This window comes from Lissotriton vulgaris, chromosome 2_1, assembly GCF_964263255.1.
Source record: "Lissotriton vulgaris chromosome 2_1, aLisVul1.2, whole genome shotgun sequence".
NCBI lineage: Eukaryota > Metazoa > Chordata > Amphibia > Caudata > Salamandridae > Lissotriton > Lissotriton vulgaris.
The window spans coordinates 497231931-497304019 of record NC_141687.1 but is presented as its reverse complement, the minus strand read 5'-3'; positions in this window follow the sequence as shown (position 1 = coordinate 497304019).

The following is a 72089-nucleotide window of genomic DNA, read 5'->3' as shown; positions in this document are numbered from 1 at the left end:
ATTTTCTACTTTTATTACCTGACATTTGATTGGTTATATACCAGTATATATATAAAGGGAGAGAAGGAAACACAGCCATTTTGACTACTACTTCTTGTTGTACCTCCTATTTCAAAAGCTTCAAAAAACTTCAACTTCTTTGTGAAGGTAAGTTATAATTTAATATATTGTGCACTATGACTTAATATAGTAGACTTTTTCTGCTAGATATACACTATCCCTCTGTAGTAGTAATGTATTTAGATAGACTTCTCTGTTATAGTTATCAATGGAGTAAGGCTTGTCTTGGTTAAATCACATACACTTTTTTATAGTCCTATTTCCACTCTCATACTATACACTGCCAAAAGATAAATTCACTGATAAAAACTGCCTATCTAAAATTAATCCCAACAGTGCCCTATCTCTACTAATATATATTTTCTTATTCAAAATTTCAGGCAAAATGGAAGGCGAACAACAAGTTTCATTTTCGATTGAACTGAAGGAGAACAGCCAAGACAAACTTGATGACTTTATGGATGACAGTAGAGACCACGAACTTCTACAATGTGTTGAAGCAGTAGACAACTTGCTTCAAAATGAAAAACAATTACACCCTATAATAAATTATGACATTTCTGACAATGAAATGTTAGAAAATTTAATAAAGTATGAAACACAATCATAATAAAAAAAATAAATAAACAAAGAAAACAAAAAAAAACAAGAAAAACAACAAACAATTAACATACAGTATTAGAAAAGTCTTTCATTCTTTTATCCATAAAGTTCGCTGCCCAGAAAGCTATCCGGTTCGCGAACTTGGCGCTTACCACGCAAAAAAAAATTTTTTTTTTTTGGACCCTCTAGGCCCTTTTAAAACCTCCACATAAAACCTAGGGGGTCAACGAGGATCTACTATGCCCCCTTATGGTAATTTCCCCCTTTGTTTTGGCCTCCTCTTGTCTCTCGATCCTACCGAGAGACAAGATGGCGGCCGCTCCGGACTGTTTAGAATGTTGACAGACACCGGAGGGCCAATCAGCTTCTCATCGCAAAGTTCCGTTACGCGAAAGGTTCGCTAACCGGATAGCTGCCCGGAGCGCTGTTACAGATATATATCTTGATTTAAACGTTAATTTCTCAAAATCCATTGAAGCACATATATTGAGACCTAGCAAAGGCACATCGGGCTAACAGTCCCTACAATTTTGCCAAATTTCGTGAAAATCCATTCAGCCGTTCGGGCTAAAAGTGAGTCCAACCGCCCTATGGAAAATAACATGGGAAAAACGCGTTTTGGGACCCCCCTTTTTTCTTGGCCCCCCCTTGACGAACCCCCCCCAAATTTCCAGGAGCTGCTCAGAAACAAAATGTGCCATTTTCCTGAAAATTTCAGCCAATTCCGTCCACAAACGCCAAAGTTATTAGGCATAGACTTTTCAAAAGTCCCATAGAGAAAAAATCCTAACTATATATACCTACTGGCGACCGCCAGTAGGTAATATATATATATATATATATATATATATATATATATATAGGAAAACACCTCCTCCGTGAAGAAATGTAGAGAGGCCACTAGGAGGAAGAAACTTGGAAACCCTTTATTTGACACAGCAAAGGCATAATGCATTTCGGTATAACAACCTTCCTCAGATGCTGCTGCTGTTTCCAGGTGTATGACTCCTCCCTCGTTTTCAAAGTGTCCTGCATAACCCCCATTGGAGGGAGTATTCCGTCTCCAGGTCACATGGATGCTCTCTCACTGCAGTCCAACATAGACTACAGTAACCAGAAAGCACTGTTGCTGACTGAGTGCTGCATGGGGAAGGCAAAAATAATAAGGGAAAAAACGAGGTTGTTTAAATGAAAAGTCCAGGTTTAAAATTATATTTTCAGGCTTCCTCGAGTCCCCCAGACGCTCCAAGCCCCTGGTGCAGATTGTCATCAGGCTGTGAGTCAAATATACAATGATTTCGACTCCTTGTGAAATCACAAGCTGCCACTGCAGCAGTCCCTGGCTTTGTCTGCAGTCGAGGTGGGCAGGAGTTAAATCCAAAACCTTGGAAAAAACAAAAGCGATACAACAATATTTTTCCCCTATATTTTTGTACTTACCATTATATGTAAAGGATAAAAATATTTTTGACATTGATATTTTGGTTATAATATTTAGGTATTGTGATATATTGAGGGTTGATATTTTGTCAGTGAACCCAGACATTATCAGCAGGGGACTTTTGCTTAATCTGGGGCTGCTCTATTTTCTGTCCTTTGCACAATTCAGCACTGCAGGTTTTCATGCGAGATTCCATGAAGAAAAGTAAATACAGGCCCAAGATGTATGATGTTACTGGCTGATGAATAGATGACACCGATTGTAAGATAATGATGATGGACCAAGCATGGCTAAGGTGCAACCTGCAGTAACCCAAAAGGTACAGAAGGCTAGATTTTACAAAGAGTCAGAAACTGCAGCTGATGCAACACAAAGAGGGTATAGTAGATGGGGGTGAGACTATGGAGAGAATGGATATTGCTGGGAGTAAAATGTGGGATTGAAATGTAATATGGTGAGAGAGAATGTGAGAGGAAGAAGAGGAATCAGAGTCTGATGACTAGCAGAGTATGCTGCAGCAAGAGTTTTTAATAAGGGTGAGATGAATATCAAAGGAAATATGTTGATGAATTTTACAATGTACAGGGGATGATGTAGTTAAATAAAATACATTATCTGGAGCAGGTGACTGTGTACAGGCAGACACAGATTAACATGGCATGGCACTGGAGATAAGAACATTTGGAGGATGACATTTTTAAACATTCTGAGTTGAGAGTGTGCAGTGAGAGAATGTGCAGACTATGCGCCATACATCTCATACTAGTGCTCCTACCCAACAGTCATGAAAAGAGGTCTAGTACTTTAACACTTCACTGAGCATATTGTGAGGGCATGACTACCCAAGAGACCAACTTTGATTTCATTTGTGCTGGAACTGAAACATAACAGATATCTCTTTTGGCCACGTTCTCATGATACCAGTCAGACAACATGGGAACTGGTCACCAAGCACTCTATTTGATACTTCCTAAGAGAGGAGACATAAAAAGAAGATAAATATCCAGAGTGGTGAGAGGGAGGAGGGACATAGCACTGATATGGCCGCCACTGAAGCACCAGTTTTGAGATGTTGAGCTAGACGCTGCTACACCAAAAGGGTCAGCAAAGAGGCAAAAATTACCTCTGTGTCCAGGGGCATTTTAAGTCCTGAGAAGGGGCAGGGGACACACTTGATTTGCTCTTCCAAAGAACCAAACATACTTATGGACCCTCGTGCATGGATGCATGGATCCCCACTATGTGTTAATCATTTATTTGACAATAAAAAATTCTGGTGCCTCCTTGTCCAGGGTGGTACAAAAGGTGGTGGTGAGGGACTGAGAATCTGAACCAATCAAACACTCACACCCAGTCAACAGATCTGGGTTTAATCCATCACCGTTCTTTAGCCCACTCTGCCACCCCAGTTCAGACATGGCCATATGCAAATCAGTCTGACTCTGTGCCTCATGTGAACAGTCCAGCCCGAACTGCCAAGCCATGCCTTCTTGGACCGGAAACAAGCTTCCGAGGACCGGTTTCTGGCATTTCAGCCATCTTCAGCCTGGCTTGCTTGAATCCAGGGGCAAGGAGAGCAAGGGACTCACGTCTGAGCGTACCCTGCCAACTTTTGGCGAACAAAGTGGTACAAAAGGGGGTGGTGATGGACGGAGAATCTGAACCAATCAAACACTCACACCCAGTCAACAGATCTGAGTTTATTCCATCACCATTCTTTAGCCCACTCTGCCACCCTAGTTCAGACATGGCCATATGCAAATCAGTCTGACCCTGTGCCTCATGGGAACAGTCCAGCTGAACTGCCAAGCCATGCCTTTCCTGGACCGGAAACAAGCTTCAGAGGACCAGTTTCTGGCATTTCAGCCATCTTCAGCCCGGCTTGCTTGAACCCATTAGCAAAGTGAGCAAGGGACTCACGTCTGAGCGTACCCTGCCAACTTATGGCGAACAAAGTTGTACAAAAGGGGGTGGTGATGGATGGAGAATCTGAACCAATCAAACACTCACACCTAGTCAACAGATCTGGGTTTAATCCATCACCGTTCTTTAGCCCACTCTGCCACCCCAGTTCAGACATGGCCATATACAAATCAGTCTGCCCTTGTGCCTCATGGGAACAGTCCAACCCGAACTGCCAAGCCATGCCTTCAATGGACCGGAAACAAGCTTCCGAGGACCGGTTTATGGCATTTCAGCCGTCTTCAGTCCGGCTTGCTTGAATCCAACGGCAAAGTGAGCAAGGGACTCACGTCTGAGCATACCCTGCAAGCTTATGGTGAACAAAGTGGTACAAAAGGGGGTGTTTATGGACGGAGAATCTGAACCGATTAAACACTCACACCCATTCAACAGATCTGGGTTTAATCCATCACCGTTCTTGCCCCCACTCTGCCACCCCAGTTCAGACATGGCCATACGCAAATCAGTCTGACCCTGTGCCAGTGGCGTAACGAAACTTGAGGGGGCCCTCCTGCAAAGAGCATGGAGGGGGCCCCCCCACACTCCGGAAACAGTCAGGAGCTTTCAGATCCAGGACCTGCCGCCCATGCACCAGTGGTGGCTTGTGGATCCTAAAAGAGGTGGAGCGAAAAGCTGAGATCCAAGTTGAAGGAGCTAGCAAGCACACCAAATTGAAAGGGGAGGGTTCGGGGTTGGCCTTTCCGAGTGGGACCTCCCCCAGCAAGAAACAAATAAAAAGGTTAAAATGCTGCATTGTATTTACAACATAAACTTCAGAAAACTCGTTCTAAATTTTTGAAAAACAGGAGTTGGACTGGTACATTTTACAACAGAAGGTAGAAGAAATGTCTAGTAGAAAGTCGAAAGATACCAATGATTCAGAAAAGGGGGTGGTGATGAACAGAGTGTCTGAATTAAGCAGACCACTCTTACCCAGTCCAAAGATCAGGGCTTGATCCATCACCGTTTTTTAGCTCACTGCACCATCCCAGCTCAGAACCTGGCTACATGCAAATTAGTCTGTCCCTGGCCCAGTGCATCATTGGAACAGGGCAGACCAAACTACCAAGCCAATTCTTATACTGGGAAGGAAACAAGCTTCCGGGGACCGGTTTCTGGCATTTCAGCCGTCTTCGGCCCGGCTTGCTTGAATCCTGATGGTGCAGTGAGCAAGGGACTCATGTCTGAGTATACCTGTCAGGGTTCCCCGGCCGCTGGTAAATCACTGCCTGCAGTCCGAGTCGGTAGGGCTCGAAAACTACATTTCCCATGATCCTTAGCGCGGCGCACTGGAATGACGCTATGCGAACGGAAGGAATATCATGGCGTTCTCGGAGAGAAACGCTGCCGATTATTCTTTCTGGCGAGCAAGTTCGTTTGCTCGTGGTTCCTGTTCTATGATTGGCTTTGGTCGAGTGGGCTGAGGAAAGCTCACATTCCCGATTCTCTGAACTTGTGGATTACTTTGGAGGGGCTTAGGAAGCGCCCGCAACGAGAGCGGAGTACCTGTGTTCCTTTTCACCTGATTTGTGGATTACTTTGGAGGGGCTTAGGAAGCGCCCGTATCAAGAGTGGAGAGCGCTATTACAGGTTTTCCTCTGGCCTGGGGGGTGCTGGTGTTTGCGTGCATTACTAGGGAAAACTGCTTATGATATCCTTGCCGGACACCTAGGCTTAGGTGCCGCTTGATCGTATAGGAAAGTTTCATTTCCCGTTTGCGCCTGCAGAGACGTATCTGCATAGACGCTGTGTTTACTGCATATTTGCTTTGTGCTGGGCATATTTTCTGTTAATGGTTGATTACCAGGAACGTACTTGGTAAACTCCGATTAGGTGATGTATGAATAGGACAGGGGTCTGACTCCTCTTGATTCCTGTGCGAACTTTGGACATTGCTGTTCATACATATCCTCGGAGGGGAAAACCTTACAAACATTGTAGGAAGATTCTGGAAAGGAGTGATATATACTTATTCAGTATCCTGGGGCTTTTTTGGTTTTCTTCATTCCCCGTTTTGGGTAGGTGTAACTACATCTCATCTTTTCATTTGATTAAGGTTACCGGAAGGAAGAAAAAGACAGTGGTTTATTTATGTTCTTCTGTGTTGTGTCTTTAAGTAGGAAAACCAGGGGATTTAGAAGGCGCCCATTATATCACTCATTGTTCCTGCAGACCTGTAGGATATTTCAGGTGAGGAAAAGCGTAGCTTATTGTATACTTAAGTTACCATCTGCGGGCTGCCATTCCACTCATCCCTTGCTTTCTATATCTACAGGTTTCCGGTTCCAGTTGCCCAGCTGTTCCCCTCCGGACCTATTTTTTTCCCCCGCTTGATCTCCTTAATAGTCTGCGATCTTGATAACCAGACTTGGGATGATCTAGAGGTGGGCCCCCTTTATAGCATCAATTCAACTCCGAGGAGCAACCACGAAAGACCTGACAGAATAATCGGCCCAAGAGTTCTGATCCTCCTGGTTGGATTGATCCAAGGGATGGCCACCTTAGATGAAGTGATGGCAGCTCTAGGCTTATTACAGGTAGAATTAGCCGCCTCACGTCAGGAAACAGCCGCGTTGCAGGCACGGATGGATGCCGCATAGCGGAACCCTTTCGATGCAGGGGCCTCTGCCCCTCAACCTGCCTCAGTAGTGGTAGAAATGCCTTCCCCTGTCCCATTGCCCCCCCCTGAAAGATTCCTGGGCGATAGGAAAAAGGTGCAGGTATTCATGACCCAGGTGATGTTACATTTCACCTGCAAACCCAAATGTTTTCTAACTAACCAATCCAGGGTCTCTTTTCTGATTTCATACCTCGGTGGAGAAGCTGCTCAGTGGGTGGTCCCTATAGTCAAGAGTAACGATGCAATCCTTTATGATTGGGATTTGTTTCGGACCGAATTTGAAAAAACTTTTGATCGGAGAGCAGAAACCTTTTCAGCTGATAAGGAATTGCTTGTCCTCAAACAAGGCAATTCCGATTTAGTCACCTATTTGAACCACTTTAGGAGGTTGATCGCGGAAACCGATTGGCCTGAGGCTAAACAGATGGTCTTGTTCTACCAAGGACTCACAGAAAACCTAAAAGATGTCATAGCCCAGGTTGAACCCCAACCTACAACGTTTGCTGCTTTTATAGATTTGGCCTTACGTTTGGACCACAGGTTACGAGAAAGAAAAGGAGAGCAAGGAAGAAAAGACAGACCACTACTTTTGGGGGACAAACCAACCAGTGGGGAAAAGCATGAGGGAAAGACAGAACCTATGGAAATTGGAGTGGTACGAGCGGTTCTAACTTCGAGCGAAAGAGAACATCGCCGCAAATTTGGGCTCTGTCTTTACTGTGGGAAAAAAGGACACTTCCTACGCGAATGCCCAGTGAAGCCCAAGGGAGGTCGCTATCGTACAGGACAAGGAGCGGTGTCCACAGTTGACAAGGGGTCGGAAAACTCCAACGCTTGAGTTTGAAGGAAGGGAGGAACTCGAGCACGCACTTCATCCCTTCAGTAACCGAAGAGGACTTTGTGGGAAACCATCTATTCTTTCTGGACATGGAATTGTGGATAGACCAAACCCCCAAGAACATCCGAGCCATGGTAGACTCAGGAGCGACAGGTTGTTTTATGGATTTGGCGGAAGCTCGTAAACTGGGGGTGACTCCTGTCACTAAATCTGTCCCTGAAGCTGTGTTTGCGGTAGATGGTCATGAATTGGAATCCGGCCCTATCAACCAACATACACCTGAATACGAGTTGTGGTATGGGGGTTGCGACATGGAACGTCTTTCGTTCAACCTCATTCATGCCCCTAATTATGGTGTGATCTTGGGACTCCCTTGGCTGAAGAAACATGAACCCACCATTAAGTGGATGGATCGGTCTTTGGAATTCCTCTCCCCTTATTGTCAAGAACACTGCTTCCAAGAGACGTCTCGACCTTCCCAGGTTCTGGCCGTTACCCACCTTATTTCTACCGCTGCAGAAAAGGAGGTGGAATTACCTAGTTGTTACCAGGAATACAGGGAGGTGTTCAGTAAAACAAAAGCAGAAGTGCTCCCCCCTCATAGAGAATACGACTGCCGTATCGAGCTAACGCCTGGGTCTGTCATTCCATGTGGCAGAATATATGCTTTATCACAACCCGAAACAGAACATCTCCGTGAATACTTGGATAACCTATTTGCATTGGGATTCATCAGACCTTCTAGGTCTCCAGTAGCCTCACCGCTTTTCTTCATCCCGAAGGCTAACGGGGAATTACGCTGCTGCATCGACTATAGGGCATTGAATGCCATAACTATAAAAAACCAATACCCACTCCCCTTGATACCAGTATTGTTGGAGCAGGTGCGTTCAGCCAAAATCTATACAAAATTGGACCTGAGAGGGGCCTACAATTTAGTGCGCATGCGAAGCGGCGACGAATGGAAGACCGCATTCAAGACAAGGTATGGCCTCTTTGAATACCTGGTGATGCCCTTTGGGCTATGTAACACCCCTGCCTCTTTCTAATTCTTCCTAAACGAGGTTTTAAGAGACTTCCTAGACATCTTTGTAGTAGTCTACATTGATGACATCTTGATCTATTCCGACGATGAATCAGAACATCAAAAACATGTGTGTCAGGTGCTTCAGGCCTTACAAAAAAACCAGCTATACTGCAAATTAGCGAAATGTGAATTCCACGTTACCACTGTTGAGTTCTTAGGAGTCATGCTCACACCATCAGGGCAAGTAATGGCAGAAAGAAAGGTACGTGCCATCGTGGAGTGGCCTAGACCCAACAGCGTCAAAGACATCCAAAAACTCCTTGGATTTGCAAACTTCTATAGGAGGTTCATCTCACACTTTTCGGACATGGTAACCCCACTCACAAAATTGACCAAGAAGAACACTCCCTTTGTGTGGAGCTTTGATGAACAAACAGCCTTTGACCAATTGAAAACCGCATTCACTTCTGCACCGGTATTAACCCATGCTGATCCGAACCTTCTTTTTGTGGTGGAAGCTGACGCTTCAGAATTAGCAGTCGGGGCTGTCCTCTCACAACGGAATGAGAGTACAGGTCATCTCCATCCCATTGCGTTCATGTCTCGCAAATTGAACAACGCGGAACGCAACTACACCATTGCGGAAAAAGAACTGTTAGCAATTAAGGACGCTTTCACTGAATGGAGGCATTTGTTGATGGGCACCTCTCAGCAAATCACGGTGTACACTGACCATCGTAACCTGCAGTTCATGCGAGCAGCGCGCTATCTCACCCCCAGACAACTCCGATGGATGCTTTTTTTTTCCGCATTTCATTTTGTGGTTACATTCCGTCCTGGATGCGATAACCGAAAGGCAGATGCTCTCACACGTCAGGAAAACAACCCAGAAGTACCAACATCGCCGGAGACTAGGATCATTGAACCCAAGAAGGTGGTGGGAGCGATACACACTGAGGAGTTTCTACACAAAGTCAAGAGGGGCATACAAACCTTTGCTTGGAAAACATGGATCCGTCTACATCCCGAATGGAGAATCCGGCAAGGGTTGCCAAGAAAGGGTTCTCAGTTGCTCCTTCCCACGTTGGCCTTGAGACAACAGGCTTTCAAATGGTGTCACGATCTGCCATGTGCGGGACACACTGGAGGGAAGAAAACCTTGGAGAAAATGCTACGCAACTACTGGTGGCCCACCATCCGCCCTGATGTGTTTGCTTGTGTTCAACAGTGTTCCATTTGTTCTCAGGCCAAGAGCGATCATCGCCCCGCACAAGGACTTCTGCAAACCATGCCCACTCCTGTGAGTCCTTGGGAGAGCTTTTCTGTAGATTTCATAGTAGGTCTCCCTAAAGATCACGGGATGACAGCTATAGTAGTAGTAGTGGAATACTTAACTAAAATGGGTCACTTCATTGCCTGTAAAGGGGTTCCCACAGCTAGCCAACTTGCTCATTTACTGCTCCTTCATATAATCAGGTTGCATGGCCTTCCCAAGGTCATAGTTTCGGACAGAGGAGCCCAATTCACCGCAAAATTCTGGAAGGTCTGGTGTGATAGGCTAGGCATTGCTTCTTCCTTGTCCACCAGCTTTCATCCTCAGACAGACGGGCAAACCGAGAGGCTAAATCAGACCCTCAAACAATACCTGAGATGTTTTGTAGATACCACTACTGAGGCATGGGTTGACTGGTTGTGGACGGCCGAGGTAGCATATAATGATGCTGCCCATTCCTCTACCTCATACACCCTGTTTTTCTGTACCTACGGGTTTCATCCTAGATTTGCCCCCTTAAGTGTGCCCGTTGCTGAAGCTCAGATTCCGCAGTTACAGTCTCGATTGGTGCAGTTGCGGAAAACCGTACTGCAAGCAAGAAAGAACCTTGAGAAAGCAAAACAGAAATACAAGGCTCAGGCTGATAAACACCGTAGAAACTGCCCTGAGTTTAGCAGGGGGGATTGGGTATGGTTGTCCACTCGAAATATCCGTTTCCGCAGGTTCAATGTCTTCAACCCTAGGTTTATTGGCCCTTACCAAGTGATTCGCGATGTAAATCCAGTGGCGGTGAAATTGAGACTTCCAGCCCATTTCCGGATACATCCAGTGTTCCATGTCTCGCTGCTCAAACTGGCAAAGTGTCCCCGTACTAAAACCCCTGCGCCTGTGAGGGTGCAACAGGATGTGGAGTACGAAGTACGGTGCATCTTGGATGCACGCAGAGTGCGGGGCAGACTCCAGTACTTGGTGTCGTGGAAAGGTTATGGGCCTGAGGAGGACTCTTGGGAGCCTGTGGGCGCTATACATGCTCCTAGACTGGTGCGGAAGTTCCATCTGTCCCATCCAGGTAAACCTGGTGGCAGTCAGTGAATTTTGTGAGAGGGAGTGTACTGTCAGGGTTCCCCGGCCGCTGGTAAATCACTGCCTGCAGTCCGAGTCGGTAGGGCTCGAAAACTACATTTCCCATGATCCTTAGCGCGGCGCACTGGAATGACGCTATGCGACCGGAAGGAATATCATGGCGTTCTCGGAGAGTAACGCTGCCGATTATTCTTTCTGGCGAGCAAGTTCGTTTGCTTGTGGTTCCTGTTCTATGATTGGCTTTGGTCGAGTGGGCTGAGGAAAGCTCACATTCCCGATTCTCTGAACTTGTGGATTACTTTGGAGGGGCTTAGGAAGCGCCCGTAACGAGAGCGGAGTACCTGTGTTCCTTTTCACCTGATTTGTGGATTACTTTGGAGGGGCTTAGGAAGCGCCCGTATCAAGAGTGGAGAGCGCTATTACAGGTTTTCCTCTGGCCTGGGGGGTGCTGGTGTTTGCGTGCATTACTAGAGAAAACTGCTTATGATATCCTTGCCGGACACCTAGGCTTAGGTGCCGCTTGATCGTATAGGAAAGTTTAATTTCCCGTTTGCGCCTGCAGAGACGTATCTGCATAGATGCTGTGTTTACTGCATATTTGCTTTGTGCTGGGCATATTTTCTGTTAATGGTTGATTACCAGGAACGTACTTGGTAAACTCCGATTAGGTGATGTATGAATAGGACAGGGGTCTGACTCCTCTTGCTTCCTGTGCGAACTTTGGACATTGCTGTTCATACATATCCTCGGAGGGGAAAACCTTACAAACATTGTAGCAAGATTCTGGAAAGGAGTGATATATACTTATTCAGTATCCTGGGGCTTTTTTGGTTTTCTTCATTCCCCGTTTTGGGTAGGTGTAACTACATCTCCTCTTTTCATTTGATTAAGGTTACCGGAAGGAAGAAAAGGACAGTGGTTTATTTATGTTCTTCTGTGTTGTGTCTTTAAGTAGGAAAACCAGGGGATTTAGAAGGCGCCCATTATATCACTCATTGTTCCTGCAGACCTGTAGGATATTTCAGGTGAGGAAAAGCGTACCTTATTGTATACTTAAGTTACCATCTGCGGGCTGCCATTCCACTCATCCCTAGCTTTCTATATCTACAGGTTTCCGGTTCCAGTTGCCCAGCTGTTCCCCTCCGGACCTATTTTTTTCCCCCGCTTGATCTCCTTAATAGTCTGCGATCTTGATAACCAGACTTGGGATGATCTAGATGATATAGCATCAATCCAACTCCGAGGAGCAACCACGAAAGACCTGACAATACCCTTCCACGCTTATGGTGGACAAAATGATTCAGAAAAGGGGGTGGTGATGAACAGAGTGTCTGAATTAAGCAGACCACTCTTACCCAGTCCAAAGATCAGGGCTTGATCCATCATAGCTTTTTAGCTCACTGCACCATCCCAGCTCAGAACCTTGCTACATGCAAATTAGTCTGTCCATGGCCCAGTGCATCATGGGAACAGGGCAGACCAAACTACCAAGCCAATTCTTATACTGGGAACGAAACAAGCTTCCGGGGACCGGTTTCTAGCATTTCAGCCGTCTTCGGCCCGGCTTGCTTGAACCCTGATGGTGCAGTGAGCAAGGGATAATACTGAATAGCCTGGTTTGAAACAATCCTGTCCCTTCATGGCTCAGTACAGAGCTCTTATTCATAGGACACTCTTCTGAATTCAAATCTCCATACAGTGAAGTATGGCATCCTAACCAGGCTGGTTTTAGAGCACAGCACTCAACGGAGTCTGCTCTCCTGCACACTCCAGATACTATTCGTACAGCCCTAGACCAAGGGAAGAAGGCCGTCCTGATTCTATTAGACCTATCGGCGGCCTTCGATTCGGTCTCACATATCATCTTGATAGACCGTCTGAAATCCTTTGGCATCACTGGCGTGGTACTTGAATGGCTCAAGAACTTCCTGAGTGGAAGGAGACAGGTAGTGACGCTAGGAGAATTTCAATCTGGGGAGAGAAGACTCACGACAGGAGTACCTCAGGGCTCTAGTCTTAGCCCGACATTGTTTAATGTCTACACCGCACTCCTAATCAGCTTGATTGCTTCGTTTGGCATAGAAGCTATAGCCTATGCCGACGACACGCAACTGATCCTGACTATGGATAAAGACAACCAGGTCTGGGAAGAGAAACTCAAGGGCTGCCTCACGGCGACCTTTGAATGGATGCGAACTAATCATTTGAAATGTAACACCGGGAAGACGGAGATAATACCGATGGGCCCAAACAATGAATTCATACCCAGACTGTGGTGGCCTGAGAAAGCAGAAACACCACCCAATACTGCTATCACGGCCCGCAATCTGGGAGTGACCTTTGATAGGAATTTGTCCTTTAAACAGCAGGCACTGAAAGTGGCAGGTACGTGCTTTGGTGTTATAAAGAGTCTGAGAAAGTTCTTCGATCTCCTTCCTTTGGAGGCCAGGAAAACAGTAGTGGTCGCACTGGTTACATCTCACCTTGATTATTGTAATGGACTATATGCAGGCACCAATAAGGAGGTCACCCATAGGCTCCAAATGGTGTAGAATTCGGCGGCCAAACTCATATTAAAGTGGCCCAGAAGATCATCAGCGACAGAAGCCCTTAAGACTTTACATTGGCTACCTATCATTAAAAGAATTCTATTTAAAATATTGCTCATCACTTTCAGAGCATTTCATAAACGAGGACCACTGTATCTGCGGAAAAAATTCACCAGATATCATCCAACCCGAATTCTCCGCTCGACCAATGCCAATCTTCTGGCCGCTCAATCATTCAGGCTTAAGACCCGCGGAGGCAAGTCCCTCGCGGTGCTAGGTGCAAAAGCCTGGAACACCCTCCCACCTTACATAAGAGCTCTGGATAGAGAAACTGAATTCAGGAAACAATTAAAAACCTGGATCTTTACCCTACCTGACACTACTGCCAGATCCCTAGTGTAAGAATTCTATCTGATTAGCCATACAAGTGGGCGCCAAGATGCTCCTTGGAGCGATAGTTGCGCGGTATAAATAACCCCTTACATTACATTACATAATTATTAGAGTGCAGAGCACTAGTTAGGATAAAGCACACATCCCCAGATACTCGTATAGGACTACTCTGCTAAGATGAATGAATGAAGGGGATTTATTAAGCGCAAAACAGCTGTTCCAGCAGGAGCGTCCTAGCGCTAATTGAAGTCCTATCTGTTCAGTACATACTAGGTGTTAGGTTCAGAGCTCTCCACTCAGCAATTAACAGGGCTCATTGCTCAGCACAATGGGCCCCCCTCGTCTTTTACAACACCCCCTACTCACTAAAGGGTTCATTGGGGAGTCCAATGCTTCCCATCATCTCAGAACAGTCATAACAGCTCCAGTCTCCCTGCACAATCCTATCTCTACATTTGCTGGTTGCTTCATGTTAGGCTTGGCATCCTTGGCGTGGTTTCCCATGACTTTATGCCTCTACCATCTGCATTCATGATTGTTCACCTGATTTTGTTTTTGCTGGTTTAAATGCTTTGAGCACTTTACCACTGCTGATCAGTGTCAAAGTGCAAGCGCCCCCTGTGCAAATTGTAGGGGTCGGCGGAAGTCGCAGAAGGGACTATCGCGGGGAGGCACGGAGCTTGAAGCAATCTCTGTGCCTCTCCGCGATATTTCTGTTTCCCGCTTCTCGCCCACCTGCCTCCCGCCTGCCGCCCGCATCCCGCCACAATATTAAATTAAATTAAAAGACTAAATAAAACTTTAAAGCAAACTTACCTCATTGCGCCACATCGTCCTGATCCCGACTTTATTTTTGTAAGTTGCGCATGCGCGGGAGCCTGCGCATGTGCAGTTTACAAAATGAAGCCAAATCGGGAAGATCGGCGCAATAAGGTAAGTTTGCTTTAAAGTTTTATTTAGCATTTTAATTTAATTTAATAATGCAGACGGGAGGCAGGTGGGAGGCAGGCGGACAGGAAGCGGGAGGCGGGCGGGCGGCCAACTTCGGTTCCGCCGTGGAATGGGAGGAAATTTGTCCTGTTTTTCGGCCTTCTTTGCAGAAAGCAGAAAGTGCAAATTTCCGCCCATTCCGTGGACGGAACGGAAATGTCCGCCCACTCCTAGTAAATTGTGATTATGATTGTTTATCCGTGCTTGACATATTTGATTTACTGGTACTAAGCATGAGCGAATTTTGCGGATCTCGCGTTCGCGAATTTTGCGGATTTGCGGATTCGCAATCCGCAAAATCCGCGAATTCCCGCGAATTTGCGGATTTTTTTTTTTTTGTGTTCGCCCGTGTTTCTGCCAGTTCGCGAGGGTTTTGTACACTTTCGCAAATTGCGAACTTACCTGTCGGGTCGCAAGTTTCGCGAACTTGTTGTTTCTACGTGTCCAGCCTGTTTGGGACACTCTTCTTCATCACTGCCACTCTCTGTCACCACTGCCACTCTCTGACTACTCATGCCACCCTCTGGCCCACCCATGCCACCCTCTGTTTCATCACCACACCCTCTGGTTGTCCAGTGTACATTATTTTCGGCAAAGCAAAGCACACCTTCCCTGCCTCAAGTGACCTGAATTAATTTGGGGCTGATTCATGTGTCACAGAATATTTTTTTAGCTGGCACCTGCTTCCTTAGTGCGCCCTGATTAGTGATCTTTTGCACTTGCTAAGTGCTTTCATTGTTGCAAAATTAGTTACAACACCTGCCCTGCCCCAACTGACAATAATGAATTAGGGGCTGATTAATGGATTTTAACTTCCAGCCTGGCTCCTGCTTGTCTCCCTTAGCTGTAATTCAGGACCTTTGTGGCATATGTGTAACTATTCTGAGGTTCAGAGCAGGGTCACATAATAGTTTCAACTGGCAACTGAACTCTGGAGGGGCCCCTCAGGAAGCACTCCAGGAAATGGCTACTAATGATGAGCCTGAACTTTTGAACCTGGTAAGTAGTTACTTTCAGTTTTGCTAAAATCGTATTTCTGCAATTTTGCACTTATTCGCGGGGCGCGAACTCACGCGAACAGTGCGAGCAGTGCGAGCAAAATCCGCTGCTCGCGGATTTGCGGATTTTGCGGGAAATTCGCAAATCTCGCGGATTGCGGATTTCCCGAAAATCCGCAAAATCCGCGAGCGGAACGGATTTTCCGCCCATGCCTAACTGGTACGTCCCTGTTAGAGTGCCGGGGCCTGTAAATCAAATGCTATTAGTGGGCTTACAGCACTGATTGTGCCACCCATATAGGCAGCCCTGTAAATGTGTCTCAGACCTGCCACCAAGGTGTCTTTTAAACAGCCATGTTGACCTGGCAAGTGTTCACACTTGGCAGGCCCAAACCTTCTCTTTCCTTACATGTAAGGCACCCCACAGGTAGGTCCAAGGTACCCCCAAGGGCATGGTGCGGTGTAGGTGAAAGGTAAGACATGTACTGATGTGTTTTATATGTCCTGATCGAACATAGTGTGTCTATCGTTTTTCACTGTTGAAAGGCTGTTTATGCCATTGGTTAACATGGGAGCTGCCTTGTAACATTTCGGAAGTGCAACTTGCCATTGGGGCAAGATATAGAAATGGAGTTAGCGCTCTGAACTCAGAGTTTAATAACTAACCATTTAGTAAAAGTGTTTTTTAATTGTGTGTTTAAAAGTTCCACTTCTAGAAAACAGGAATGTTCTTGTTTAATCATCATGAGTGCCCTGCCTGTTTGTGTATCCACCTTCTGGTTTTTGGAGTGAAAAGGGCTGGGGATGTGTATTGACATTAGACAGTCACAAGGAGGGTTGAGTTTTGACCTGCCTTTCCTGGGTAACTCATAGCTAGGCTGAATAGACCTTGTCTGCATTTAGAGTGCTGTGGGAGGGGAGTGGAGGGGTGTCACTAGCATCTGAATAGGCTGTCTTCTTTTCATAATGCTGTCTCCACCTACTGTGGTCCAGTTGGACCAAGGAGACCAGGACTGGTTTGGACTGGGCTAAGAGACCCTTGCCACAAAGTGACCCATGAGAAAATGGGGTATCAGTATTGGACCTTAAATACCAAGACTTTAGATCACTTCTAGATACAAGTTGACCCTGCCAAGATGAAGAGCAGAAGAGTTGTGAGAGTAGCGCTACCTTTTCTGAGTGAGGGGTGGATTGCCCTGCAGTTGCTGTTTCTGTCTGTGGCAGAGGAACATGTCTCACTCTTTTTGCTCTACTGTGGTATCCTACTTGTGAAGAATCTCCAAATGCTTGTGTCTGCTTGCTTCCAGTTTTGGAAGACTTAGGGACATCAAAGTCTTCTGTGCGCTTTAAGAGGAATGTTGTTGAACTTTGCTGGAAATTCCCTTGTACTTTATTGAGAGCTACTAAGTGCTTTACTCATTTGGGGAGTTTTTCTTGCATTTCCCTTCGTGGGAACCTCCCTCTGCTTCGCTCCTTGGAAGCCAAGTGAGCATTTATCTTTCTTAAAGTTCTGGGCTGAGCCCCCACCCACTTTGCGCAGAAACTGAGATCGGAGAAGATCTGGAAGTGCAAACGTAGCTCCTCGACAGCGAAGCCAACTAGAATGAGTTCTCAGGTTGCCAGGCAACCAGCGCAGCCGACTGGAGTTCCAGGCATTGCCCAGCAACACCCCGGAGGCCAAAGAAGGTGCGGCATCAACAGCGCCCGCCCCGCCAGCCAGCACCACTGAGAGGAGTCCCCAGAGCAAAGCAGAGCAGGATGCTCTGCAGGTGACTGGAGCAGGAGCCCTGCCCTTGCTGCCCAGCCCCACGGGGCCAACAAGCTGCGCACCTCTTCAGGAGTGACACCTCCCACCTCTGAGCAATTCCGTTGGGAGCATTTTCTTTATTAGGCCGCATTTTGCGGTTGTGTACAGACAGGCGTCCCGATTACCTGAAACAGCAACCTCACACCGGAACGGTGTGCTCAAGGATCATTGGCACCATAGTTCTGACAACAACGTTATAATCCTGGTGGTGTTCCTTCGCTACACATGGTCATTGTTGATGGTGATTACTGCTATTTCTTTACCGTAGAACAAGTGTCCTGTTTGCAGGGCCTCCCTATAATGTGCAGTGGAAGTGATTTTATGAAATAAGAAAACTAAAAGTGCGTATTACACAATGTTCTAACTGTTATGCTTATGACAATTGACTAGTTGGCAAACTGATTGAGATTTATGTGATTGTGTTGTAATGTGTTTATATACAATATAGGTGATATTTGTATATACTATTGTGTGGAGTCTTTTTTGTAGTGTGTGTAAGTGTGTCACTGGAGTGTGTGTATGGGTGAATGACCTTTACAATGCGGTTGTTACAACGCGGTATGTTTACATCTCGGTAATTACAACGCAAGTCGTTACAACGACCTGCGCTGGATGGCGCTATACACTAAGGAATAGTATGATTTACCATTCCAACACCTTTCCTATTGTTACGTAGGCTGGAGTTGGAATAGTAAATCACACTATTCCTATGTCCAGCACCCGCCAACGCAAGTCGTTGGAACAACTTGATTTGTAATAACTGCGAAGTAACGTACCGCAGTCTAACGAACGCGTTGCAACGTCACATATACCTGTGTGTGTGTTGAGCAAAAACGCTTTGCACATTGTCTCTGGGAAAAGCCTGCCTGCTCTGCCAAGATAACAAGGGGGTGAGCAAGGGTTATCTTGGGTGTGTAACTCCCTTATCCTGACTAGAATGGTGGGTTCTAGCTGACTTAGGTGTATACCTTAACCAATCAGAAACGTCATTTCCAACACTTCATCTCTTGAATGTTATACTTATTTATTAGGAAGTCTTCCAAGATTTAGGAGAAACAGAAAAAACAATGAAACACTTCACACAAATGACTTCTAACTGGACAAGAGAGACATATATGCACAATGACATTCACACAGAGAATAGAACATCTGTCTATGGAGAGAAGCAGCTTCCCAAAGGAAGCAGGAGACTTCAGAGTCCACATTTGGAGGGATTCTTGCACAAGGAATATCTTTCTAGAATTGAAGGGACATGTTCAGAAACATCCTAAAGTTTTAGGTAATTGAAGTGCAAGGGGCACAATGGCTCAGGTACAGGGGCATAGAGAGAGTACCCATTAAGAAGAAAGAAGCACTCTTTCAAAGAGAGGCAGGAAAAGTGAAAGTTCAAGAGGAGTGATCATGTCAAATCAGAATGAAGGCGTTCTAGTGGAGAAGAGATTCTGTGACATGGGTGAAATATCAAGGAGCATGTCCGCAGAAAGCGAGGAAAGCTAGGCATAGAGAGAATGCAGGCACTCATGGAACATATCAGTAGGGAGGGGATGGTTGCAAGGCAATTGAGCATTTCTAGTGAATCAATCAGTTGAAGAATGTGAAGACAGATGGATCAGGGAGATGTACTTTCAAGTATCAAAGAACAGGTCCATGTTGAGGGAACATGCCCAAATACATGAAAAGCATGTGTCTCAATACCTGTGACATCTCTGAAGGCAACGGCGATTGAGTTTGTGTTTAGGCGTGTTAGGTATTTGCTCAGAAAATGCATGGATTGTAAAAATGGAATGGGAGGAGTGAGGACCACAAAACTGGATGGAGGCACGGAGCGCAGACAATATTTCTAGCCCTAGGTCCGAGCTTAAAGTGATAACTGCAATCACACACTGCTCTTTAAACAATTGTGCTTCACACACTGCACAAAATTCTACAAAAGCACACACTGTAAACTAGTGTGTAAATGCACTGCTGCCATGCACAACTTCACACATAGCTCTGTAAATGCACTGCTGCCATGCTCTGTATCAGTGAAAATGCTGCTCAAGCACTGAAACACTGGCATAGCTTGTGTAATGTACCTCAAGAAACCCAAGTCGAACCCAATGGTACTGTGGCCCAGGCAAAGCTCAAGAAATTCATCTAAGTTTTGGCCTGTGGCACCAACTGATTTTAGAAAAAACCCTCAGCTCACATATAGACTGCCATCATCTGGAAGCTCCCTTGCTATGCAGTACCTCTTTTATTAAATTTTAGGGACCGATGGCCACAGGTGTGCAGTGTGGGCCTTCACATGAATGTGGGAGTGACTGTAAGTTACACATGTAGTGGAGGAGAACGATTGAGAGAGAAGACGCTGAGGAGGTAAAGGAGTCACTGAAAAGGAAAGAAAAGTCAGGATTGTGTTTGAAATGAGTTCTCTATCTTTTAATTATATCGACAGCTACACATGGGAACACCTCAGCCGTGACCATCTCATGTGTCATTATTTGGTCACTCCTGATTTAGATTGATGTTGGGAGTCCGCTACGAATCTTAGTCAGCATAGCAGGTGGCATCAAGGAAATCTGCGTAGCTTCGAAACGGGGTCTAGTATGTGTCAGAACTAGAATCATGGATGGGGGTAGTTTTGTGAGGAGACCTATTATATGTAAAGTTGCCAGCCAGCAGTAAATTGTTTGAAAAAAAATCTATATTCTGCACTTCCCTTCAAACTTGAAGCATATTTTATTCTGGGACTCGTTGGCTTATGGTTATCAAAACAATGTAATACCAAGTCCAGATGCGCAGAATGCTAACGGCGGAGCAGCCTGCAATAAATAAGGAATTTCAGGTGTCTGTGATCACTTTATATTGCTGTGTTCTATCATCGGACATAGAGATGGGTAGGTGTCTCTTGAAAATCTAATTTCAAACCTTAATACATGATTGTAAAGTTAAAAAAATGTGGGCTTTGTCAACAGCAGGTAACATTAGGCCTCCTATTTGGTTTCGAATTGTGGCCAATGAGGGCGACTTCACATAGTGATAAAGGAATTTCGCACCTGACTTCACATGGACATGCACACCTCTCCTGCAGTCCAAGCTGCAGCAGTGCCAGTTATGCACTGCTAGCGAGTTCCCAGTCGGTAAGTTATCTAGGGCCTGGGCTCAAAATGGCAGGCTTCAGCAGCTCTCAAAAGTGTTCTTATGGCGCTCGCCCCCTGTTTTATTATCCGGAGCAAGGGAATGAAGGGGGGTGTGACACTGCAAATCTTTGATGGTCTTAAAGCGCTTTACATGAGCACCAGTTACATTACACAAGGACACAATCATCTTTTGTAGGCACAGGGAGATTAAGTGATTTGCCCAGAATCACAGGGTGCTGAGCCGATGCCGAGGCTGGAATCTGGTTTCCCAGTTCCAAATTTGGCATCTCTGCCCGTCAGGCCACATCCTCTCTACAAGTTGAATACAACTGAGGAGAGAGTGTGGATGGAGAGGTGGTTTAATCGCCAGAGTTCCTTTCCTTTTTGAATTATTTTAAAATCATCTCATTCACATTTGTCAATAGCTTATCTAGGAATTGCAAGAAATCCAGTACCCCTTGGCAATATGCAATTGGCTGAAGATGTCTGGATAGCTGGAAGCCTTTAGGTTACTATATGATGATTGCTCTACGTCTGTTGACATCTTGTCACTAGACCATGAAGTGTGGAAGAATGGCATTTAGAAATGTTTCACAGTAAGCCATTATCTCAAGACTTCTCTACATGTGATGACATTTAACAGTATCCTGTTGCCTAAAGTTTGTTAGCCACTGTTTGAAGATTGCTTGACACCTAGTAACCTTTGGCAGCAGAACATCACATAAAGATTGCTTGTCACAAGTGAGAATCAGTAGGACACCATCTTGGGAACATTGCTGGTCCCTAATGCTCTTTGGCAGTATGGGGTAACATTAAGACTGCTTTATATCTAATGATATGTGGCAGCAGGGCATCATGCAAATATTTTTTTTTCACATCTAATGATGTTTGCCAAAATGTCCCTATATGAACATTCTTAGTACCTAATATTTGTCATGAGGGTGTCCGGTGATTGTTAGACAATCAGGACCATTTGTTAGTGGGCAATCGTGTGAAAATTGCTTGAGATTAAATTATACTTGCCAATAGGCCATCACCCAAAACTGATTAACAAATAAAACACGGGGAAAAAATGTCACGCCATTTTTTTTTAATAAACAGATCTCAAATAATATAACTTAGCCGGCCTTCAGAAAAAATAAAGCATCTGAGTGTTTACCTCATTCTCTTAAGCCTTGCATTTGCTAGGCCTTTCACGCATGAGAAATAAAAGACATCAAAGTGCGGACTCAAGCGGAGCGGCTCTGATCAAGGGGCCATGCTGCAAGACTCCTTCAGCTTGTCCTGTCACAGCAAATAAACCATGTTGTGGGTGGAGACTGCGCCCGACACGTATGTATATCTTGTTGCCCCATCCCTAAAAAAACTCAATATCTATTTTTGATAACATTACAGGCATCTCAGTGATGTCTGAGCATCTTTCCGGTATTATTCTTTTGCTGCCTACTCTCAAATAATTTGTAGAGGAACGATCCTAATTACCAGTCTACCGTGCAACAGTGCCTGAGCTTGAGGGGCCCCCCTGGAGCTGGGGGCCCCCCCACACTGCGTGGTCTGCGGGGGCTATTGTTACGCCCCTGCCCTGGGCCTCATGGGAACAGTCCAGCCCGAACTGCCAAGCCATGCCTTCCCTGGACCGGAAATAAGCTTCCGAGGACCGGTTTCTGCCATTTCAGCCATCTTCAGCCTGGCTTGCTTGAATCCAGAGGCAAAGTGAGCAAGGGACTCACGCCTGAGCATACCCTGCCAACTTATGGCGAACAAAGTGGTACAAAAGGGGGTGGTGATGGACGGAGAATCTGAACCAATCAAACACAAGCACCCAGTCAACAGATCTGGGTTTAATCAATCACCGTTCTTTAGCCCACTCTGCCACCCCAGGTCAGACATGGCCATATGCAAATCAGTCTTACCCTGTGCCTCATGAGAACAGTCCAGCCCGAACTGCCAAGTCATGCCTACCCTGGACCGGAAACAAGCTTCCGAGGACCGGATCATGGCATTTCAGCCGTCTTCAGCCCGGCTTGCTTGAATCCAGTGGCAAAGTGAGCAAGGGACTCAAGTCTAAGTATCCCCTGCCAACTTATGGCGAACAAAGTGGTAAAATAGGGGGTGGTGATGGACGGAGAATCTGAACCAATCAAACACTCACACCCAGTGAACAGATCTGGGTTTAATGAATCACTGTTCTTTAGCCCACTCTGCCACCCCAGTTCAGACATGGCCATATGCAAATCAGTCTGACCCTGTGCCTCATGGGAAAAGTCCAGCCGGAACTGCCAAGCCATGCCTTCCCTGGACCGGAAACACGCTTCCAAGGACCGGTTTCCTACATTTCAGCCGCCTTCAGCCCGGCTTGCTTGAATCCAGTGGCAAAGTGAGTAAGGGACTCAAGTCTGAGCATACCCTGCCACCTTATGGTGAGCAAAGTGGTACAAAAGGGGGTGGTGCTGGTCGGCGAATCTGAACCAATCAAACACTCACACCCAGTCAACAGATCTGGGTTTGATCCATCACCATTCTTTAGCCCACTCTGCCACCCCAGTTCAGACATGGCCATATGCAAATCAGTCTGACCCTGTGCCTCTTCGGAACAGTCCAGCCAGAACTGCCAAGCCATGCTTTCCCAGGACCGGAAACAAGCTTCCGAGCACCGGTTTCTGGCATTTCAGCCGTCTTCAGCTCGGCTTGCTTGAATCCAGTGGCAAAGTGAGCAAGGGACTCACGTCTGAGCATACCCTGGCAACTTATGGCGAACAAAGTGGTATAAAAGGGGGTGGTGATGGATGGAGAATCTGAACCAATCAATCACTCACACCCAGTCAACAGATCTGGGTTTAATTTATCACCGTTCATTAGCCCACTCTGCCACCCCAGTTCAGACATGGCCATATGCAAATCAGTCTGACCCTGTGCCTCATGGGAACAGACCAGCCCGGACTGCCAAGCTATGCCTTCCCTGGACCGCAAACAAGCTTCCGAGGAGCGGTTTCTGGCATTTCAGCCGTCTTCAGCCCGGCTTGCTTGAATCCAGTGGCAAAGTGAGCAAGGTACTCAGTTCACTACCAACGAGGGTACAAAATGTCGGATTTTTCCAGATATGTCTGCAAGGACGGCTCGCAGACGTAAAGGGTTTGTGAAGCATTTGTATTTATGTGAAGTGCAGGGGGACCAGGCCAGGCATCCATTGCACAGCAATCTAAGTTAAGGGTGTTGGTCAGGGGAAAATTACATATGCGTTTGCGCTCAGAGGAAGCTCGGGAGCTTTTTAGAGAGATTACTACTGAGAAATGAAGGGGCCCATTAATTTATGATTTATGTTTACTAGGTCTTTGCTGTTGTGTGGTGGGTAGATCACCTAGGGTGCAGAAACAGGGCACCCCATTGTAAAGAAGGGAGGGGGAGATGTGGTTTGTGGGGCCTGAGGGGGTGACCACATTTCTGCAGGAGGTTCAAGGTGTCAGGGGTAGAGGTGTTTTGGGTGGGATTCTTGTGGGGGTATAGCAATAGTAAAAAATGAACAGGAAAGATATAAACTATGTTGTAGAATTACTCTAAATTCAGGAGGTCAAGCCATATAGGACCAAAAATGCAGAATACAGCAGGCCAAACAAGATGAAACTAATAAATGCAGAATATAAAAATTGTTACATGTAATGTCAGTGGACTATTTAACCAGCGGAAAGGCGCTGCTCTTCTGAATTGGACGACCTCCCTCTCTCCCGAGATCGTATTCTCATAAGAAACACATCTTAGAACAAAGATAGCATTTCCCAGGAAGTACTTACAGGCATACTTTTCATCTGCCAATTTAGCTATCCAAGGGGTAGGGATTTTACTAGCAAGCACACTTGACCAGCAGGTTGAGGATGTTCAACAAGATGTGAAGGTAGAAGGCTTTGGGTGAAAGTTAAGCTGCAGGATATAGTCTTGAACATGGTGAATTATTATGGTCCTATTGAGGATGGTACAGCAGCACTCAGTCAAATTTATCAATTAGCAGTACGGATGGAAGGCATATTAATTCTGGGGGGTGATTTTAATTTTATTCAGAATCTGGCACTTGATACATCAAATAAGGCAAAGCACCAACTATAGCGCAAAATTAATAAGCAGCCTCACAAAAGATTTCTAATTAACAGACCCTTGGAGACTAGGCCACCCCAGGCTCTTGCAATTTACCTGTTACTCAGCAAGATTTGATTAGCTTTATGAATGGATTATTTTTTAGTGGATAAATTGGTTGACAATGGCCCGGCAGAAATATTGACCAATTCTTTTTAAGATCATTCTTTAGTTTTATTTACATTAAAATTAAGTAGCACTTTAAAAGAGAGGTCCAGATGGCAATTCGATAAATCTTTACTACAAGATATGACTTGGTTAACAGAAACCAGAGCGTTTATCAAGGAGTTCTTTCAGCTTAATCTAAATATGCCCCCGGTCTGGGAGGCTTTTAAAGCTACTTTTAGAGGCCAAATTATAGCACATAAGGCAAAAATAAATAAATAAATAAATAAAGTACGGAAACACAAGATTTTGGCATTACAGACTTAAGGTAACCCTATCAGACACACCAGAGCCTAATATAAAAGCACAGCAGCAACAGCTAGCTAGGGCAAAAGATAAATTGGAGGATTTCTTCTTAATAGAGGAAATTGCAGGGAGTAAGGCCTATCAACAAAAACGGTACGAGGAAAGTCAACAGATTGGTAGATTTCTGGGATGGTCCATATTTTAGCAGCTCAAAAGCTGCTAAAATAATTGACCAAATAAAAAATCCATCAACAGGCATGTTAGAAGATGATAAATTGGCTATCGCTGAGGGGTTCTTTGCACATTTTACTTAAATCTATGCAGAACCACAGGTGATAGATGAAGTAGAATTATTGAGTTATTTTGATACATTGGAGCTACCTCTGTTATCACAGCATCTTTCAGAGGCATTAAATGCTCAAATAGGAATTTCAGAAGCTCAATCAGTATTAAAGAGTATGCCTAATGCCAAGCCCAGTGGAGTTGACGGGATCGCTGTGGAAGTATATAAGGCATTTCAAGATGAATTACTTACCTTTTAGTAAAATTGCTCAATGAAATAAAAGAAGGTATTGACATCCCCAAAAGTTTTAAGGAATCTGTGTTAATAGTCTTTCTTAAAAAGATAAAGATCCCTGTGATCCTATCTCTTATTGGCCTATTTGTCTATTAAATACAGATTTTATATTGCTCATGAAAATTTGGGGAAAAAGGATAGCTCCCTGTGTACAACAAATGGTTCATAACAATCAAAATGGTTTTATTCCAGGACGTTTGATGGCATCCAATACTTATTTGTTAATGCAAGCCATTGATTATTCTTCTATTAATAAGACTAATGCAGTGATTATGATGATGGATGCCGAGAAGGCTTATTATTTAGTAGATTGGAGTGCTTTATTTATTATTTTGCGAAAGTTTGGTTTCCCGCTACAATTTGTACAGATGCTAAAAAAAAGTTTATAGTTGTGCACAAGCCAAAATCATTATCAATGGGGCAGAAACTGGCAAGGTGAATATTAAACGTGGCACTCGTCAGGGACGACTGCTATCCCACCTTCTGTTTTCATTGTTCATTGAACCCCTAGCTGTGAGGATTCAGAAAAACTTAATGATCTTTCCTCACAATGAGGGGATGGCAAAATTAAGCTTTATGCAGACAACATTATTTTATATCTGAAGCATTGGCAGTTAATGTACAGACCGCTTTGGAAGAAATCTAAAAGTTTACACAGGGGGGCGGATAAAAAGTTAATCAAGCAAAAAACAAAATGATAACATTCAATGTGACGCCTTTGGATATTCCGGCTTCTATTCAGCTAAAACCAACTCATCCAGTTAGATATTTGGGGATACAAGTTACAAATGTTTTTGGGAAATTATTTTTTTTGAATTATACTAGTATGCTCATGAAAGTAAAAAATGTATTAGATAAATGGTATTTGCTCCAGTTATCCATGGTTAAAATGTATTTGCTTCTACTGTTTTTGTTTCTTTTTATTAACCTTTCCTTGAAAATCTCGAATCATTAATTTAGAGAGTTGGAAAGTTAGGAAGTTTGTATGGAATAATAAACATCCTAGGGTTAAGATAAATACACTGTAATTGGATGTAACAGCAGGAGGATTGGCACTCCCACATTTTTCAACTTATTATCAGGCTTCATTAGCTAACCTACTATCCCAACTGGGTGAAGAAAATTCAGTTTTTGATAATTTCTTACTGATACATATGCTGAAGGAAAGCGCTATAGGACTCCCCATTTTTTTTATGTTTTGGCGAAACTCCCTAATAAAACAAGATACAAGGTCATACTCACATTGGCTGAGGAGAACTCAGTTGTTTTTTAATTCACAAGATATTTGCTTATTTTTTCTTTAAATATTCTTTATTATTTTGTACAATAATAAACCCCCGCACCCATCTCCTACCCCCCCAGCCTTCTCAGACATTACCCAAACCTAAGATTTATTACATATTACATACATATGAATATTACAAAAATAAATGTAAGTTTCTCTGGTGCAAACTTTTCCCTTAAAATCACTGCAATTCAAATCATATTTGGTTTCCATCAACAATCGCAGTAAATATAACATTACTTAACCATTCTACATCTGGTTTTGCATCCACAGCCTTAAAGGGTCCCATATTGCTAACCCTCATATGCGTTTATTGTGCCCCTTCCTTGTATAGATGGCTACCTCTAGGCTACACATTGCCAATAGTCCGGCTCTCCACTGTTGAAACGCAGGAGGATTTGGATCCTACCAGGCTGATGCTATAGACATCCTGAAACATGCCATTGACACAAAAGGCAGACCTTGAAATGTTAAGATCGGTTTATATTCGCTGTGCCTATCATTATTTCCTCCACTGTAATTTCTATTCTCCCTTTTAAAATCTCTGACAGAAAACCTGATATCTCATCGATCAGGTTACGTATAACATTGCAAGATGCGAATATATGTACAGAGTCGGCTTCAAATAGTGCACAGCGTGGACATGATATACCTTATCCCGCCCCCCACTTCGATATATTATACGGCGTTTAATATAATGAGAAAAAAGTTTTAAAGTATTGAGCTTGTAATTTAGTAGACATTAAGCAAGACAGGGATAGATCATAAAATTGGTGGAGGGTTTCGGGGGAAGCCCCCAATTTATCTTGCCATTTTAACATCCACTTATTCATATCATCTGGATAGGAGGCATTCATGTATTCATAAATTTCTCCTATTGTTGTTGTGCGTTTAAGTAGTTTATCAATGATTTGAATTGCTTGAAATGTTGCTCCACCACCCCCTTTCTTCCATAAGAAATCTCTAACCTGTAGGAATTTGGAATAATCCCTATACCCTATTTTATAATCCTTCTTTAGCTTCTCAAAAGACTTCAACCCTACAGTAGAGTAAAAGCTGCCTAGCTGCGTGATCCCTCATTGCACCCATTTATCCATACAAATGTCTCTAAAATCTCTGTGAGGTTCTCATTTTTAGATATGGGCGTGTAGTAAGATAGCCTCCCTATTCCAAGTATTTTACATGCATTACACCAGGCCTTATAAATGCCATGGAGCGTCTTGAATCTAACTTTCTTAAAGTAACTGTCGCCAATGACACCCTCTGGTTTTGTCACGCAATATCAATTCTTGTGGTGTTGGGACGTTGTTATTAATCCTATTATCCGTTTGAGTAAATAATAATTCTCTACAATACTTTAATATAGTAACCCAGTAATATAATTTAAAATTAGGTAATGGAAGTCCACCTCTGTCTTTAGATAGAGTGATAAATTTCAATGCTCTGCGTGGTCTTTTATAGCTCGATATAAACCAAGAGAACATAATGTCCATTCCAAATAGATCGTCCTAAAAAAATATAAAAATCTAGGCGTTTTGATCAGTTTGCACCTGCCCCCAATTGATAAATGTAAATTATTCAGCCTGCTCAATTGTTTCTTTGAGTGCTGTATTAATGGGTCAAGATGATTATTAACTAAGTTTTCCAGATTAGCCGTGATGCTAACACCCAAATATGTAGATTTCTCCACTACCCGCTCATTGCTCATCCTGATTTTACTATTGAGGATGATCTTTGTTTTATCCTGATTCAATTTATACCCTGACAATTGTCCAAAATTGTTAGCTGCCTCTTCTATTGCGTTTATTGTGTCATTAGGGTCACTCGTAACTAGAGCGATATTATCCGCATACGCTAAAGTTTTTGTAGGCCAATGTCCTGCCAATATTGGCAGTATTGATATGTTGTTCTCGAGTCTATGGATGAATGGGTCAATAAAAAGCCCAAATAGAAAAGGAGAGCAGGGGCATTCCTGTCTTGTACCCCAAGTGATGCTTATCTTTACTGACATTTACCCGTTTAGCGTTACAACTGCCGTTGGATCAATATATAACATTTTTATTACTTTAATAAATTGTTTCCAAATACCACCTCTTAACTTTAGGGCCGAGAGATATTTCCAGGAGACCTTATCAAAAGCTTTTGCAGTGTCTGATAACATAAGTGCCATAGGGTTTCCTGCAACAATGATATCACCCTTTGCACGTGATCTGTTGTGGATCTCCCTGGGATGAACTCATGTTGGTGGTCGGATACCACTTTATGTATAACTGGTGCTAATCGACTAGCTAATATCTTTGAATATATCTTTGAGTCCCCATTTATCAGGGTAATAGGGCGATAGGACCCGAGTTCTGTAGGGTCTTTATTTTTTTTTTAAAAGACTTCAATTTTAGCTAGAGACCAAGATCCGGGAGGGCGTCCCCCCTGGAATGTATGTACGACCAGTTCCTGCATTATATTTTTTAGCTGCAGAGAGAATTGAACATAAAATTCTGATGGTATCCCATCCTTTCCGGCTGCTTTCCCTATCGCGATGTTGATAATTGAAAGGAGGATTTCCTCCCACTGCAGTATGCCATCCAAGCTATCTTGATCATCTGCTTCCAGTCTTAATGGTACTTTTTGATATAGGTGTTCCTAAATTTTTCCGTGCTGAATGTCCGTGTCATCATATAGCGTTTGATAAAAGCGCTGGAATGCAAATCTTACTGCATTCGATTTGGACCTTTGCCCATATTCAGGGTCTCTGATTTCCCTTATTATATTGGCTGTGCTTTGCTCTCTGGTACGTACCACCAATTGATGTCAAACCTTTTCGCTTAATTCGTATGTGTTTTCCCTATTCATTGTTGCCTTAGCTATGGCTTTTTCCGTTAAATTGTTGATAATAAGATATTTAGCGGTTGTTACATGCGCTAGTTCATTTTCAATTTCCCATCCCTCTTGTATAGCTTTTACCAATACTTCCTTGGCGATACCCACATTTCTCTGTAGTACCATCATTTTGTTTTGTCTCCCTGTTATAATTTAGTAAAAATAGGAGCGTCCCTCCCCTAATTCCTGCCTTCACGGCGTCCCAAACTATATCAATAGTAGTGCTGCCTACATAATCCTTTAGGAACGCGGGTACTCACTTCTTCATATGGAGAAAATATTCCTCTTTTGCTAAAAACTGCCCTTTCAAACATCCATGGTTTAACATTGGCTTTCCATGCTCCAAATTCGATATTTAGAAAAAAGGGATTGTGGTCAGACCACACTCTCGGCAGTTTCTCTATTGTGTAGTTAGAGTTTATCGTGTTTGAAATCAGTATATAGTCCAGTCTCGCACGTTTAGAGTTTGGGTAAGAGAAATAGGTAAATCCTGGATCCCTTGGGTGCAATGTTTGCCAAGAGCCTGCAAGACTCTTGGTTTCCAGCCCTGATATTTAAATCCAGAATCCACTGACCAGCCACGGGGCAGATTTAGATTAAAATTGCCACATATTATTAGAGGGAGTGGCCAGTGAGCAAGTTCATTAGAAATATACTTTAACACATCTGGGTCATCAGTGACACTGCCATATAATGAACATAGCATCGTTTTTTGATCGTTGTTATGCTGACATTCTGTAATTACCCACCACCCAAGTTTATCAAATATGGAGCGTATAAATTGCAGTCCTCCCCCTTTCGCTAAAATAGCCATTCCCCGAGTCCTTGTACCTTGAGTTGTAGCGGTTATCAACCTATACCCGAGAGATTTAAGTTAATGCCGTCGCGACCCCTCTATGTGCGTCTCCGGTAGACATATAATATTAGGCCCTATTGTTTGTAATCCAATAGAGACTCTTTGCCTTTTCTTAATATCATTGAGCCCACATATGTTTATGGTGGGAATGTTCAGCCTAGCCATTTGGGTTCTCAGTTATGTCATGCTGTGAATATTTCCCCTCTCGGGTCCACTTCCAGTTGTACACTTTTAGCCATTGTTTGTCCTTCCTTACTCTATGATGCTGTCCCCTAATTGCACCTTTTATCACCGTCACCTGTCTTAGATTCCCCCCTCCCCCCACAGCTGCCCACCCCCCTCCATCCACCATTATTAAGTCAGTAAGGCTCAATCCTGAGCCTGTGTGAAAGCGTCTGATCCATCCTCACCCACACTCCACCTCCCCTTCATCCCCTTGTGTCTAAAAACATGTTACTGCTCAGAATACAACAAATTTCATTGCGTCACCATATACTCTCCCATCCATTCCCGTAGAAAAAGAAAAAAAGAACTGAAAAAAACATAAGTGACTTCGGAAAAAAAAAGGGAAGGGGCATAGATGTAGCCTTAGCCTGATTAGATCCTGATACAGACAACAAGTAACATCAGGCCTAACCACCCTGTCCCTATCCCTACCGGAGGCTGCACTGAAGCCTACTATTTAAAGCCTTGAGAGTCAGGGCTAGTAAAAAACAAGAAATTCTCCCAATTCCTACGCTTGTTGGGTCTTGCCAGATCATACATGGCCTGTCGCAGGAGAAAGTTGCATAGTACTGGTTGTTCGGTGGACGACGTAGCATTGTTAAAGGGACTCTGTGGACCCGATGGATTTCTTTCTCCCAGTCCCATTCTGCTAGTTCTGGCAGAGAGTTTCTCAGTAAGTTGATTGTAAACTTCCTGATATCATTCCCTTCACTGTTCTCCGGAATTCCTAGCAGCCTTAGAGTATTGCGCCATTGGCGGTTTTCCGCCTCTTCTAGCTTCCACATTAAATCCTTCAGGGAGCTCTCTTGAGAGGCAGATTGCGCTTTTAATGTGTCCGACGTGGTTTCCAGGGCTTATGTCCGATTTTTCACCATGCTTAATCTCTCTACGATCTCTGTGCAGGTTTTCCTGATATAACGTACTGAGCCTTGTAGCTTTTTTGAGGCCAGTCGGACGATTTTCTGCTTTGACCTCTTCTTGAAATAATTTAACAGATTGTAAAATAAAGGACAAGGATGGTTCGACAGGCTGTTCAAAAGTTTTTGATCCTTCCAGATTTCCTGTTTGTTTCCTAGATATTCTCTCAGACTCATGGGTTGCATTGGAGGGTAGCGGCTGTATATATAAGTAGTCCGATCTGAGTTCATCCGCTTCCTCTCCACCATCACGCTTCTGACTGCTCTTTTTCCCTCTGATAACCTCTTAGTTCTCCTAGGCATCCTTTTTGTCCCTTTCTGGCTGTAGTCGCTTGTGGATGTATCTCCACCATCGCCCTTGTTGCTACAACTGCTCGATACCATTGACCGAGTCACCGGACTCCTCTTTCAGGGAGTAGAAGTTTTCCAGGGGATCTGGGGACCGATATCCCATCTCAGGTCTCTATTTTCCTGCATCTTCTCTTCTGCAGTGAGAGATTGTATTTTTTCCTGGATCGACTCAGCATTTCTCCTCTCTTTTATTGTGATTACTGATTTGATCCTGTCTTCTGTAGTGGGAAACACTGATCTGGGCTACTTTCCTGGGGCCGCTCATTTTCTTGGGGAGTATTAACCAATGATCCAGGCACGCCTAGGATGATATTTGAGCCCCACAGCTCCTTGCTTGATTTCATCGGAATGTCCTTCATGGCAGTCTGCGAGCCTACCCATTCTGGTAAATTCGCACTGGTATCAATATTCTTTGCAGTATGTTGGGCCCTCACTTAAGTTGTTAGTTTGATTATCTTCCTGGAATCCACCCCTTGGAATACCTGATGCTCCCTGTTTAGTTTTTTCACTGCTTACTGCCCATAATGGAGTAGCCTGTGAGCCTGCTAACTCTGCTGATTCGGGTAATTGTACGCCGGTCAGGGTGCTAGTTACATCAGCCATTCTTTCTATCCCTTTCATAATTTCATGTGAGCCCTTAGATGGAAACTAACTTGTAATAGCCACCTGCTTTTTCCCTTACTCTCCCGTAGTTAAGCACTTCTGGACCGGGTTTTTGCTAGCATCTTTTCCCCCCTTACCGGTATGTAGTTCATCTTTTTTCGTGTGGATCTAGGGTCAGTTTCCCATCTTGTTGTCACCGGCAGCGGCTGCACGAGCGCGTTTTGCTCTGAGCTCCTCGCGCTGACATGGATTCCTTGGAATGCACTCTGGGATCTCCGGCATCCACATTGCTAAGAGACTCCGGTCAGCGTCCATCAGTGATTCCCCAGATCTAAACCACTGTTAGCAGAAACTGGGCAAGAGACTCCCAGCGTCCACAGCAACCCTTGGTATGATCATTTCTCCTTCTGATGCCGTAATCCTCCAGTCTCTGGCCAGCTCCAAGCCCTTAGTCCCCCAGATCCAGCGGTCAAATTCTGATCGCATTGCCAGCTTAGCTCGGAGAAAAACTACATCGACGGTCAGAGCGATGCAGAGGTGAGTGACAATGGACCTCACTCAGATGCCATCTTGCCACAATCCATGCACTCATCCAATCTTGTGAATACCTTTGCATTGAAGTGACTGATGGCAACAATCTCTCATGTAAGCTGCACACATTCTCCCACCCCCTCTTGAAAACCTTCCCTTCACAGAACATATCATGGACATTATCTCTGCTAACGCTGATTTCCATGGTACTCAGATCTTCTTGGGTGATATCAACCTCCATTGGAATGATGCAAATGATATGGTGGTTAATAGCCATAAATCTTTCCTACTTGACCTGAACCTAACCCAAATATTTGGCAGCCCAACTCATATCAGAGGAGCTACCTTAGATTTTGTCATTGGTAAGTCCAACTCCATCCTCATTGAGTCGATCCTCCCATGTGTTTGAAGAGACCACTATTGCATCACCTTTCTAATCTTGGATTGGGTAAGAGTTTACAGATCCCAGCCTAAGAACCCAAAACAGCTGAAAACATGTCTGCGGAACATTAGCTCACAGGATCTGACTGCTCTCTGTGATATAATCCTGCCCCTTCCCTTGCACAAGTTGGACTTCCACGACCTCACAGCCCACTATAACCACTCAATGCTCAATGTACTAGACTCAGTTGCTCCACTACAGCTTAAGAGAATGTCCTCTAAACTCTCCAAATCATGGTTCAATGAGAGTCTCAATTCTGATAGAAGAAACTTAAGGCTTGCAGAAAGTTTGTAGCGATCCAACCCCTCCCATGAACATATCCACCATTTGAGATCCCCGAGAAGCCTATACAATAAATGCATCAGATGCTCGAAGGCCACCTTTTTCATATCTCAAATAGACCAAGCAAAAAAGCAACCAAAAAACAGTCTGAATTCATCAAGTCCCAAACTAACAGCCATCCTAATCTCTTGTCACCAGGTGAGGGGTCTCTGCCGAACTGTGAAGAATGTGCGGTCTTTTTTACGGATAAGACTATCAAGATTGAGACTGAGTTACGCTCTGTCCTTGATCACCTTTTGGTCAGTCCTCTGATCACCCTCCATCCCCCAGGCTTGGATTTCACTGACCATGCACAGCCCTACCTTCCCAAAAACAAAGGATCTTGGAGCTTGTTGCAAACCTTTAATGAAGGCACTATTTGCAAAATGCTGGGGACGATGAAACCTTCCAATCACTACAATGACCCTTTACCAGCAAACCTTTTCCCGGAGGTTAGAGCCTCCTTACTAACACTCTGGACTATGATCATCAATGCTTCACATCAACAAGGTGCAATTCCTTCAATCGGGCAAGTGATCCGATTTTAAAGAAACCATCCGCAGATCCCACGGACCTTCATAACTTTTACCCAATTTCTAACATCCCCACCTTGACAGAGCTCCTGGAGAAATGTGTGCTCGCCCAACTCTGTTCCCATATTGAACATTTTCAACTGCTAGACCAACACCAGTCTGGTTTCTGCCCGGGCCATAGTACAGAGTCTGCACTAATGCACATCGTTGATGATGCGCTAAGAATATTGGACCGTAATGAGTTGTGCCTACTGATCCTTCTTGACCTCTTGTCAGCAGTTAATACTGTCAAACACGATACACTAATTGACCTCCTGAAACACAGCATGGGGCTGTCTGGTTCGGTACCTAGCTGGTTCTCTTCATTCCTCCAAAATGGATCCCAAAGCTTCAAGGTGAACCAATCCTTTTCCCTTCCTGCACCGGTCATGCTGGGTTTTTCCTCAAGGTTCAGCACTGTCTCCCAAGTTCTTTAACCTGTTCATGGAGTCTCTGACAGCAATTCTGAAATCATTCAGCATTCACTATCACATGTACGCGAATGATACACAACTATAACTGACGATTGCCTCCCCTAAGGACATTCAATCCCTCAATTCAATCCTGCTGGAAACACAAATCTGGCGACACGTAACCACCTGAAACTAAATGCTTTAAAAACTCAATTCCTCCCAACCTCAGCCCCCTGAAGCATTCCCCAGTCTTGGAAGAATGGTTGAATCAACTTACAACTCTAAACTGCAGACCTCTCCTCGTTGATTCGGCATCTTCTCTGGTTATCATTCTTGTCAAAAGTCTGAACATGCAAAAGCACATCAGCTCTCTTACCAAAGTATTTTGAGGGAACTCAAACCCTATCTACCGGCTCAGGACCTAAAGGTGGCTGTGCAAGCACTAGTGACCTCCAAGTTGGGCTATGCTAGTGCAATGCTTTGTGGATTGCCCAGAGTAAAGACAGCTCCTATTAGGGTTGCCCTCAATTCGGCTGCTAGGCTTATAACTGGCACTAAAAGATTCAACCATATTTCTCTGGACTTGCTGGCCGTGAACTGGCTTCCCTATGAAGCGCATATACAGTTAAAAATTGCATGCATGGCACACAAAGTCATACACTTCAAGACCCCGCTGTACCTCGCTCAGAAACTGGAGCTCTCATGTGGTTCCAGAGACTCCAGAAGTACCAGAACCCTTTTGCTCAAACCACAAAAATTTAAGAAAAAAAGACATACAATCAAGCCTTCTCAGGTTTGGCACCAAGGATCTGGAACTCCCTTCCCCCCCGAGGGTAAACTCCTCCACGGTCCTCCTCAACAAAGAGGTCAAAGGGCTCATGATGAAGAAATGTTTGCCTCTGTCGGGCCTCCCCATCTGATTCGGGGGCCAGAGTCGTAGATTTGTATAAGCTGTAAAGTGCACTGATACCCTCGGTGGTCACTATATAAAACTTTCAAAATAAATGAATAAATGAATAATACTTTGAATCCGTTTCATTTTGTTACTATAACCATTTTCCTGTGTTTGTATTTTTGAAGTGTCTGTTTCTGCTTCTTGTTTTCTTGCACCTTTGTTTCTGTATTAGCTACTAATCATAGTCCCTGTCGGCACTCTTTTTGATCTGCTCTGTTATATGAAGACTCAGTACCCTATGTTTTGGGCTCCTGTTTGTCAGCATATTTCGGTCTTCCTTTTTTGTTTTTGTTTGTTCCCCGAATTTCAGTCCTTTTCCTGACTCTGATTCCAGTCTTGCTTATGCCTGAGCCCGGCTTCTGTTTTGGTGTTCCTTGTTCTGTTTCTTGTTGTTGTGTCTTGTGTTGGTACCCTGAGTTTCATTGCTTACAAGGAGGCCAGTTAGATTACACAGCTTGTTCATTTGGCACAGAAAATCACCCAGTGCCCCTTCTCAATAGAAGCTGCTGGGTGTCTCCCAGAACACTGAGAAATTATTCTGCACTTTGCTTTCATATAAGATCTTTTCACCTCACAAAGAGATAATTTCAGAGGAGATGACACATTATCATTTATGATAGTTTATCTATTGTTTCACTGCTTTACCTGCCTGTTGTTAGTAATAGTGTTTTCCCTGTAGACTTCTAGATCCCTATTCACTGCTTGCTGCAACCCGCTTCAGTTCTCAGCTTCTGTCCTGCCTCTTTTTTAGCCTTCAGGTAATCCCTTGTTTATATTGCACTCCAGTTATCCAATCTTGCCCCAGTCTCCCACAGCTAGTCCTCTGACTGATTACTCAGCTAGCTCCCTGCTAGACCCCTCACTGTGTGACTGTGTAAGCAGCAGATCTATGTAGGCGTGCTGGTATCCTACATTCAATTAATACCACAGTACTGTAGTGTAGTTCCTATATCCCTGATAGGCTCCGCCCATTGGAATAATATACACTATAGATTTGACATAGGACTGAGGTCAGTATGGCTCTATCGAGTACATTAAACTTAATTACTTGTGTGTGCCAGCTAACTCAGAGGTCACTAGAAACTTAATATTAATACTAATAATAATAATAATAATGCAATTAATCCTGCTCATGTAATTAAAATCAGTTTAGGGGCAAAAAATCCTACTGCAACAGCACATTTAGCGAGCGCAAGAAGATGTATGAGCTCATTATTCGTGTTCTGCAGCATTCAGTGCTATTTCTTAGGGCAGAATGCATCACTGCGTCCATTGTGAGTGCAAGGGGCTTTTGTGCGCTACAAAACAGTGCAAATGGTGGCTTAAAAATAGACAACAAACAGCATTCAACTGCTATGGTATATAAAGACGTGGTGCCGAAAAATGATAATTATTTCCTTCTAGTCTTTGAGCTGGAGTGATCTTCACTAAGTAAAAAAACATATCCAAATGTCATACTCACACAGGGACAGCTCCTCAAAGGAGTGCGATGTGTTACAGCGTATCTACTTTTCTTTTTAATAGTTCATTAGACACCTACGGCCGGAGTTGTACTTGTTTTTTGCCTGCAGTAAATGTTGCTTCACTAATGAGCTGTAAAACTCTGCTTGATGCACAGTTGGAAACAGATCTAAATATAAAAAAAAGAGCAGTTTCTTATATGGGCCACTTTGTCTGTTCATTTTTTTCTCAGTGAACATCCCCTAATTGCAAATAAATCGGTGCACTTGTAGTTTTATTATTACACAAATAATTACCATATAAACAGTAATCCATGAACAGTGAGTGTATTCAGTAAAATAAGTACAGTTTAAGCATCCCATTTTACTCCCTGATTCACATTCCACAATTCTTGCGTCCAAAATGATATTCAAAATGATTCAGGACGGCTACAATTGCATCACTTGTTATTTTTCCTCTAAATGACTAGCCATTTCCTTCAGCTTGCTAAGAAAATGTATTACTTCAAACCTATAAACTTTGCACATTTCAGAATTAGGGCATTACATTTTTCAACAGCATACATTCGAGCTGTTAATAAGGAGACATGTCATGACGCATGCCATCACAGCGTATGATGTCACGACGCATGACATTGCACGTGACATCACAGGAAGTGACATAACAAGAAGTGACATCAGATATTAAGATCTCACACGTTTATCAGGTATATCATGAGCACATTTAAGCGCATTATAAGATTTAACAAATGAGATTTTGCATTAGGGTTGTTCCAAAAAAGTGGTGCAATCCTGATGCAAAATCTGGGCCTCAAATAATACATTTATTTTTGTAAATGCTGTCACAAAGATATTGGCAACAAGGAGAAGCATTGCAGTAGATATGTTCTGCTTAATTGGGTGCAAATCCTGCATTTTACAATATTTTATGGGGTTAACGCATCTGCTGCAGAGGTGCCCAGTAAGGTATAGAGTCAAAATATCGAGTTTTTATTATCGACTAGACATAATATCGAGTAAAAAATATAGAATAGAAATAATATCGACTGGACATAATATAAACTACCAAAATATCGACTAGAAAACTTTAATATCGAATAGAATGGACATAATATCGAATAAAAAATATAGAATGGACATAATAGCGACTAGACAGAATATAGACAACAAAAATATCGAATTTAAGGTAAGTTAATATTAATTTTTAATTTTTGTTAATATAATTCCGTAGCGGGTTGTAGGTTTATAGGGGAATAGGGTGGGAAGTAATTTAATTATAATTAATTAAATATGTTATTTTATTGATTGTTATTTATTTTGAAATAATTGATAATTATTTATTAATTAGTAATTAATTAAATATAATTGGTAATTAATTTTAAATGATTGATAAATATGTTAATTTTAGTAATTTATTTTCTGTAGCAAGTTGTGTGTTTATAGGGGAATAGGGTGGGAAGTAATTTAATTATAATTAATTAAATATGTTATTTTATTTATTGGTATGTATTTAGAATTAATTGTTAATTAATTATTAATTGGTAATTAATTAAAATATAATTGGTAATTCATTTTAATTGATTAATTGATAAATATGTTAATTTTAGTAATTTATTTTCTGTAGCGAATAGTGTGGGTTTATAGGGGAATAGGGTGGGATGTAATTTAATTATAATTAATTAAATATGTTATATTATTTATTGGTATTCATTTAGAATTAATTGTTAATTAATTATTAATTAGTAATTAATTAAAATATTATTTGTAATTTGTTGTAATTGATTAATTTATAAATATGTTACTTTTATTACATTATTTTCTGTAGTGGGTTGTGTGTTTATAGGGGAATAGCTTGGGAAGTAATTTAATTGTAAGTAATGACATTTTTTAAATTTTTTTGTGTCTAATTTTTTTTAATTTTATATTGTAAATGAATTTATTGGTAATTGGTAAATAATTAGTATTAGTAGGTAATTTTTATTATTAGTTAATTTTTATTTGTAATTTTAATTGATTAATTAATATATTTCATAACATTGTAACATAATTTAATTATTTTGTAATTAGTATTAATATTTATGGTATTTATATTTATATATGAAGTATTTACTTCCCCTACTATTTCACTCACTGGAGTGGGAATATTAATTTTTACCCCTACGCTTTCCAACGCTTTCCCTACTGTTGCACTCTCTGGATTTGGAATAGTAATTTTTACCTCTACGCTATCCAACGCTTTCCCTACTGTTGCACTCACTGGAGTGGGAATAGTAATTTGTATGCCTATGCTATCCACCGCTTTCCCTACTGTTGCACTCTCTGGAGTTGGAATAGTCATTTTTAACCCTACGCTATCCAATGCTTTCCCTACTGTTGCAGTCTCTGGAGTAGGAATAGTAATTTTTACCGCTACGCTATCCAACGTTTTCCCTACTGATGCACTCACTGGAGTGGGAATAGTGATTTTTACCCCTACGCTATCCAACGCTTTCCCTACTGTTGTACTCACTGGATTGGGAATAGTAATTTTTATCCCTACGCTATCCAACGCTTTCCCTACTGTTGAACTCTCTGGAGTAGGAATCGTAAATTTTTATCCCTACATTATCCAACGCTTTCCCTACTGTTGCATTCACTAGAGTGGGAATAGTAATTTTTACTCCAATGCTATCTAACACCTTCCCTACTGTTGCACTCACTGGAGTGGGAATAGTAATTTTTACCCCTACGCTATCCAACGCTTTCCCTACTGTTGCGCTCCCTGGAGTAGGAATAGTTATTTTTATCCCTACACTATCCAACGCTTTCCCTACTGTTGCACTCACTGGAGTGGGAATAGTAATTTTTACTCCTACGCTATCCAACACTTTCCCTATTTTGCACTCACTGGAGTGGGAATAGTAATTTTTACCCCTACGCTATCCAACGCTTTCCCTACTGTTGCTTTCTCTGGAGTGGTAATAGTAATTTTTACCCTCTCACTATCCAACACTTGCCCTACTGTTGCACTCTCTGGAGTTGGAATAGTAATTTTTTACCCCTACGCTATCCATCGCTTTCCCTACTGTTGCGCTCACTGGAGTGGGAATAGTAATTTTTAACCTTACACTATTCAACACTTTCCCTACTGTTGCGCTCTCTGGAGTGGGAATAGTAATTTTTACCCCTACGCTATCCAACGCTTTCCCTACTGTTGCACTCTCTGGAGTGTAAATAATAAATTTAACCCTCTCGCTATCCTACGGAAAAAATATTGTATATGTTTTGTTAATAATATGTATATATATATATATACATATGCACCAGCAATTCCAACCACTTCCGTTTGGACAGCGAAGCAGGAACTCAGACCGACCACAGCATATTCAGGCAAGGTAAAGTTTTATTTTTGTTCTTCAATAGCCAGCAAGACGCGTTTCGGGCTTCAAGAGCCCTTGATCACATACAGCTATATGGGTGGTACTTTACACTTTTTATTTTGGTGCTTAACACAGTGCCCGCCCCTTCACAGGTGATCATTAGGGTCATGTGATCATGAATAGTGACAACAGACTATGGCGAATACCTGCTGTATGAGTAAAACTTTCTGCCTAAAATGCATTAACATAAATTGACAAATATGGCACTTATTAAAAACGTGCGATAATATTGTTAAAAGAACATCTTACCGTGTCAATACTGTTATTCAAATAATGTTATTTAAAACAATTTTTAGCTGGATAAATCCAGGATGTTGTAAACACATCTATATTTGTCCACTGTGGAGATGAATATTTGTTGTATATGGATATTTTTTAAAACTCATCATATTATGTTGATCAACTTGTTGAACCCAAATTCGTATTATTTGTGTAAATACGCAAAAAAGTACTATAGTGCTTTTTTTCTTTCATGTGTCTAGTGCAAATATCATAAAGTGCTACTAAATATGTGCAAAGTTAAGCCAACAATAAATATAAAGTGCATTTACATAAATATGTACATTGACAAACACAATAGATAGTTTTATATTTCTAAAACAAGTAAAATTCATTTCATACAATCTCAACAGTGTAAAATTTTAAATCCAGCCGGATAAAAAAACACTTTTAAAAATATATTTAAAAGATTTGTAAAATTGCTTATAAATATAATACCATCAGTGTTTGTTAAAATTCAGAAAGAGAATATTAGTTTCTGGCATGTTCTGCAGATATTCTTAAATACTTCTATGTGCTATGAGCAACGAATATTAGCATCTCTTGATTTCTACAGTGGTCTATGATGATCCCAGTTATAGTTATCTGCCGTACTTATAAATCATACATATCCTCTGCGTTATTTAAACCCCGTGGCCATTTGCTGTCAAGTTCTAGGATAAACTTAGTTTCCAACTGTCTCAATTGTCTGTCTCGATTGCCCCCTCTTTTGCTAGCTGGTACTGCCCCAATAACAAAGTAAGACAGGCAATTTATATCCTTGTTGTGACATTTGTTAAAATGTCGTGCCACGGGGTATGCTGTATCATGGTGGAGGATAGCTCTCAAATGTTGTAATATCCTGACGTGCACCTGTAGTCTTGTGCTTCCCACATATCTCAGGCCACAGGTGCACGTCAGGACATATACGGCAAATTCTGTTTTGCAGTTATAACTGCCCTGGATGGCCATTGGAGATGCATCAAATGGAGTCGTGTACGATGTTTTATTGCACCCAAACTTACACGCTCGGCATGATGTACATCGTTTGAACCCCCTAGTTGGCTGAAACAATGAGATAGCCTTTCTTGTTTCTGGGGAGTTCTTGTCTAAATCGTTGCCCATTGATTTACCTTTTCTGAAAGTTATGGTAGGAGAAGAAGATAGACACTAACAAAAACAAACATGTGTGGAGGGTCGGGGGGAATATTTAACGACCTGTCTGCTCGCTCCCCAATTATCAGAAAAAACACACAAGAGAGCAGAACAGGTAAAGGGGTGGTGTGTGGCCATACCAGTGACTAAGGGACAGTAGGCTGCATATGTGAACCAATGCTGCTGGAGGTTATTGGAAACAAAAAGCTAGTACCAATCCCATCAGACCACCCTTCCGGTGGAGTTTACGTCACGTGGGAATTGCAGATCAATCCATATCACGGCCGGCCATATAGTGCCGGTGTAGAACTGGATGTCAGAAAACTAGCCATGATGTTTACCATGTAGTGGACTAGATAATGTGCAGTGCTCAAGTGAAAGTGGTAGAACGACTACCCTCTGGAGCTTGTGCAGTACGGTCAACATGTTTCAGCCAAAGGGGCTTATCCCCGGCATTCTTCAGGACCTTAAATGTAAATTAGCTTCTGCAGCTATAACTACAATTGTTGTGTTCAGTGAAAAATAACGATAAGATTACTAGTAGAAGGATACATATCTACCAGGAACTTTAACGGTTAAACGTCCACTGGTGGGATAGAAGCATGTCTTCGTCCTATCAATAAACAAAAAAGTATTGTTCAACAACACTAAATTACACATACACAACCACCTGCATACAGAGAGACTGTATAGACAAGACACACCTGCATGAATAATTGACATTCTGCATATATGAAAAAAGCATAATAGCTTTATCACTTCGAGGCATTTCCTCACAGTGATACTCACCCAGCTTTGTGTGGGTGAAGACCTCACCTCACCCGGCAACCGCTCGGGAGTATGAGGCCCCGCTCTGTGGTGTAGGAAAAGGACACAGTAAGCACACAGTTCTACAGTGCCCAAGCCAATTGCTCTACACACAAACCCAACGGACGTGTGATAGGTGCCCAACTGTCAAGCTAAAGTTCACACACAACGCAGCTACCCATGTGTCACATTAAAGATAGCATAATACAGACACTCAAGAGTGCCTATGAACAAATCTTGTGATGGTATTTAAACCTCTCATTCAATTATTTGTACTAGAAACTTGATAAAAACCAGTCTAGTGGCACTAGTGAGAGGGCCTGATAATGGTCCAAAGAAGGTTAACTGGGCTGCCCTCAATTAGGAGCCCTTTCATTATCAAGGAGTATGGGGCATCTAAGACCCATCTTATATCACAGTCATTTTGAAAAATAAGGACCTCACAGATTACTTATAATCTCCTTACTTAAACAGAGACTAACTGGACTGATCTCTTCTGCACAGCCTAGCTGCAATGAGGAGAGTCCAGAAGGACACTCACCTGTCCGTCGGTACCTCTGTCTATGGGCCAAGCAGGAGTGGAGGCACTCGCAAGGTAGCCCTCTGCTCTTAAATAGCCGCCAAACGGTGAATAATGAGGCGGACGAGGCATACGGGGCATCCTACTGAACAACACTGTCGGAGCAAACGCAAAACGAGATACTGCTCCATCGCCCGTGCGCACATTATTCAGGAAATGCAGATAAGGTTTGTTGTTCCAAATCCATTTCATCATTCATAAGGAGGATTCTATGGTCAGTCGCTGTTACAATGCAGCGTTACATGCGTCATGTGAGAATGTAGTTTTATATTCTCTTAAGTATTGAGCCTAACAGAACTGTAGGAGCAAGCGCGAAACGAGACACTACTCTATCGCGCATGCGCACATAGTTAGAAGACGTGAGAAATAGTTTGTTTGTTAAAAACACACTGCATCAATCATTCTGCAGGTTACTATGCTCAATACCCTGATACATGTGCAACTTTACTTGCCGCCTGTGAGAGTGTTCTCAGTTATTCGGTCCAGCGTATGTCCCATAACAAGCACACCCGACCAAACCGGGAGACTATGTTCCCTATGGTGTGCGCCAGACAGGTGGCACTCAACCAGGCTTGTAGTTAGTAGAAACAATCCATGCAATTAAATATCTCAGACGTGTTTCTTACACTAAGAAAGCCACCGTGGAGCAAAATGATCTAATTATAATATTTCCATCTAGTGTGAAGCACAGAATATTTTGTCATTAAGTGTCTTTTGAACGGGGAATATGAAGGTGACTAGGTAGACAGGAGGGCAACGAACACAATTAAGTTAGGTGAGCTATAAAGATGCGAATAAACTGTGTTTGCATCCATATTAACTAGACCGCAACTAGAAAGTTACTCTAAACACTAACAAAAACAAACATGTGTGGAGGGTCGGGGGGAATATTTAACGACCTGTCTGCTCGCTCCCCAATTATCAGAAAAAACACACAAGAGAGCAGAACAGGTCAAGGGGTGGTGTGTGACCATACCAGTGACTAAGGGACAGTAGGCTGCATATGTGAACCAATGCTGCTGGAGGTTATTGGAAACAAAAAGCTAGTACCAATCCCATCAGACCATCCTTCCGGTGGAGTTTACGTCACGTGGGAATTGCAGATCAATCCATATCACGGCCGGCCATATAGTGCCGGTGTAGAACTGGATGTCAGAAAACTAGCCATGATGTTTACCATGTAGTGGACTAGATAATGTGCAGTGCTCGAGTGAAAGTGATAAATAAAATTGACTACACAGGCTCTGAAAGAACGTATATACAGACGTCCGTGTGTCAAGGGATAAAAACCGCGCCTGGTAGAACGACTACCCTCTGGCGCTTGTGCAGTACGGTCAACATGTTTCAGTCAAAAGGGGCTTATCCCCGGCATTCTTCAGGACCTTAAATGTAAATTAGCTACTGCAGCTATAACTACAATTGTTGTGTTCAGTGAAAAATAACGATAAGATTACAAGTAGAAGGATACATATCTACCAGGAACTTTAACAGTTAAACGTCCACTGGTGGGAGAGAAGCATGTCTTCTTCCTATCAATAAACAAAAAAGTATTGTTCAACAACACTAAATTACACAAACACAACCACCTGCATACAGAGAGACTGTATAGACAAGACACACCTGCATGAAAAATTGACATTCTGCATATATGAAAAAAGCATAATAGCTTTATCACTTCGAGGCATTTCCTCACAGTGATACTCACCCAGCTTTGTGTGGGTGAAGACCTCACCTCACCCGGCAACCGCTCGGGAGTATGCGGCCACGCTCTGTGGTGTAGAAAAAGGACACAGTAAGCACACAGTTCTACAGTGCCCAAGCCAATTGCTCTACACACAAACCCAACGGACGTGTGATAGGTACCCAACTGTCAAGCTAAAGTTCACACACAACGCAGCTACCCATGTGTCACATTAAAGATAGCATAATACAGACACTCAAGAGTGCCTATGAACACATCTTGTGATGGTATTTAAACCTCTCATTCAATTATTTGTGCTAGAAACTTGATAAAACCAGTCTAGTGGCAATAGTGAGAGGGGCTGATAATGGTCCAAAGAAGGTTAACTGGGCTGCCCTCAATTAGGAGCCCTTTCAGTATCAAGGAGTATGGGGCATCGAAGACCCATCTTATATCACAGTCATTTTGAAAAATAAGGACCTCACAGAAGATAGACGTTCTTGTAAAACAGTGTCTGTTAGGACAATGGGCCAATGCTTCTGTACAATAGTTCTAATTTTTCGTTCCTGTCTGGAGTATGTGGTGATTAATCTAGGGCTGTCAGAATTTTCATTCCTATCTGTTACTTTGTTGCTTTCCTTATTAAACAGACTAGATCTTGGGTGCTCTTGAGCTTTTCTAATAGAGTCATTGATGATTTTATCACTGTACCCACTATTGCTGGGTCTAACCCGCATTTCTCCTTGACAGGTCTTGAAATCCTCATCATTACTGCATATGCGTTTTAGTTGAGGATTTCTCCATAGGGTATGTTAGCCAACAAATGCCTAGGATGTGAACTATTTGCATGAAGCGTTATATTTCCTGCCGTGGGTTTTCTAAACATTGTGCTTTTGAGTCTAGAGTTTTCAACATGGAGTCTGACATCTAAAAAATCGATTTGTGTCTTATGAATGTGTGAAGTAAACTTCAAATATAAGTTATCGATGTTGATGTCTTCAATAAATTTCTGTACTGATGCTAAGTTACCTTGCCTTATTAGGAAAACATCGTCAATGTATCGGTAATATATGGATGCATTCTCCTCTACCTGTGCGAGGAGTTTGCGCGTGAGGACCTGTTCCTCCCACCAGCCAACGTGTAAACACACGTAGCTGGGGGAAAAATAGGCCCCCATGGCAACACCTCTAAGTTGTTTGAACAGGACATTATTAAAGAGGAAGAAATTGTTATTAAGGCACCAACGAATGAGTTCAATGATGACTTTATTGTGGGGATAGAGCTCTATCGGTCGTGTTGATAGAAAATATTTGACTGCTTCTAGGTCTTGCGTGTGGTCTTTGTTTGTATATAAAGATTCTATATCCAATGTCACCAGATAAGAATCATTTGACCATGTCACATCATTCATTTTAGTCAAGAAATCACCCGTATATTTAATATAGCTGGGGAGTGATTTAACTAAGTCTTGCAAGAAATGGTCAATATATTGACCGATATTCTCGCCGGCGCTGTTAATAGCAGAAATAATGGGTCTTCCCGGTACCGGTGTTACCCCCTTGTGTATCTTAGGAATAAGATACAGGATTGGCAACACCGGATGTTCCTTGTTAAGGAACTTGCTTTCATTATTTGAGAGAAGTCCTTCCCTTCTCCATTGCATTAGCTGTTTTTGTAGGGTTTCCCTAGCTCTTTCATATTCTTTCATTGAGCTTTTCTGATAGCATGTTACATCATTCAGCTGTCTCTGTGCCTCAGTTATATAATCCTTTTTTGGACATAATACTAAATTACCGCCTTTATCAGACTTTTTTATAATCACCTCACAATTGTCCCCCGACTTTTTGACCAATTTGTCATATGCTACTTTTCTAAAAAAGATACCTTGTTGTTGTTTGTGTTTTCTGACGTTAGAATTCAATTTTTTCAGATCATTTACAATCATGTCGTGGTAGGTGTCTATGGCATCCTTTGGCATTAGGGTCAAAAAGCTAGACTTATTCTTAAATGGACTAATAGCTGCACCTTGCTGAAAAAAAATCAATTTTGCGTAGTTTTTCTTGTGTTGAGATGTCAACTGGGTCAGCCGACCCCTCTTCTGACATTTCCTGTTCTTCCTCATATAGATCATTCATAGTAATATATATATGTTTTAAAATAATATATATATATTTTAAGTTACATTAATTATTTATTAATTTTAAGTTTATTTAAGTATTTTATTTGTGTTTAAATAAATTATATTTATTCTTATATTAGTTTTAAAATACTTTAAAGATATTTAAAAAATTCGATATTTTGACTGTCTATATTTTTTCCTATCGATATTTTGGAGTCGATATTTTTGTACTTGTTTGTAGATAGGAAATCGATATTACGGCATTCTATATTTTAACCTCGATATTTTGGCAAGTCGATATTTTGACTGTCGATATTTTCTCAGTGATCCGCCCAGTAAATCTCAGGGAATAATAATAATGATAAGATAAGTCTGGAGGTCAACACATTTGTTAGAGGCCTGTGTTTTTTGTAGTCTCATATTCGAATCAAAGTGGTATAGAAGGATAAGATATCTCCTGAAAAGCAAATCATGTAACAAAAGAAATTAAATAGTGCTATTGAAATTGTTATTTGTGTAAATATAACGACAGACCAACAAATCTGACATTCTAAAAAGTGTATTCACTTATATACAGGGACTGAACAAACGGTGATGTTCAAGGCAGGCCCAGTCAGCATATGCAAACAAAAGGAGGCCTTAAAAGGCCTTAAGTGTGGCATTTTATCTTTGGCCCAGCTGGAGGTGAAACAAAAGCGCCCTCACTGCCTGCAGTTCCTGCTGAGAATGGAAAGCAGACAACATACAGGTGCATGAATGTGTCCCATTGTCTGAAAATGACACTGGGACAAGTTCTACATACTTCTGTGGGGCTCAACTTTTTACCTGGGTGGACGGTGTCCAACCCCTGATAATGGAGGGTGGACGCAGTTTATCTCCTTGTACCCCAGACTTGTGGCCGCCTGTCAGACCTTAGTGGGCATGTCCTGATCTGCACTCCTTATACACTGACAGCACTCTAATAACAGTGCTGCATGAGCCTAGCAGTGGCAGAATTAAGGGGAACAGCTGGGCAGCAGGCGCAGCAGAGCTTCTTGGACTGTGGACACCTGCCTCGCCTACACAAAGTAAATCGAGCACCAACACAGTGAGCACTAGCATGACATGAGATCACAACTCCAGCACTTATAACAACACCACCAACCGGATAACCTTTATGAACTTTAGGCCCATGGTGGTTTTTGAAAAACATGAGTTTAAGGTGTTTTCTGAAACTGTCTCCCGACTGTTGATAACAAAGCACCAGAAATGGAAGGGCAGCACATAGCTGCCAAGTTCACAGATTGCTTACGTGTGGTATTTCAATCGTTTCAGGGTCTTATGAGTGAGATACTATGGTCAAATGTATGACACTTAGAGTGGCACTTTCTCACGATTAAAACAAAGTAATGAAGTTAGTATGATAAAATAAATATCAGAAGGTATCCCCTTCGAGCAGTAAGAAGCTCAAAAAAATATGAAATGTGCAGATATCCCCGTGAAAATGTCCCTAACTGCACAATGGAAAATATGTCTACCCTACCTCCCACGCATTATTACGCTTGTGTTTGTCCTAAATGACAAGTGTCACATGATATCAGGCAATAGACTTATGTACGTAAAGTGCCCACTGACTGAGCAGTCTTCCAATCAGCCTTACTGCACTTCACACTGCTACTGCTTTTTTTAGGCATGGTACAGAACTAGCAAGCTTGAGGAATTCTGCGCCTTCCCCAGGCCCCGCCCCACCCTGACATCTTGCCAGCCTGTGCCCCCGAGATTATCATGATCCTTGAGATAAGTTATAAATATTAATACCTATGAGCATAACTTCAAATCAAACAACAAAATGTGTAAAAAAAGAAATGAGTCAATTTGATACAAATGGCATAAGTGAGGCCAGATTTCTCATCCCAGACACCTTGTATCGATTACACTAGGGCTTTTCTAAAACACGACTGACACCCCTGACTCCACTACCTCATGTAGGCTAATCATCTACTGCGTCAATACTTGCAGGTTCAGGCTAATAAAATAAAATTATATATTTACTAATGTTCTTGATAAAAAACTATCAACATATCAGTGATGAATCACAGAGACCTGAGCGGCAGATGAGTCTAGCAGCACAGCATCATAATGTAGACAGTCAGATCTTTTGAAAATATGATCCCTGCCTCTACAACAATGACTCTGTTTTCTAGGGTCTCCTAATGGTCATGCATGATGAGGCACAACATGCACTAAACTGGCGGCGCAAGCAATGACATGGCAAAGACACATACAGGGCCGGCTCTAGGCTCATGGTGGCCCTGTGCAGGGAGCGTAGGTGGGGGCCCCGGAAGAGGGGGTCCGGACCCTCATGGACATCGATTCGCCAAAATGTTATGGGTGACAAAAGGGACATGCCACTCCCTTTCACACCCAGTGACATCACAGGCGTGTCTAACCTTGGACTTTCGACGGCCTCTTATTTACTGCTTGAGGTGTTATGGAAAGAGCAAGAAATGGAGACAACAGAAAAGTAAACAAAGCTCCATGGGCCCTCTTTAGTTTCTGTTCTTATCTCTCTCTCTTCATAAGCTGAATGTGTGTGGTGTGTTTGTGTGTGTGTGTGTGGTTGGGGGAGGGGTAAACGTAGGGGATGGGGGAAGGACTTTGCTAAGGAGACCGGTCACCAAAGGGCAAGGTGGAGGTCAAAAGGCAACACACTGTAGCAGGTGCTTCCTCTGGGCACCCCCAAAATGTCATCCATGTCTATCTCTCGCTTCCACTCTCTCCCAATCTCTTTGTCAGGAAACCGACACTGCTCTCGAGAGTAAAGCCTCTTTTCAGACTCGTTAATCATAAATTGCCCTGACGTATACAAGTGTACAGCCGACGCATGCGCAAGAGTGCGAAGGGCAGGCGTTGCAACAGAACAGGTGTTCTAATGCAATTTAGTGGTCGCCCCATATCCTCACCTTTTACCCCCGCCCCTGCGCTCATGCTTACTGCTCTGCACTTCGACCTGTAGAGTTGTAAATGCAGCGCGTATTCAGTGCAGTCTGGGTCAGGTAATGGCAGCGACGCTCTGGGCTCCTGCTATGTCTGGCTCGGGAGAAGCCTCAGACCAAGGTGTGCACTATGTGATTACACGTTTACAGCACAACTGAAGCCGTGCGTGTGTTGCTCAGGGTGATGACATTCACTTACAGATAAACAATGAGACAAATGGCAGAGAAAACAAGAAGAGGTAGTAGTGAGCATACCACAGGCCCACTCTGTTAAACAACTTTAGTGGGGCATTAAAACATGAAAATGGCAACATATGAACAATAACATACAGCACGTTCTGCAAGAAAAAGTTACAATGGGATATGCATCGATTTTGACATTCGAAATGCGCCAACAGCGTTGGTTGCGTTGTTGAACCTCGAAAGCATCTTATTATCTGTGTACAAACGGGATTCTGTATACACTGAAAAAAATGGGTTGGTGCTTATGGAGTAAAAATAAATCTGGCATTTCACATAAAAACTGTGAAGTTCTGTAGGCAAGATAAAGCGTAACTTCTGACGAAAATACCTTGCTGCGTTTAGGCAGTCTCTGACAGAGCACCAGGCTGAAACATCTGCAAATAGCACAGAAAACCCCTGGCACTGAAAAACCATCTCTGGCTGCTCTAACGTTCTGTGGGACAGGCACCCCAACAACACCGAACAATCCCTTTCTGGCCGTATAAGTCAATATTCTGTATTATGTCAACAATTTAGGACAATGCATACGGTAACTCTGGAACTACACCCTGCATAAATTCACACTGCCCCTCGTAGTAAACGGACACTGCCCCCTGTTGTGAAGGAACACTGAGCCCTGCACTGCTATGGCCAGTATTTCCTTAAGTGAAATAAAGCCGTCCCAGCAGTAAATCGACACAAGACCACGAGGTGCATTTGAGCTTACATCATCGGTGCACGTGCACTGCCACCAGTAGTGATTTGGCGTGGCTTCCTAAAGAGAGTAGACACCCGACTACGCAGTTAAGGGGCAGTGTTCTTGTAGTGAACGTTGCCTGCCGTGCATGAGCACTGCTCCCTGCACTGCATTGGTGACAACGCTCCCTGAAAAGAGTGGGCACTGCTCGCTGCAATAAACGGTTCTGCATAAGCACTTCACAGCTAGTAGTGTTCTCCTGCTACACAATCCCATTGTGTATTAAAACTTATAAAAAGAGGCCACAGAAGGCATGCACACAATAGAGGCAATTGGTAACAAGCATTTGCAATTCAATAGGTCTCGCATTATTAAAGTTTTAGCTATTGGCATTGCTAAAGAATGCAACACCAATAGCTCAAACTTTAATAATGCGATACCTGTTGGATTGCAAATGCTTGTTTTTTTATAGCACGCAGTTTCCCATTGATATTGCATCACAGAGCTTTTCTGTACATGATTTGAAACATGTAATGCAAAAGAGAAAAAATCTAGGGCCATTAGCTCAGATTTCTATAGAAATTTTAAAGGAGGTCTATCTTTGAATACGTTATCCAAGCCTAAATGTTGCTTTTTATTATTATTTTGTTTTCTATTATTCAATTTACAGTTACTTGGCAAAATGTGTAACACTAAGGGTTTGGTGGCTTTGAGATATCAAACTGTGGATTTACCTACGCTGACAAATGAAGGAAAATGTTTTCATTTTTTTACTGAAAGAGAGGTTAAAAGGGTCGTGGGGTGGGTGGGGGAGCCGAGTATTTCATGCAGAAGGAGCGATAAGGGTCTTCCACCAGGTCCTGTACATGAACACATAGTAGTTGCGAGTTTCCAGAAATGCAGAAAATGGGTTGGAAAATAGCCAAAGCTTCTTTTGGGGAAAATTAGGGCACAATGCCACACACTGCATGGCGAACTTAACTATAATGCGGCAGTGAATTGGAAAACAATATGAAAAATATTGAGAACATGAGTCAAATATCCAGAGATTTAGAATATTCCTTGCCGTAGCATTCTGGCTATTCCCATCTTTGGTGGAAAGATTTTCAGAGCCACAGATAAAATTTAATTTTGCCAATTTGTCTCTCCCCTCTCGCCTAGCAGCGCCCCAATTTTGGAGTACTCTGGGTGCAACCTGGTGCCCTTTTATGGTGGAATCCTGTGAACTAAGATACCTGAACAGTCAATAAATAGTAAAAGGAAATGATTCATCCTCTTTTTCAAATATTTGATTTATTGTAGGTTCCCTCGACTTAATGACAAACACTCCTTTACGTGCCATGGCTTGATACTATGCCAGAGTGTGGAAAGGCTAGAGTTTTGTCCAAGTGTGTGCCAGCGTTATGCAAAGAAAGGGGTTTGTGTGTGTGTGGGTGGGGGGGGGCTACGTATCCCTTGGCTAAGCATTAAAAAAAGGAGCCACATCAGTGGAGAGCAGTGTTTCTTGTATGACGGGCAGTGCAAACTTAGCCAGGCCTCTCAGCTTTCGCAGTATTTACCAGACTTTGAAATATTGCCCTCGATCACACAATTCATTCAAGCAGCCAGTGCTCTGGCATTTAGCAGATTCTGGACACTAAAGCAGGATGCATTACCCGGATCACAGAATATCCCCTTGTAATAAGAGTGGTCATACCTGGTTTGAAGTATCCCCTTGTAATAAGAGTGGTCATACCTTGCTTGGAGTATCCCCTTGTATTAAGAGTGGTCATACCTTGACTGGAGTATCCCCTTGTAATAATAGTGGTTGTACCTTGCCTGGAGTATCCCCTCATAATAAGAGTGGTCGAACCTTGCTTGGAGTATCCCTTCGTAATAAGAGTGGTCGTACCGTGCCTGGAGCACCCTTCTCCCCTCTGCCGTGCACCCTTCTCCTCTCTGCCGTGCACCCTTCTCCTCTCTGCCTTGCACCCTTCTCCTCTTGCACCCTTCTCCTCTCTGCCTTGCAACCTTCTACCCTCTGCCTTGCAACCTTCTCCCTCTCTGCCTTGCAGCCTTCTCTACCATGCACCCTTCTCCTCTCTGCCTTGCACCCTTCTCATCTCTGCCTTGCACCCTTCTCCCCTCCCCGTGGCACCCTTCTCCTCTCCACCTTGCACCCTTCTCCCCTCCGCCTTGCACCCTTCTCCCCCTCCCCGTTGCACCATTCTCCCCTCTTCCTTGCACCCTTCTCCTCTCCACCTTGCACCCTTCTCCTCTCTGCCTTGCATCCTACTCCCCTCTGCCTTGCACCCTTCTCCTCTCTGCCTTGCACCCTTCTCCTCTCTGCCTTGCACCCTTCTCCCCTCTGCCTTGCACCCTTCTCCTCTCTGCCTTGCAACCTTCTACCCTCTGCCTTGCAACCTTCTCCCTCTCTGCCTTGCAGCCTTCTCTACCGTGCACCCTTCTCCCCTCTGCCTTTCACCCTTCTCCCCTCTGCCTTTCACCCTTCTCCTCTCTGCCTTGCACCCTTCTCCTCTCTGCCTTGCACCCTTCTCCCCTCCCCGTGGCACCCTTCTCCTCTCTGCCTTGCACCCTTCTCCCCTCCTCCTTGCACCCTTCTCCCCCTCCCCGTTGCACCATTCTCCCCTCTTCCTTGCACCCTTCTCCTCTCCACCTTGCACCCTTCTCCTCTCTGCCTTGCAGCCTTCCCCCCTTTGCCTTGCACCCTTCGCCTCTCTGCCTTGCACCCTTCTCCCCTCTGCCTTGCACCCTTCTCCCCTCCGCCTTGCATCCTGCTCCCCTCTGCCTTGCACCCTTCTCCTCTCTGCCTTGCACCCTTCTCCTCTCTGCCTTGCAACCTTCTACCCTCTGCCTTGCAACCTTCTCCCTCTCTGCTTTGCACCCTTCTCTACCGTGCACCCTTCTCCTCTCTGCCTTGCACCCTTCTCCCCTCTGCCTTGCACCCTTCTCTACTGTGCACCCTTCTCCTCTCTGCCTTGCACCCTTCTCCCCTCTGCCTTGCACCCTTCTCTACCTTACACCCTTCTCCTCTCTGCCTTGCGCCCTTCTCCCCTCTGCGTTGCACCCTTCTCCTCTCTGCCGTGCACCCTTCTCCTCTCTGCCTTGCGCCCTTCTCCTCTCTGCCTTGCGCCCTTCTCCTCTCTGCCTTCCACCCTTCTCCCCTCTGCCTTGCACCCTTCTCCCCTCTGCCTTGCACCCTTTTCCCCCTCCGCCTGGACTCCAAAACGTAAGCTGATCACTTTCTTCAAACAAAATAATTTTGACCTAATAGACAAGCTTTTTATTTTATTTTTAGTAAATGCATGGCAGGTGCTCTACTATCAGCTTGCAGTTTTCATCCAGTATCCATATGTACTCTGGCTATACAAGGAAAGTGCCACCATCCCAAGCCAAGGATGCACACTAAATACTAAGAACTACCAACAATATATCGGCCAAACAAGGGTGGGCAGAGAGCACATCACCCTCACATGCATTCATGTTTTAATGAGGATGCTTTTCTCTCACAATAAAATTAATGTTTGTACAAATGCCATTTTGACACCTCTATGTGCTGTACATAACGATTGTCACTGTAACTCAGCTTACCGAACTCAGAGGGAAGGTTGACTTGGTACACCGAGAGAATAACAAATGACTCGGAGGACTTAAACAGATGTCAGGGTGAGCGTGAAACGGACTACGATAAAGCAAGCAATTAAACCTGTATTTTGTTTAAAAGAACCATGACTTGTCGGAAAACACAATTTCTATTATGTATAAAAGTTCCTAAAAATGTCACAGTGATTACAAACTATATTACACAGGCACGTATGTTGGAGAAAGGACCTACAGGCTGTCTGAACAGAGATAATCTTCCCTTCCTTGCAGGCCCCTTATCCCATTCCACCGGGACCTCTGTTTCACCTTTCAACAATAAAAAGAAACGTACTCACTGTCTCGTTCCTTGTCCCAAACTTGGTGGCAGAGGAAGTGCTTCTGCATCTGGAGCGTTCTTTCTAATAATTATAATTCACCATGGGCCAACCTGTGCACTAGGCACACAGCAGAACACTGCGTCTTCGCCACATGCCAGCATGCCAGTTCTCCACATTCACCGAGGCCCACTCCAGAGGGGTGTGCAAATCGCTTTCACTTTCGCAATGTTAGACATGCGTAGTCGAGCCCATCCAGAAAATGTAAGCATGCTTTTAAAATGCTGATGTGGAAACACAGAGCCAGCTTCAGCATTGTAATTGTGTCTTTAGATAACTTGTAGGGGGAGTCAGGGAATCAGTTTTTTTAAGGGTGCCACAATCACATTAAGAGGTCCCCAGCCCATGTAGGCCCCCAAACCCTGACAACCCCCCCTCCCCCACCCCTCACCCCTCACAGCCCTGGCCTCCTCCCTTCTCAAAGGAATAGTGCCCTGAGGAGAATGCACTATCTCAGGGCCCCCACCCCCTCCTCTTCCCGGGCTTGGCTCGTGGCTTTGACTGAAGAGAAACAATGGAAGTTGATACTTTGTTTCTCTTCAGTCAAAGGTCAGCGGCGTGAGGAGCGAGGAGCAGGCTGCAGACAGCAGCAGCTGCTTTAGAGAGAGAGAGACAGCTCTCTACCGAGAGCTCAGCTGAGGGGCCCCCTTCATCCACTGGAGACGTGGCGGCCCCTGGGGTTTGGCGGCCCTGTGCAGGTGCACAGTTTGCACATGCCTAGGGCCGGCCCTGACACATAACCGCAGCTTGTGGCCGAATGAGAAGCGAACTTTAGCCTCCCCACTTCTTGAGTGAGTCTCAGCAACCTGCAGCTGTGAACAGATATCAAATGTCAATTTAGCCATCCCAGCTGAGTCAGCAGTCCTAGCTACCTACTACCATGAGTGAACTTCAATCAACAATGGTACCAGGCAGCATTCCACAGTGTGCAGTGCTCTCTGCCAGAGCAGAAAGTGGCCCACATTCCTTGCTTACTTGTTTTTGAAGGGTGGCACTTCTGTCTATGGTGTCAGAGACCTTGGTGTCAGTATGCACCATACATGCATGATTTATGCACTTTAGTGCAGTTCCACACTAAAATGGGTTAGTCTAACGCCTGATGCATGGTACTACGCAGGGCTGTTTAGGGCGTCTCCTGAGATTCTGGCTTCCTTCATCCTTTGGATGAGGGTTGGGTATGAGGCGGTGTCAAAGGTTACTCTCTAACATTACAGTGGCTTCTCTGCCGCCTTGGTCCAGGATTGACCTGAGTTACTCAGTGGCAACTAGCATGGCGATCCCAGTGCTACTGCCATGTCTACAGCCTGTCTCTGTAGGGTGGAGAATGACATGAGTTTCCTGGAAACCAGAGAGATATTTTCTGACATATTTTTCCAATAGTTTACTGGCTACCGGCAGTAAAGAGATAGGTCTATAGCTTTCTGCCAAGAGAGGAATTGCCATGGGCTTTTCTTAGTAATGGTTTTTACTAAAGCATGTTTCCACACTGGGGGAGTGATTGAGAATGTCCGTTAGAATGGACAGGAGTGTGCTACTGCCCTTTCCTATGATATTGGGTGGTGCCAGATCAATAAGGGATCCTGATTGCATAGATTGTGGAGTTGATTGAGCAACTTTGTAACTCAGTGCAGAGAAGGAGGTTATGTTGGGTCCAGTTCTTGTCCTTACCAGTGGGATAGAATTAGGAGCAACGGTTGTTTGCAGGAGACTCAAGATGTTATTGACTTTATTCAGAAAGAAAATGGCAAACACCTTTCAATGATCTTCTGAAGGTGGGGTCTGGGAGAGCTTCAATAACGCTTCATATGGCTATTTACCACAATGAACAGTTCCTTGGATGAGCTGGGAACACTGGGGCATATTATCAAGGGGGTTTATCTCTGCTTTTTGGCTTTAAAAGCAAAGAAAGCGGAGATAAAATTATCTCCCTATTACCTAGCTGTCGCTAACACCAGTTAGCAACTGCTAGTAGGAGTTAGCGACCATCTTGGGCCCCACTTTGCATGTCAGTGATATTTATCACTAATGACATGCAAAGTGGGCGTGCCAAGATGTTAGCGACTGGAAACAGTCGCTAACATCGCTATCTCCTATTACCAAGTTTTGGAGATATTCGCGCTAATGGGAGGTGGATAACATGACTAAGAGCATTAGCTCGGTAATGCATGAATATCGCTGACTTTTCAGCGATATTCATGCATTGCGGCCGATTTTTATCGCATTTGCGATAAACCTTGGTAATACCAAGGTTTATTTGCGATAAAAATCACTGCATCTCAGCGGTAAATTTTTGTCTCTAACCAAGCAATAGCGATAATTATCGCTATTGCTTGGTAATATGCCCCACTATCTTTTCCTCAAAGTTTCTCAATTTTTCCTGTCTTATGCCTCATTTATAGTTTTTTTAGCGACTCTGATAGCTATCTTTGCTATGGTCAACATATGATTTTCTCCATTGTCTTGCCCTTTTTTGGCTTCTCCTTTTAGTCTATCAACTATGGAGAGTACCATGGAGCTCTCCTATTTGTCCAATTGAATTGGTGACCTTTTCAGGGGACAAGAGGGTCCAGTGAGTTGATTAGTCATCTCTCTAATGTGTCATTCTCCATGTTCCTGCTCAATGTGGGAACAGAATCAACGAGTGCGTCTGTCCATTATCTGACATCAAGATTGAACCAAGATCATCTTGGTCTTCGAGAGGGGCTGCTTGATTACATTTTTAGGAACAGAGGGGCACTATATAGTGGTCAGACCATAATATTGGGATTGTGTCATCTGTGACTAGATTAGGAAGTGGCTCTGAACACGGCCGCCGAATATTAATAAAAAACAGTCCCTGCCCTTCACCCACAATAAAACTGAAAACTGTTAAAACACACTTTAGAAATTCCCCCCGGTTTCATATATGAATTCCTCCAGACTTTGCCTTAGCAGCAAAAAGAGATTAGCAGCAGCTAGTGAAGTGCAAAGATACCAGTGAGTTTTGCTATCGTTTTGTTAGCGGCCTTTTTTTACCTTATGTAGCAGTGCCAGACTGAACCTAGCAACTAGACTACTGTTGCAAAATGGCGCCCTTATTTGTTTTAGTGGCAAGGAGGAAGTGGCATGAACACGGATACTGAATATTATTAAAAATGGGCCCTGCGCTCCCCTCACAGTGAAACTTATAACCGTCACACAGTGAAACTTACAACGGTTAAAACACGCGTTGGAAATTCCCCCAGGTTTTAAAATACCAATACCCCAAATGTTGTATTAGCAGCAATAAGAGATTAGCAGCAGCTAGTAAAGTGCATAGTTACTGGCGTGTGCTATTTTTAGTTAAATAAAAAAAAGGATGGGAGCAAAAACGGGTGGATTTACGAATAAATTCAACTTCCACTAAATCTTTGTTTTTGCAAAGTGGTCTGAAAACGTTGTCTGCTTAAATTGTACATGGATTTTTACATTTATTTAAAGCTCGATCCAAATGCCCACACAAAACAAGCTGAGCTTTCACCAGAGGCGATCATGTGGCTAGTGACTGCAGCTGCCGATATTGAAACACAGGGAACCAGGTTTAAAACACTGGGCTCAGTACCTTGTGTAGCCGACAAAACTCCCTTTGCCTGACAAAAAAGTATAATATAGTGTGAAGTATTGAGAAGTGCTAGTTTGCCGTTGGTCTGGGTTCGCAGAATATAAAACCTCCAAAATAAAATGCAGATATGTAATCATTATCGCTGAATTGCACAGTGTGAAACTAGAGAATCTTGGGTCAAACGCAGCTTCCTTGCTTGCCCAAATCATGTAACCATAGACATATGCTTTATTTCACATAGCTTCCCTTTTTCAAAAATTGTGTTTAAATGCACTTTTTGCTTTAATTTATTCCCAAATTTTTCTGAGGTTGAGAACCTTCTAGTAAAACTTACTTTGGAAGGGTCGCACGTAAAATTCACATCAGGTATTACACCTGGCTTTCAGTCATGCCAATGGTGAATGTGGTGAATGTGGGTGGAGCCAAGGGAAGTGGCTGCGGCCTCCTAAGAAGAAATGTGGCACCTGCACTTATTAATATACAAATTAAGCACTTGTTTGCGGTCAACTATCAATCAGATACAAATGATTTGTGTGATATGTACAGTATTATATCATTTTAGATATAGTCTGGACATAGTTATTTCTATCTGATAGAGTTCAAGCTATGAAAAATATACTCAGAGAGGGGGTTTAGGTCTGCTTCCAAAGATTGGCTGCTTTGATGCATCCTCCCTCAGGCACTGCACAGGAGTGTTTTCTCTCTTTAGCATCATGCTATTAGCAATTAGCTGGCTAAGTGGTAATAATACACCTATTGCATCCAGTTCAAGGTATGAATGGGGAAGTGTACTAGCAGTTGTATAGATGTGCACCAGTTCAGCTATTCCAATCTACTCTTGCTGTTATCTTTTCCAGTGCTACACCTATTCAACTTAAATCACTGCTGCTACTTTGACTCCTTACTCATACCTAGACATGTATCCTTATTACTTCTTGAAACCTTATGCAACTGCCATCCACTGCATATCCCCACTCCTATCTCTACACTAACGCCTACCTCAATTGAAACTCTACTCCAATAATCATGACCGAAACTCATACCCATTCTCTCATATTCCAACTCGCTCTAATACCACTACTCCCCTGTGAGAAATTGGGTTGTTGGTTCAGTGGAGTGTTAACCCTGCTCAAGGAGCAGCCACAATCCCTGTCAGGGGTTCCACACAAGTAGTTAAATAAACCTGTGCTTAACTGTCTGCATGGCGCAGAAATAGTCAGGCTTAACTTAGAGGCAATGGCTGACTTTGAAGGCAAACGTATACACCAATCAACGAACCCCTACACCACTAACATCAAGTTGTGGAAGAGGTTCATTGACGACATCTTGATCTTCTGGGTTGGCAATAGGGACTCACACAATGAATTCTTTGAATGGATTAATTCTCTTAATCCTTATTTAAACTTTACCATGACCGCATCCGCTTCACAGATTTCCTTCCTGAATTTGACCATCAGACTAACAGAAGGTCAGCTGAGCAGCACAACCATGTTCAGGAAACCTACAGACCGCAATAGTCTCCTCCATTTCACCAGTCACCATCCCAAAGCACTGCGGGTCAACCTACCGTTTGGGCAGTTCTTGAGAGTTAGGCGCAATTGTAGCAGCCTTTCTGACTATAAAACCCAATCTACCATTCTGTCCAGGAACCTGACAGATAGGGGTTACCCCAGTAGGGAAGTGGCAAGGGCCCAGAAAAGAGCTCCTAACAACCACAGGGGAGCACTTCTGGAACGAAGGATTCCAAACCCCCAAGGGAACGACCAAATGACATGCGTCACCACATTCACGCCTGCCTCCAATGAAGTCAAGAAAATTAATAAACGCCACTGGCAGATCTTGAACACGAGCAACCTTACCTTGGAATTACCCCGGTTCATGTTTAAGAGGTCAAGGAACATAAAGGACATGTTGATCCAGACCAGACCCAAGAAATTGGGAGCAGTCAAACAAACCACATTGTGGCAACTACCTCCTGTAAAGGGGCACTAGCCATGTGGGACATGTATTGCATGCCCTTTCACAGCTATACATAAAACTGTGTCTCTCACCAAGACATTTACATGGGAACTAAGGGGTTACACTAACTGCAACACACCTTACTGTATTTATCTACTGGCATGTCCATGTGGACTTCAATATGTGGGGATTACCACCTGTCCCATCAAAACACGCATCTCCGAGCATTGGAGCAACTTTCGTTGCAAGAGGGACCACACCAAGATGTGCAAGCACTTCATTGAAATAAACCATACAGCTGACTCCATTAAGTGGCTGATACTAGAAGCTAGCCCCAATACATCTAAATACAACTTGTTCGTCAAAGAGCAAAGATGGATACACTGCCTGGCCATGGACAGAAGAGGTTTGAACGAGGATATTCCTTGGAGCTCATTATGAACGCTCGATACCTTGCATATTTTAAACCCTCTGAATCCCCATCCTGCTGAGTGATCTACATAGAGGAACTTTTGGGACTTACTTTGGCTACTACTGGGCATGGTACCCTTGTGGACTTAGTTGCCAGGTGCCTAGGAACACAATGATACAAACAATACTTCATCACCACACCTTGCTGTGGGACTGTCCACTCCATCATGGCCACCAACCACACTCCTTCATACTCCTGAACCTTAGGGATAATGATCGGGGGATTAGTTCTACAGTCTTTGGTTGCTCTACTCCCCCTGAAATTGACATTTCCGATAGTCACATAAGCCTTTGCTCAATTTTGGGGCAATTCGGGATCCTGAGCGCTACTACAATAGGATTCCTTGCCACGCTGCGTCCATCTTAAGCTCCATTCAAAGATGGCCGCTTCTGGAACAGCCCGGTCCAAGTGATTTGAGGCTGACGAGCACATCCAGTCTCCATTCAAGGGGCTGATCTCGCCCTGACTACGGTAAAGGTCAAGGCCGCCCGCCGGAACCCTACTATCCGGTTCCATCTGAGAGGGGTAGGCAAACACGCGCGGACACGGGCGCCTTGAAGTAAGTGCTAGCAGCTTGAGCGCTTACACACTCATTTGCTGGCGACACTCAGCCCAACTCAATAATATGTTTTAACCAACAATCTCATTGCCCCAAAGAATAATACCTCTCAGACATTTTCATCATAATCATGCGGCACTCCTCTCATGCGACAGTATGCGGATGAAGTTTGTTTTTGTTTTTGATATGTACATGCACCCCGCATATCACGTCTAGGAGCCTCGCGCACTTGCTGGTCTGTGACTGAGACGAGTTGGCTCTCTACATTTTAACCATGCGGCTCGACTCTTACGCAATAGTACGCGATAGCACGCGGAGGTGGTTCGATGAGTATAGGCAGCCCCCATTGATGCCTTTGGCCTTGCGCTCTCGCTGTACTGGTACCGGGCAAAGTTTGCTGTCAGCGCATTCACAATGCGGCTCACCACTTACGCGATAGCACACGGGGGTGTCTAAACAACTATACGCACCATGCATACTGATGCCTAGAGCCTTGCGCCCTTGCTGACTAGACTCTGAGGCCATTATTTCATTTACACCTTGCTCTTTGGTTGCACTGGCCCAAGTGTGTTACTGTTTTAACAAGTCCTTACTCAAGACCCGCCAGCTTTGTTCCCGAGTTATGTTTGGGCTATGCACATACAAGTTGAATTAATATGTTTGTCTTTTGATGGGCCACATGGGCCAGGTACGGATGGCTATGAATATTATTATAGCGTCTGTAACATCATGCATGTTGCTTTTGTCCTTTGTCACTTCTCTCCATGCATAGCCTAAGACACAGAGGCTTCACTCCCGATGTACGACCCGCTGGTTACTGTTGTTACACATAAATCCTGACCATTAGGTGAGTTGGGTCTGACCTGAATACTGCTGCTGCTTTGTTTTAACTGTACTCGTCCATGGGGGCATGCTTCTTACTGTGCTCTCCGAGCTGAGAACTCACTTCTGGTTTTAATCGCATACTAGCGGCACCCTCACTAGTATATCACTGTGTGTGTAAGGTCACTTTGAGTATGAATTTTGAACCTGACCTGTTATTGATTTGTCTCCGTTGTCTCCCAATATAGGCAAGGAACATTGTAAAACAGGTACTTCATTCCAATAATTGTAATGACTCACTGATACTTTGAGAGATCATGTTTTGTAGACAGTTTTCACCTCTATTTAGGTCCTGATGAATCGCGTGTCAATGTACTCTTAGCGAGAAACATGTCGACCACATCCTTCACTTTCTAGTCTAGGCTCGAGCTAGGAAACCTAATATCCCAGCGAGTACAGACTAGCCTTTGGTTTTATTTGAAGCAAGGGACCACCCGAATAAAGTTGTTTTCTGGTACCCTTTGCCTCATTTTAACTCACTCCTCTGTCTACAACCTTGTGGCCCCTCACCCACACTTCACCTATAGGCAGTTGGATTAAAAGATCTCCGCTAAAGAGCCCCTCTTTGAGGTGTCACCCGTTGGGAATTGCACCGCCTACCCAACGAAGAGCATTGCCTATGATGAAGCATGACACCTGCAAAGGTGTGTGAGGCCACTATATCCAACAAAATGGATACCCCTTGGTAGGTTTCCACTGAGCCTCCACCTCAACCTCACACCCCTGTGACCTGCTCACACACACACTTTCCAGGAACAGCCCAGTTCTCTTTTTATAAAGTATTTAGGCTCTAGTCATCTCTAGGCTTGAATATGGTTGCTCCACCCTCGCAGGCCTACCCAAGATCTCTCTGGCACCCTTGTAAGCCTGCCTCAAGGCAGCCGCCAGACTGCTAATTGGCTCTAAGAAGTTCAACCATATCTCGCCCCACCTCAAAGCTCTGAACTGGCTTCCTCTTGAGGCCAGAATCCAATTTAAGTTGGCTTGCATCACCCACAAGGTTCTTTATTCCAAGTACCATGCGTTTCTCTCCGAAAAACTCATGAAATATGGAGGAGACAAAAACTCCCGGTCCGCCAGAGTCGTTTTGCTCCCCTTCCAACCTGCACGCTTCAAGAAAAAAAGAACATACAATCAGGCCTTCTCTGGAGCTGCCCCAAGAATATGTAACTCACTCACACCTGCCATCAGAAGTATACAGTCTCTAGCTCACTTTAAAAAGGAGGCCACAACTTTCCTAATGGGCAAATTCCTCTCCTAACGCTCATGTTACAATCACCTCTGTAACCGGACTTCTCCTATCATTACGGCATTATCCCTTGGCTCTCTCTCCTTAGGTTACCCACCGGGCACTTCCGAACAAACCTCCCGGGTGTTGGGACTGCTACTCTTGCTTAATGTATCAATTTGTTCCTACCCCAAAATGTAGCCGGATACTATGATTGTTTACTTTACCATATGCTGTATCTATCTGTTCCCTATTTCGGTTCTCTTCCCCCCTTTTGTCCTTGTATCCCACCTGTTACTGCTGAAGTCTATGCCATGCTGGATCGTGGGGTGCATAAATACAGGGTGACCTCCTTAGTTTCCTCACTGCCACCCTTTTCATGGTGGGCTTAAAACATAGTAAAATTGGCTTATACCTAATTGGCATATTTAATTCACTTGTAAATTCCCTGTAACCCAATGCAACAAATACCAAGGACCTATAAATTAAATGCTACCCACTTAAGTAGCCCTTTAACATGCCTCATGACTGCAATTGCAGAGCCTGTGTGCATAGTTTTAAACTGCCATGTCCAACAGTCATATTAAACCTGTTGTCCCTTGAGCATATGTGTTTTTTATTTCTGAATATTGGGCCTGCACAATTGCACAACTACTGTTTCACACTTAACCACAAGTAATCCTGCTCAGCATTCAATGGAGAACTAGGAGAACGCAAATCTCTGCACACTCCGAAGCTGAGCAGAGTTGACCAGCCCCCGCCTCCACCCCCCCTATTAACAAGTACTTCTACATTAATTAAAAGTCAATGGGAACAAATTGTCCTCCTCTTGTTAGTTGTTCAGTGCTGAGGTGGTGCAGGGTCGACCCTGATGTTGCTCCATTTGTATCCATATCCTTCAGCTGTTAGTATGGAGTCTGTGATTTTTAAAGGGTCCTTTAAATTTTAGATTTTTTTGCTGACGAATGGTCCTTCTAGACAAAGATCAGTGTTCCTGGAGGGATGAGTATGAGCTCGGGATCGATGGTGCCCTTCTCCTTTTGCTTGGATATCTGAGTTGAAAGAAACTGTGCAGCGTGTGTAAACTCAGACAGATACTCGCATTTCATATTTCATAATTTCAGAAGAACTTTCAGTATAATTTTTAGGTCTAGTTGCTGGGACTGGTACATTTATTGATTGCCCGTGACAGGCTGATGGAGCGTTAGGTGGTGGTCAGAACTTGGAGAATTTCTGAGTGAAAACAGAGTAATCTGTACTCAATAAAGCCATTCGTTTTTCAAATTGTGACACTTATCTTGCTTATTCTATTTTTAAGCAGACCATTCAGGCATTGCTGAAATTGGCTGTCGCTTTAGCATTACAGTGGACACATGGTCCAGCTTTAATCCAAACATGTATAGGAAAATGTAGCTGGTCTAATGCTACTTGGAGTAGGGCCTGTTACAGACCTATAGTGACATGACAGGTTTTTCTGTTACAGTCCTATCGATAAAATCTGAGGGATCTGGTTGTACTCCCTTTTTTTTGCATACCTGACCCAGCCGTCGTACCAAATGTGTGGCCTACTCTTCACCAAACATTCTCTGTGTATGACTTGTGGCTAACTCTGGGTGTAGAGGGCTTAGCGGGGCTACCTGGAGGTCCACGGAGTTGCGAACAATGTCTGTGGAACTCAAGTCTAGTTTACTGCTTTGAGCCTGACTTTGGCGCATGGGGAAAATGGATCCATCCAGCATTTACAAATCTCCCTCCTTGCTAAAAGTATCAGGTAGAACAAGAGGCCACTTTGCACTTCTGCTCAATAGACTACATGAGATCATATCCACCCCCAACAGGAATAGTATGGACTTTAATGATATAGTATCCCCCATGATGTCAGTTAAGATATTCTCAATATCCACCCAGAACACCTTAATCCCAGGACAAGTGAAAAAGAATTGTACGTCATTAGCTCTTAAGAGACCACTACTTCTACACCTGGGGGTGGACTACGATACAAACATTGCAATCTTTTGGGGGCTCCGATATAATTTGTTAATAGTGAAAAAATGATTTTGCATCAGGTTTGCTGAAAACCACAGAATACAATATTTTCAGAGAATTGTGCCTAATTGATTTGAGATCCACCCCCTGAAAAGTATCATCCCACACCAGATATGGTGATGCCATCTTCTTGTATTCAGCCTCCAGATGTTTCCAGTACCACATAGCTACCTCCTTACTTTTGGATCCCAAATCCTGGAGTGAGGACTCAAATTCCCAATCCCCTCATCTCCATGGCCGAAATCGCAAGCCAGGAAGACAGCTGCTCATATTTAAACCTTGATCCCCAGTTTTAGCTCTCAAGTTATCCATGGGTAATACCCCCTGCACTGTCGTCAATTTCCCCAGGTAGTGATCCCCACCTGCCTTAATGGAAGACTCAACCCATCCTTCAGGCATTCTGGGGTGCCAGGAGAATCCCATATAGGTGCATAATTGTAATAATACAACCTACTCAGGATCTTTCTCACCCTGCACCAAAGGCTTAATGCTGTCTTAAGACCTGTCAATCACACCTTCTTGAAAGGTTTTGGGGCACCGAAATTATACAGAAATCCAGTAATTCCAAACTCCCTGGCATTACTTCTAAAAGCACTCTCCATGTTGAAATATCCAGCTTAACCAATAACATCCTGAGGTTTTTATACTGAAAAGTCATGCAATACGAATTTAGGTCTGAGAGGGCTAGGCTACCTTTCTCAAGCCCATGCCTCACCTTTTTCCATGCCAGCCTTGCCCCTGAGAGGCCCATATAAAACGAGTTATTTTCCTCAGATCTTATCAATTATTATTCTTGAAAATGCAAAGGGGATGCAATTGAAAGGTACCTCAATTTAGGTAGGATCGACATCATAATGAGATTCACATGGGCATCTACCTCCTTTGCCACCCTTTTCTAGTTGTATAGCGATATTTCACACAAAGGGTTGACAATAGCGATACATAAGTATTTTATCTCTGCACATGCTTCCTCCCTCTAACCTTCCTCATTTCAACACATTACCTCCAACTTAGAGTTATTCGCCATGTATCCAGACAAGGCCCCAAACTCCATCGCCAGTCTCCCACCCTACGTATGGTTTGAGCAGGGTCAGATGTGTAAATTAGCAAGTTGCCTGCATATAGCACAATCCTACTGCTAAAATAGGAGGAGTGAAATGGAATAATTTGCTTATCTCTTTTGAGTAGTTGTGCAAATGGTTCAATATATATGTGAAACACAAGAGGCAAGAGGGGATAGCCCCGTCTTGTCTTGTACCCCCTTGATTACTAAAACTCCTAGTCAATGATCTATTAAGGAGAATTCTAGCTGAAGAGTTTTCATAGAGCCTCTGAAGCATGGCGATGACAAAGGGGCTAAATACCAATATTTCCAACACACCCAACAAGTATGTCCAGAATACTTGGTCGAATGACTTGACCGCACCTATCATGACCACGGCCAAGGGGATCAAGTGAGCGATGGCTAGATCAATAGTTCCAATCATCTGCTGCGTAAGTTCTGGGATTTGCTTCTTCGGCACAAATCCTTTCTGATCCGGATGTATCAGCAGGTTGGCTTACTTTGCCAATCTCCCTGCCAGAATGATCATGAAAATATTGTAGTGAATTCCGTCCTCCTTTGCATGACACCTGTACATCATTAGGTAAGAGTACACACTCAGGCACATTCAGGCAAATGCTTGGTAGTCATGTTGGGCAGGGTCTGCGTATAAAATCTCTGCTTACTATTGAGAATCTTCTGAGTGCAGAAATGGCATTGGAGCCTTTCTGGCAGCATATGTAAAGCATACAGTAGTGACAGGAGAGCCACGCATAGATGAAGACCATATGATTGTGTGTTCGGAGATATAGAAGGAGAGTAAGTGGGACTGCAATAGAAAAGATGAGTAGAACATTTGGTCTTTAATTTCCTAAGGCTTTGAAAGAAAAGACAGTGCGATTGGACACTTATAAGTATAGGAATATCAAGGCCTGGCAAATAGTTTCTGAGCAGCCTTCCTTGGGTGTACAGATAGACGTAAGGCCCAGCATTTAAGCCCAATGAGAATCTACAGAGTAACTGGAAAGAATTATTGCAAAGCAAAAGACTGACAAATCCTGCTTGCTATTAAAGGTAAGATTGTAGCTTCTTAATGTCAGTCAGGTGATATGAAGTAGAACTCCTATTGGATGTTTGTTGTAGGGTCTTGGCTGGAGGAATTGTATATGTTCATAACCGAGGTATAAAACCTGAGAAAAGGATCACATGTGTTCAGGTAGGCAGAGAATTGGGGTGGGTAGAGGTTAGAGAGAAGTGACTACTATTTAGTTCTTGTTGCTCGTAGTATACCCTTCTTGTTGAAGGTCAAAGCCAACAAACAATATTCCCATCCTAATCAGAACAGAAGCACAACAGGCAGTCACTTTTTGCTTTGCTTGTATTCAAAACAGTGCTCCTCTCTCCCTATTTCCCTCTACCACAGTGGAACATACCTAGAGGGCAGACTCTCAGGGATAGGTGGAGCCAACCAGGGGCACGCTGTGAGCAAACAGCAGGATCCGTGGGTAGCCTTCCGTACAGTACATGAGGTGTGATAGTATATTTTCTTTTGTTCTGTGTGTGCATTGATTGTTCTCCGGGCTGGTTAGTTGGTCTCACTGGCTTTTCTCGGGCTCATTGCTTATTTAGGGGATTCCTGACATTCTTCATAGCAAGCAATGGGAAGATGTTGGTCATCATCATTCATGTTTGAGTTCTTAATGCATGTCCATTGAGTTTTGCACCTATTTCAGTAAAATTGGCCAGCCGGTGAGATCTAAGAATAATTAGGAATTCATCAATATGATCAATTACAGAATGGTCTGTTTAGTTGTTTGTTCTAACTCTGCCCGAAAGCTACGGTCACTAGACGTGTAGCCCGAATCCAATAGGAACGTTTCACTCCTCCATATGCTATAGTATTCACTACAAACCACAGAATGGCCATATGTTGGCCAATAATAGAATCACCTAAAGAGGAATGTTCGAGAACTTTCTAAAAAAAAGGTCACTGTAATAAGAACAACTCTTTTCTACTTCACTCTATTCCTGCACAAATGGTCAGTAATACAGAATTCCTTCAATGTAAATACTTTGATACTCTGTTTGATACCAGTAACTGTCCAGAGCTTGGCTTTAACAGAATCGAGAAGGAGATCCAATAATGGACTTGGGCAATTATGAAACTGATATTCTGGCATTCAAGAAACAATTTCGGAAGTACCAAATAAAACTTGCAATTGTTGCAGAAGAACACATTATAAGAAGCACATCAAAATAATGTATCTACTTCAGAAAACATGAATGAAAAACAATGACATGAAGACGTACTTTTGTTCTATTTGCAGAAGACATACAATTTCTGGGAATATAAACTCAACTGCAATTATTGCCTTGGAAAACTAGATCATAACTTAATTCCTTTATTTGGGATTCATAACAATTTATATATTTATATATTTATTAGGGGTGTATGGATTTTGCAGAGTTTTAGTCAATGGAATTCCGTGGAGTTGCATTAAAACTCCGTGAAATTCCGCGGAGTTCCACCCACAGTAGTGGGAAATGTACACGTGCATTGGGAATAGTGCTTAACCTTGTTAGCCTGGCCCCAAAGAGACAGTACTCAAAAACACTTGAGCTAGCAAAGGACCACTCCTTAGACATTATCATCTTCACAAATGTCAATACCTTTAACTTGATATGCACACATTTTAAAATGTTAATTATTCCTCGCTGTTAGAGGTCACCGCCTTCACAGCTGAACGCTTTTTATCTTTCCAGGGTGGGTTGCTTCCATGTGACCGCTTTGGAAAAAAGACGTCACAGCTTTCCCATTGCATAATTAGATTAAGAACAGTCCCCTGAGAAGTAAATGTACGAGCTGGCAGTTAGCAGCTAGGTCTCCAAGTCCGCAAGCAGAGGGCCCCGATCCTCCCCACAAAATACAAATCTACAGGTGATAGAAAACGCGTTATCTAGTGAGATGGAGTGAGGAGGGCCACAGGGGAAGACAGATGAAAAGTTCCTCAGACAGTCCGCTTGACAGGTAATTAGGCAATTTAGAGTTTTTAATGGACCAAATGTATGAAAACATCAAACGGATGTTTTCATTAGAGTTCTACCGGGGAAAGCTGTGCAAGTGTGAACCCTGCCTCAGGGCTATCAGTGGCAGAATCATCTCACAATGAACTGCAGTTGGCATCTGGTCATCTTCCCTCTTATATAACAGCAATCTGATTTGGTATTTCCCAACAATAAACATTTCTAAGGCTGGCCTGGCAGTTGCTGTAGTTAAACTGTGCAAGATCATTTTACATTTCCCCGCAATGCAGTTTCGGTTGATGTCACGCGGCCTGTCGTTGGTTGTTCACTGGTTTGTTCTCATTAAATTCGTTGTAAGTCATCACCAAGGCATGCACTGTTTACTCACACTGTACTTAGTTTCCATTGCTGAAGAACACACAGGATCGATCACTGAACAGTGGAGACAAGTAACACAACTTGCAAATCTCAATTAGTATATTTGCCCTCGTGCATCGATGCAGTGCTAGGTTGATTTACACACAGTTCAAACGCTAGGAAAGTGTGTGACATTTTATGTGCTTAGAGCTGTTGGTTTTTGTACACCACTGCTTAAATGCAGATCACACTTGACAGTAATACCTGTTCTGGCAGCACCTCAAATAGAATTAGTAGGTACTATAATGATCATAACAATTACAATATATTCTCTACCATCCTCTGTATGCCCTGTACTTTCTATTATCTAGATCTGAATGTAGCAAGGAGAACTACTGCACCGAACCGAGAGGGACAGGGACTGCGCCTCGCTCAGTCTCTCAGTGATGGCCTGGTGTTGATTCATAGTACATGCCGCAACATTACACACTGTGCCAGTTTCAAGGCCTCTCCATTGTCAGGGTAGGTTATAATAACAAAACGTGGTTAGGAACTAATGAACGGGAGCTATTATTACCAAACACAGTATTGCGCGTTAGTACTCTTGAAAAGATGGCTTTTAATTTGGACTTGTATTGTTCCCGCAAACTGTGCATATTAGAGATGTGCAGGGAGCAGTGCTGGCACTCCAGGGAGCACCTGTGTCCTCTCATCACAGGATAGGGTGAGCAGGTGAGCTTTGTTTCCGAGGTTTTCGTGGCAGGGCGTATTCCAGATCTTGCCTCCTGCTGTCTCTCAGCGGTGGCCAGGTGTTGATTTATAGCACATGCCACAAAATGTATGATTCTATTTTTAATACTATCACACCTCAAACACACTAAAAACATGTGTTTGCAAACTCAACATCATGTCATGCGCGCACAATTCACTTCAGTAAATTAGGTCCAACTGCTCAACAAGTTTAATTCATGCCACTTTGTTGCACTATATTTCTGCTGGGCCCACTGCTGTGTTTTTCTGCAAATCTCAGACTCCCAACCCATAAACCTTTTTGACAAAAATATCCCCCTGATGAGGGATGTATGCAAAATCTGAAGGGGTTTCTCACCTTGCCCAATGTCCACTCTCATTATCTGGTGGTCCTGGCTCTCTGCGTCCGAATTGTCCATAACTGTGGCTCCCAGTCCCCGTAGCTGTTGCTTTCACAAGGGGTAGCTGTGATGGCCTTGTAGCACACAAGATCTACAGGGCCACTGCTAAGCAAGCAGATTCCATCTCCCTGCTACTGTCACTCAGAAAAGGCGATACCATTGTTGGTATCTACAGGGAGGAGGGGGCTAGCATGGAGATTTCCCATCACCAC